General features: G+C 38.4%; 1 long non-coding RNA gene across 1 annotated transcript; it reads right to left on the reverse strand.

Moving 5' to 3' along the window:
* Positions 1-22,961: 22,961 nt before the first annotated feature.
* LOC134484434 (uncharacterized) lies at positions 22,962-36,276 on the reverse strand. Its single transcript, XR_010061894.1, has 3 exons — positions 36,105-36,276; positions 27,913-28,093; positions 22,962-23,213 (listed from the first exon to the last, which is right to left on the reverse strand). It is a non-coding gene; the product is annotated as an uncharacterized LOC134484434 (long non-coding RNA).
* Between the last annotated feature and the right edge of the window lie 35,813 nt (positions 36,277-72,089).

Genomic DNA, 72,089 nt, shown 5'->3' on the forward strand with positions numbered 1-72,089 from the left:
CTGGTAACTTCTTGAGTCCCCATGATGTTCTCCAGTTTCAAGATATGGCTAGATATCCAATAAACTGGTTCTGCGTTACCAGGAAAAATAATGATCACATCATCTAACCTCAAAAAGTTTTAAATTTTGGTCAGTTTCTCATACTGTCTCATGCATTCTCCACAATTTGTCCTATTAAACAAGTATTTACAGATCATTTTAAAGTTATTAATGAGTTGAGTATGGAATGATACAAGGGTAACTGATAATTTGCTGAGTAACAGACGTTTGCTACATAAGTGAAGCTGAGTTCAAATGAACTACAAAGAGCTGCAAAAACATCAAGGAGAATGGGAGTTTCCCACAGAAGGTAATGGATGCCCGCAGCATTTGTGATATTTCTAAAAATAGAAATATACAATAGTGCGAATGCTAGGAGGATAAAGTGATGTCATTCAAGATTGAAGACATTTTTGAAAAGGTTTAAGGTATAAAAGTGTGTTATGTTTAAAAAATTGTTGTTGGGGTTGGGGATTTAGCTCAGCGGTAGAGCACTTGACTAGGAAGTGCAAGGCCCTGGGTTCGGTCTCCAGCTCCGAAAAAAAGAAAAAAAATTGTTGTTTATATAGGGTTTATAAGACATAAGACAACACACAAGATAGTTTGTAACCACTTGAAATAACATTGGAAGAGACATAGGCTTTGATTTCTGAATGCCTTCTTGGACCTTAGGATCATTATTTTAGTCAAATAAATGCTCAGACATTTACTGACACCAGAATTGCACAGTCAGAAAGACCTGATACCTTGCAGGTCTAGAAAAACTGGATTCAGTATGTCTTATCTCATAAGATACATAACTGTTTGCTGACACAATCATTATTAAATGGTAAGGCATATAAACTTACACCTAGGTATATGTTAAAATAATAGACACTCACAATTTATCACTTCTTCCTGGTGTAAACTGTGTTGTTCTCTACCATTCCCAGGTTGCATACATTCTATCTGCATGACACTGTGTATTGCTGCTCCACTGCACATCTTCTTTCAACTCCACATGCAACAGTCAGTGGCAAAAACTGGGTCTGATGGAAAAATTTATATCAAAGAAATCAAGAAAAACTACAACCCAGTGTTCTCAATCTATACTCCCACACCAGAGCTGGTTTATTAAATAAATATACACCAGCATATCACTTACTTAGCGTTTTTTTAGACAGTTAGTAGGAGGTAAAGGCATGTGATCCTAATTGGATCTATCAAAAAAAGAAGAAAATAGAGGAAGATGAGGAAGAAGGAAAAAGGAGGGAGAGGAGGAAGAAAAGAAAGAACAGAACAGAAAGTCTCTGTTTGGATTGGAAACAATCTTCAGGTTTAAATTATAATCACTGTGGTTATTTGAATAGTTTTGGCCCAACAGACTGAAACCTGGGTCCAAAGAGAGTGGCACTATTAAGAGGTGTGTCCTTGGTGGAAGAGACAGGCTTTTAGGTCTAATATGTTCATTCCAGGCCCAGTGTAATATACAGTTTCCTTATGTTCATAGTGTATCAAGGTTTAGAACTCTCAGCTCCTTCTCAGTGTCAGTCTGACTGTACTCTGTCATGCTTCACACCATGAAAATGGATTAAACTTCTGAAACTGTAAGCCAGCCCCAATTAAATGTTTTCCTTTATGAGAATTGCTGTGATGATATTGTTTCTTCACAGAAATAAAGTCCTGAAAAGTCATAAGAATTTTCTTCAGAAGCATATTGGTCTAAATATTTATATTAGAACACTGAATTTGAATTCTATGTGTCTAACACATAATTTGTTATCTAGGTATGTTTGAATTTTTTCAGAGGTCAGCTAAGTAGTAGGTATTACCAGCTTCATGGGTCATTAAAACCCGCTCACAATTTATCTACCAAGGTTTGCAAAAATAAAGCAATTTCAGGAATGGAATGAAATCCAGTCTTCAATATTTAAAAAATAAGATGAATATAGAGATTAAAAGACAAGATATTTGATGATAAATTAGAAACCTTTAAAATGAAATGTGTATGTTAAGTCATGTAATCCACACATTTTATTTCATTTCTCATAATGGAATAATAATAATAATAATAATAATAATAATAATAAATTAACCAGCTTACTAGTAAGTGAGGACTTGCACAGAATAACAGGCATATATTCAGTAAGTCACACGCTGGTGTTAGTCTAGTGAGCATAAGTAGTATCAAGTCTTATTACTGAAAGCGGATGCTCTTTATTAGTTACTGAAGAAATAAATATAAATTGTTGTCAGAAGAAAGTAAATTAATACTGAAACAAAACACAGTATACTAATCTTCCTGTATTTCTATAATTTTGCCTTGTCTTTATAATACAATTTTTAAGATGGTGTTAGCAGCTTCCTGTTTCTAAGCCCATTTATTCTATGACACTTGTAGGAGAAACACATGTAGATGTACTGGCTTTTAAATATCTTCACAGACTATTCCAGAGTAGGTAATATTTACCTCAGATTCCAATGATGCACCCATGCTACATTTTGGTCTCATTTTTTATCTTCCCTATTTCCCTAATAAAGAATATTCCTCCTTTAAGTCCTCCTCCTTCTTTGGTATTGAGAGGATGTCCTGGAAGGATGCGACCACCACTTTAGTCAAGCAATTACACCTTATTCTTCCTTGGGTTACCCTGCTAGTCCACTTCAGTAATGGTAAGAATCACAGTAAATCAAATCATTGCTATTCTACCAGAGGAGTCTCTCTGTTACACATATGCCAAATTTGAAGCATAATATATGGAACTAATTTATAGAACTGACATCTATTGAGTTTAAAATAAATATAAATTTCATAAGAGCTGCAGAGCCATAGCCATGATAGGAATGAAAGTGAAATAAGAAGGGAGAGAAGTGAAAGGTAGGAAACCAGAGCACCAAATAGCAATCCATCTCTTTTTGAGGGGTGCTTAAAGGGTCTGCATGTGAAGGGTGTCTAGTCTCTCAAAAGTCACCCACTCTGATAATAAACACTTTTCAACCCAAATTTAGATGAAAAGTAAAATGGGGCAGACATTGTTTTCAAAGTCCAAGCTTTGGAGTAAGCTGAATTATGCATAAGGTTTTCACCTAAAAAAAAATTGGATTTTGTCCTATAGTCCCCCAGATCAAACTACTGATTTTTGAGATTACTACTGTTCTCTGAGAAATAGACAGAAAATCTGCAACATATAATAATGTAAATCTGTATGACCTCAGAGGAAATTATAGCCTGTATTCTGACTAGTTATATGCTGCTTGACATTCTCATAATGACAGGCAGCAATAGTGGGCACAGCTCCAGCGGTCATGAGTTCATGACTTCCAGCAGCTGGTTCTCCCCAGTGCAAAAGCTATGATTTGTGGTCGTCTAAGTGCATGAAATCCACTTGGACTGACCATATTCTCAATGCCCATTAGTTACAGGACACAACTTTCTCATCTGTCAGAAGTATGGGTGTTCTGTCACTGGTCATCAGTAAGTTTATGTGCACATATGATTGCACATGGTACTCCTTAGGTTATGACAATTTTCATCTTGGAGTATGAAAAGCAGCCATTCTCAGTTTCATTCACAGTTAAATATAATACAATCCTAGAGACAGGAGGTAAAAAAAATAAATGGTTTAGATTTGAGTTGGAATCCAGACTCTGTCTCTTCCCAAACTTATGTTTACAGGAGACTTGTACACTTACGTAATTGGAAATAGAATGGGGCTAACCAGTACTAAGAATAAAAGAGGAAAAGGGAAATAGCAATTCTATTTACACACTTTTGTACCTCACAGAATGCTTCCCTGATCCGCTTTGACATTTAAAGTGAAAAGGAATTCTTGGAGTATGGAGTACCATTAAAATATGTCTACGATAATTCCGGGAAATTATGTTAAACCATACATAGAGGCTAAGGGAGCAGTACTGTGGTAGAGCAATTCTCTGCCTGTGTGAGATCTGGACTTGACCTTCACATCAATAAAAACACAGCTGGTGGGGATGTGGATAATGGGAACATTCCTCCATTGCTGTTGGTAGTGCCATTTGGAGGTTTCTCAGAAAAATGGGAATAGTTCTAACTCAAGACATAGCTATACCACTCCTGAGCATATAAACAAAGATTCTCCACCATCCCACAAACACTTGCTCAATTTTATTCATGATAGTCAGAAGCTAAAAGAACCTAGATGACCCTCAGCTGAGGCATGGATACAGAAGATGTGGTACATCTACAGAATGGAATACTATTCAATTATTGAAAAAAAAAAGACATCATGAATTTTGCTGGCAAATGGGCGGAGAGTATCATCCTGATTGATGTATCCCAATCCCAAAACGACATGCCTGGTATGTATTCACTAATAAATGATATTAGCCATAAAATACAGGATACTCATGGTACATTCCACAAACCCAAAGAAGTTAAACAAGAAGGAAGGCACAATGGAGAATGCTTGGAACTCACATAGAGGGGGAATAAAAATGTCATTAGAGTCAGATGGAGGGAGGGAACTGGGTGGAAGAGGGGATAAGAAGGGAAATGTGGGGGAATTCAGGAACAGGTGTGGGGAGGAGAAGGAGGGATGGCCAAAAGGACAGGAGAATGAGTGGAAAACTGCAATTGACAGGGGTAGGCATGGGCAACTCTAAGATGAGAAAGACCTGGGATAAGGGAGGTCCCCAAGATCAATGGAAACATCCTTAGCTGTTACTCACAGCATTGGGGATATGGTACCCAAAGAGGCCACCCCCTGTAGCCAAGGCAGGAACCTCAGTGGAACAACAGAGACACCATCCCATCCAAGAAACTTGACCCAAAATCTTTCCTGTCTTCAAGAAATGCAGGGACAGGGGATGGATCAAAGACTTATAGAATGGCCAACCAATAACTGGCCCAACGAGAGATGCATCCCATGGGCAAACACTAATCCCTAACACCATTCATGATGCTCTGTTATGCTTACAGACAGGAATCTAGCATGGCTGTCGCCAGAGAGGCTCCAACGAGCAGCTGACTCAGACATATGTAGGTCCCCACAGACAAACAGCAGGCAGAACTTGAGGACTCTTATGTAAGAATTAGAAGGAAGGATTTGGTGACCAAGAGGGGACTGGCACACCATAAAAAGACCAACAGAAGCAATTAACTTGGAACTTTGAAGCTCCCACAGACTGAACCACCAATGAAAGAACATACACAGGTTAGACCTTGGCCTCCCTGCACAAATGCAGCCTGGATTTCATATCAGTCCTGAATAACTTGGGGTGGGTGTTCCCAAAAGCTGTAGCCTGCATGAGGGATATTTTCTAACAGGGCTCCCATGTCTGGTTTCAGGGGCAGTGGATATGCCTAGCCTTTTAGACACTTGACGAGTAAGGGTAGGGGGAAATCCAGGAGGAACCCTAATTGTCAGAGGAAAAGGGATGGGGGAATTCAGAGAAGGAATGTGGGAGGGGTGATGAGGAGGTGGCAGTGGGCAGGATGTAAGGTGTATTAATTTAAAAAAATAATAATAAATGGGAAAAACATATATATATATATATATATATATATAATTCTAAATATAATATAATTCTAAAACTAGGAAAAGAATGCAAAGAATTAAAAGAGGCAAAACAACCTGGAAACGAATAGTAAGGCATGGGGAATCTTCTTACCAAATTGAGATTTAATACACATTTTCCAGTATTGGCAAAAAAGAAACACAAAGGGAGAATCTGGGAATGGGCCCCACTGCCCCCAAAATGCCTAATTGATTTTTAAAGCGGACATTCAATAGAGCAGAGACAGCTCTTTGCAATAACAGTAGTGTTACTCAAAACTGACAGTCAGAGATCTAACAGAAACTTTGACTATTTCAGAACTTACATGGGAATTCAATCAAAATAGATTATGGACTTACCTGTAAAACAAGAAAATAGGACACCAATAAAAATGTTAAGACCGAGATAGAAAAAAAAAAAAGAAAAAAAAAAGAAAGAAAAGAAAAGAAAAGAAAAGAAATCTTAAGAACAAGGCCTTGGTAAAGAGTCATTCATACAAGGAAATATTGATAAATTAAACTTTGCCTGTTAAAGGCCACGTTAGGAGAAAAGCTGCAGCAGAAGCTTCTTTCTGTAGCCCTGGCAAACCTGGAATTCTCTGTAGACCAGAATGATTTGAAACTCAGGGATACACCTGCTTTTGCTTCCCTAGCACTGGGATTAAAGGCATGGGTCTCCACAGCATGTCTCGGGTAATATTTATTTATAAATACTTCCAGATTTTAAAAACTACCAGATGAATTCTACCTAATATGTAAAGAACTCAACAAATTAAAAAAACTAAGAGGAAATTCAACAAAGGGTGGATTAAAAATATACAATGATAATTCCTTAAAAAACAAGAAATTCCAAAGGAAATGACTAAATTCCAAATTTATCATCTAGCAGAGTGGCACCTGTGCTTACAAATTGCTCTGCAGAGTGACAGATGAGAACTGAAGCAACCTCTGATCTACTGAAGTTCGCCAGAAGTGTGCTAAAAACAAGACAAAGCTTCTTTCTGGGATTGGGTCAGTGTTTAGATGGCTGGTTGTTCTTCCAGAGGACCCAGGTTTAATTCCCAGCATCCATATGGTTGTTCACAGCTACCTAGAACTCTAGTTCCAGAAGGTTCCTTATCCTCTTCTGACCTCTAAGGACATCAGGCTCACACATGGTGCAGACATACATCCAAGCTCAACGTTCACATTCATAAAAATATTAAAGGAAGAGAGAGACATTCTCTGGTATTTCACTTGTGTTTTCTACATGCTTGTGTCACACCACGGAGCTCAACCAACCAAACTCAGAAACAGGAGTCTTACACAGAAGGTAAATCTTACAGGTAGCAAAAGACGGGTATTTCACATTTATAAACCTATAATATAGATGAGTGCCTCTTTCAGGGTAGCACAGTTCATAAGGGAGCAAAGTAAGCCAGGCCCACTCTGTCTATTATCCCAAGACCATGTTTCAGCTCTTGACACATGAGGACTTTTCACTCAAATGCTTCTTTAAAATTCTTTCTGGCAGAGGACTTGGTTAAATTGAAAGAGGAAGGTAATTAAACCTTACTGTAGGCAATGCAAAATTAGGTGGGAAATTAGAAAAAAAAAACAATTAGAATCTTTTGAGTTGTGTTTGTTTGAGGAGGAAGACTTGGGTCGGGAGGTGTTTGAGACAGGGTCTTGGTGTGTAGATTTGGCTGTCCTCAAACTCAAAATCCTCCTGACTCAGGCTCTCAAGTGCTGGGATTACTGAGCTATGCACCCACACCCAGCTGTGAAGTTCTTGATATAGGAAACAGAATAGTGTGTGTGTAAGTGTCAGGGACAAGAAGAACCACCCAGCAGTTTCTACACTTTGTATCACTTTACTTTGCTTTAGTCTTTCTGTAGCAGAGATTAAATATGTTGAGTAGGTGATAATATTTCACTTTATTTGGTAAGTGTTGATTCCCCTTGTGTAAACAGGTAAAAAATTTGCCTTTAAAGAATATATGCTCTAGGATATCCTTCAAAGCCATTAAAAATATGTACTAAGCACTGAGAAGCCTGCCTGACTCAAATGCAAATGCTATGTGTCAGTAAAATACTAGGTGATGATAAAATTTTTCTTTTCTTTTCCACTAAATAGAACAGAAGCACTATTTTACTGTACAAAACAAATTTTCTTTCAACGTTTCAATGAAAACCATATACTGCATACTATTCAGAGTATCACTGAAGACTCCACAGCATAGCTGAGTATAAGGATATGCTTAGCATGCTCAAGACTTTGTTGTAAATCCCCAACATGTGTATGTGAAATGTGTGGACATTTTTTGTCCACTGGATTCTAAGAGTTATATAGATGACATGTCTTATTTATTAGCACAATAGCCAACTTCCTAATTTTTTTCCAATACTACCTTTAAAATATATTTTATTGGGGCTAGACTGATGGCTCGATGTTAAGAGCAATGGCTGTTCCTCCAGAGGATACGGGTTTATTTCCTAGGACTCACATGGCAGCTTACAACTGTCTGCAAATCCAGGAATATATATATATATATATATATATATATATATATATATTCTTCTGGAACTTGAGATATATATATATATATATCTCACACAAACTCACACACACATGTATGTATGTATCTCCCTCCCCACTTAAAATGGAGGTGAACACAGACTGCACAAAGTTGTCTTCTCATATCACATGCAGATAACGGCAAGCACAGAGCCCCCATTACATATACGTTAGAAATGAAATAAAAATGTACAAAGATCATAATGCTAGGCAAATTAAACATACTAGCTAAATCATTTCCAACTTGAAATAGCATTAATGTCTCTATTTTCCTCTTATTCAGAGATAATGTATTCCCTTGCAGAGGGAGGACTTACTTTCATATTGGAGCTGACTCCACACTGCCTGAACCAATGCTGTGGCTGTTAGTGTGACTGGCAAGTTCCTGGCTTGGCACTCAGTGGATGTGGTGATTAGGACAAGGAAGCAGGAAATGGGTATATCTTCTGATAAACACACCTGCATTATTCTTGCTCACTGTACTTCTGTGCTTTCTCAAACACAGCTCTGTAACATAGAATGAAACCACAACACCCTATCTGATTGGTTCTCTATTGTTTACCTAGATTTTAACACTGTGACATTGGGTAGTACTCAGGGCATTTGGCAAGTTTACAAAGAATATTAGTACAACAGAAATGATCACAAGTCCTTGAAGTGAATTCTAGCACTGTTATCCATTTGGTAGTGTGGATTTTGAAGTTCAATCTTTTATGCATATTCATTCCCTTGGTTCCTGTACTTCCTAACTGGGGGCTTGGGCAAATATCTTAACCACTGCTTTAATTCCCTTCCCTATAAAATGAAAGTCAAGTGTTTGTCTCTCTCAAAGACTTTCTCCTTGATTTGCTTAGCTAAGTTTCTTTAACCTCTCCAGGCCACAGTCCTAGCTCTTGTAATTTGTACATGGGGTCTATGTCACCTAGTCCTAACAAGCATCTTTCTAAGTAAGTCTAGACTGTGCAAACCCAACATTCATCGGAGCACTTACACCTGTCTTCAGCAAGAATCTGCCAGGTTGGCTTAGACAGGGTCTATAATCCAATGTTTCCTTTTAGGAATTTCCTTTCCTTAACTGCTTGGCTATAAGCCCTCATTTCTTTGTTACTATTGTAAGTCGAGTTGCAAACACAGAAGAATAATAATCACTTTTCCACAATTGCAATGTTTCTCAATAAAACGCCACCTTTAGACCTGCCTAGCTCTGCTTTTCGTATCCAGGGCTGCTATTAGTACATGTAAATACTTCCAGTAATGTCTAGCCATGGGCACAGTCTGTCTTCTGTGGGCCAGAGGACAATGTTATTGGTCTTTGATCAGGGACATCCATCTTCATTTACCCCCTGAGATAGGGCCTCTCTTACCCTTAAATTTCCCAAGTAGGGCTGGTTGGCCTACTCCTCCAGGTGATGGAATTATCCTTTGTCAGGCTACCATGTGATGTTTCATGTCCTGCAGCTGCTAAATCTACTGTAAACTTGTTACATGCTTTCATTTTCTTACTGTAGAATGCCATAATCATGTCTTAGCTTTCCCCAAGTTCTCTTCCTATTCTAGTTATGGAAAGGGATTTACTAGATCGAAATATATATATTTTGGTTTTTCGAGACAGGGTTTCTCTGTGTCAAACTCGCTCTGTAGACCTTGCTGGCCTCCATCTCAGAGATGTGTCTGCCTCTGCCACTTAAGTGCTGGGACTAAAGGCATGAACTACCACACCTGCATAGAAGACATATTTTTCAAAATAATAACTGCCTGAGAATAAATAATCACCACCCTGTAACTCTACTGGCAGTGACATCATCACCCAGCAGATATTATCTTAACTTCCATTATTCTGCTACTAGTGAATGGAAACACTGCTAATGTGTTTATTCTGCAAAATTATGGTTAAGACCTTGCCAATTAAGGAGTCAATTTGGAATGTTTTCCATGTAGAGGTCTGGCTGCAGCTGAAATATCGTTCCTTTCAGCTCTCCATTCCCAAGGCAAGAGTGTTCTTTGCCTCACTGATGCTGGGTTTGGTGATTGCTTTTGCATTAGGCAGGGCAGGCTTCCTTTGGTCCTGCTGTGGGATTTCTTAGACAGCAAGAAAAGATGCTTTAAAAGTATTTGTGCCTTAGGACTTGCTTTCCTCAGTGCCACACGTGGAGATTCCCTTCCCAAGGCTTGCTTCATGGCGTGGGGCTCTAGAATTAACACCCATGAAACAACCCCACTCCCAATTGAAAGGTAAGAGCTAAGCACAAATAAAACAGGGCAGAAGCAGTTCTACTGGATGAGTTCAACCTACTCCAGTGAATTTCCAGCTGACCCAAAGTGTTTCCAGCAAGAACAATTTACAATTATTTAATTTACAAAATTTTGGGTGCATTTATATGTGGCAACAACAGCTGATGAGTATTCTTACTATGGTGAACTATAAAAGACTTTGAAGAGACTCGTATATAGTCTTGTCTGCTCCCAAAATACGATATAGTAGAAATGAGGCCTTATTGTCTATTTGTCTGCTCATTTCTTCTGCCTTTTCTTTTCCAGCTAAAATATGTCAATGTAAGAAATTCATTGGTTTTCACTGATAGCATCAATATGAAGTCATATGTACAGATTAAAATGAAAATTTAGAATTCTACCAAGTCTCAACTTTCTCTCTAATCAGACATTGTTGTATAAGTTAAACTCAAATAACAATCACTTTGCTTCCTTCAAGACTCAAAAATCTTACAACTTCTGAACAATAAAATATTATAGATACTTTACAATCTTTAAACTATTTTGTAGGAGTATTACAAAGCTATATAACTTATATTTAAATTGCTGTTTTTTTGTGGTTGTTTTGTTTAGTTTATTTTGTTTTTTGTTTTTTTTGTTTTTTTTTTGTTTTTATTTTTTGAGACAGGGTTTCTCTGTATAGCCTTGATTATCCTGACCACGCCTAGAACTCACAAAGATCAGTGTGCCTCTGCCTCCCAAGTGTGGGAATTAAAGGTATGTGCCACCACTATCCAGTTGAAATGTTGTTTTTATTATAAGAACAATTAAGAAAATCAATGTGACAAGAGAAAAGAATCAAAGCAAAATTTAGGTGTCAACACAGTTGTTACTTTTTAAAAGTCTTCAGTGAAGAAGATAAAGGTTTAAATTTTTTCAAAGCTATAGTTAATATTATATAGAGACATAATTTATGTATACATGATTTATATGTAAAAAACAACTATACTTTTTTTTAAAAATCAGCATAATAACAGCAGAAAAATGGCAATTACTAATTAGGAAAATCCGAGTATATTTATATTTTAGTTTCCTGGTATCCACAGGTATTTAGCCAATTTTTTGAGACAGATTGTAAATCAGTTCCTTCCCATGTGAGGGCATTACAAAAGAGTGTAATAACTTCCAAAAGAGATAATGTTTTGAGCTACTTTCAATAGTAAGGCAAAAATGAGAACATTTATCCAAATGAGTTTTTTTTTTTTTGCTAATACCACATATATCTTTTAACGTTAATAGAACAAAGATTTACCTAGAAAATTAAAAGCCAAAATTACCATTTTTATTATAGTATAAGCAGATTAAAATGTGGATGAGAAGTCTATTTTTCAGGGCAGCAGAAGAGGAGCAACTGGCTGAACCCCAGAGAAGCAGCACTTCAGGACTATGTGTGCTTATTCAGAATAATAAAGCAGCTACTTCTGCAGAGGTCCAGACTGGAGCCGAGAAAACCTCTCTGAGAGCATCAGCCTTCAGAGTGCACAAAGATACCCAGACAAGAACTGGGCACCAATAACATGGATATGAGTGAGCTCTACATAGGGTCTCCTTCAAAAATGTAATAGCTAATCCTACCTCAACCTAAGAAGTCTGAGGAAACATGACATGTAATTCCCCCACACTCACCTGCCAACAATCCCTATTATGTATGTGAACAGTAAGGTTCTAATTCCACTAGGATATTATGTGAATTACAAAACGTCAGAAGTTGGAGTTGGGGATTTAGCTCAGTGGTAGACTGCTTGCTTAGCAAGCACAAGACCTGGTTTCAGTCTTCAGCTCTGAAAAAAATAAGCTACAAATGCCATACAATCTAATGAAATACTCTCTCCTTAAAATTTGCTAGAATCAATAGTGTTACATCTTTCTTCTCCTATATTTCCCAAATACCTTTCTTTCCAAAGCAAAGAAATCTTAAGGAAATGAGAACCTAATTAAAATAATAACCACATTTTTCAATCCAAATTTCCAAGAAAACACTTGGAGTTGTTTCAAATGTGATCATGAATGAAATATGAATCTTTGAACAGAGATTGGCTGCTAGCAGAATTCTTTTGTCTCCAAAAATTAATGACAGCAAATAACTTATTTCAAATATGTTTCTTTTTTAATGTAACAAAAGAGGTCAAATAAATATTATCATGATTAATCTTTCTTTTTTTTTATTAACTTGAGTATTTCTTATATACATTTCGAGTGTTATTCCCTTTCCCGGTTTCAGGGCAAACATCCCCCTCTCCCCTCCCCTTCCTTATGGGTGTTCCCCTCCCAACCCTCCCCCAATTGCCTCCCTCCCCCCATAGACTAGTTCACTGGGGGTTCAGTCTTAGCAGGACCCAGGGCTTCCCCTTCCACTGGTGCTCTTACTAGGATATTCATTGCTACCTATGGGGTCAGAGTCCAGGGTCAGTCCATGTATAGTCTTTAGGTAGTGGCTTAGTCCCTGGAAGCTCTGGTTGCTTGGCATTGTTGTACTTTTGGGGTCTCGAGCCCTTTCAAGCTCTTCCAGTTCTTTCTCTGATTCCTTCAATAGGGAACCTATTCTCAGTTCAGTGGTTTGCTGCTGACATTCGCCTCTGTATTTGCTGTATTCTGGCTGTGTCTCTCAGGAGCGATCTATATCCGGCTCCTGTCGGTCTGCACTTCTTTGCTTCATCCATCTTGTCTAATAGGGTGGCTGTATATGTATGGGCCAAATGTGGGGCAGGCTCTGAATGGGTGTTTCTTCAGTCTCTGTTTTAATCTTTGCCTCTCCCTTCCCTGCCAAGAGTATTCTTTTTCCTCATTTAAAGAAGGAGTGAAGCATTCACGTTTTGATCATCCGTCTTGAGTTTCGTTTGTTCTAGGGATCTAGGGTAATTCAAGCATTTGGGCTAATAGCCACTTATCAGTGAGTGCATACCATGTATGTCTTTCTGTGATTGGGTTAGCTCACTCAGGATGATATTTTCCAGTTCCAACCATTTGCCTACGAATTTCATAAACTCCTTGTTTTTGATAGCTGAGTAATATTCCATTGTGTAGATGTACCACATTTTCTGTATCCATTCCTCTGTTGAAGGGCATCTGGGTTCTTTCCATTTTCTGGCTATTATAAATAAGACTGTGATGAACATAGTGGAGCATGTGTCTCTTTTATATGTTGAGGCATCATTTGGGTATATGCCCAAGAGAGGTATAGCTGGATCCTCAGGCAGTTCAATGTCCAATTTTCTGAGGAACCTCCAGATTGATTTCCAGAATGGTTTTACCAGTCTACAATCCCACCAACAATGGAGGAGTGTTCCTCTTTCTCCACATCCTCGCCAGCATCTGCTGTCACCTGAGTTTTTGATCTTAGCCAATCGTACTGGTGTGAGGTGAAATCTCAGGGTTGTTTTGATTTGCATTTCCCTTATGACTAAAGATGTTGAACATTTCTTTAGGTGTTTCTCAGCCATTCGGCATTCCTCAGCTGTGAATTCTTTGTTTAGCTCTGAACCCCATTTTTTAATAGGGTTATTTGTTTCCCTGCGGTCTAACTTCTTGAGTTCTTTGTATATTTTGGATATAAGGCCTCTATCTGTTGTAGGATTGGTAAAGATCTTTTCCCAATCTGTTGGTTGGCGTTTTGTCCTAACCACAGTGTCCTTTGCTTACAGATGCTTTGCAGTTTTATGAGATCCCATTTGTCGATTCTTGATCTTAGAGCATAAGACATTGGTGTTTTGTTCAGGAAATTTTTTCCAGTGCCCATGTGTTCCAGATGCTTCCCTACTTTTCCTTCTATTAGTTTGAGTGTGTCTGGTTTGATGTGGAGGTCCTGGATCCACTTGGACTTAAGCTTTGTACAGGGTGATAAGCATGGATAGATCTGCATTCTTCTACATGTTGCCCTCCAGTTGAACCATCACCATTTGCTGAAAATGCTATCTTTTTTCCATTGGATGGTTTTGGCTCCTTTTCAAAAATCAAGTGACCATAGGTGTGTGGGTTCATTTCTGGGTCTTCAATTCTATTCCATTGGTCTATCTGTCTGTCTCTGTACCAATACCATGCAGTTTTTATCACTATTGCTCTGTAATACTGCTTGAGTTCAGGGATAGTGATTCCCCCTGAAGTCCTTTTATTGTTGAGGATAGCTTTAGCTATCCTGGGTTTTTTGTTATTCCAGATGAATTTGCAAATTGTTCTGTCGAACTCTTTGAAGAATTGGATTGGTATTTTGATGGGGATTGCATTGAATCTGTAGATTGGTTTTGGTAAAATGTCCATTTTTACTATATTAATCTTGCCAATCCATGAGCATGGGAGATCTTTCCATCTTCTGAGGTCTTCTTCAATTTCTTTCCTCAGTATTTTGAAGTTCTTATAGTACAGATCTTTTACTTGCTTGTTTAAAGTCACACCGAGGTACTTTATATTATTTGGGTCTATTATGAAGGGTGTCATTTCCCTAATTTCTTTCTCGGCTTGTTTCTCTTTTGTATAGAGGAAGGCAACTGATTTATTTGAGTTAATTTTATACCCAGCCACTTTGCTGAAGTTGTTTATCAGCTTTAGTAGTTCTCTGGTGGAACTTTTGGGATCACTTAAATATACTATCATGTCATCTGCAAATAGTGATATTTTGACCTCTTCTTTTCTGATCTGTATCCCTTTGATCTCCTTTTGTTGTCTGATTGCTCTGGCTAGAACTTCAAGAACTATATAGAATAAGTAGGGAGAGAGTCGGCAGCCTTGTCTAGTCCCTGATTTTAGTGGGATTGCTTCAAGTTTCTCTTCATTTAGTTTAATGTTAGCAACTGGTTTGCTGTATATGGCTTTTACTATGTTTAGGTATGGGCCATGAATTCCTATTCTTTCCAGGACTTTTATCATGAAGGGGTGTTGAATTTTGTCAAATGCTTTCTCAGCATCTAATGAAATGATCATGTGGTTCTGTTCTTTCAGTTTGTTTATATAATGGATCACGTTGACGGTTTTCCGTATATTAAACCATCCCTGAATGCCTGGGATGAAGCCTACTTGATCATGGTGGATGATTGTTTTGATGTGCTCTTGAATTCGTTTTGCCAGGATTTTATTGAGTATTTTTGCGTCGATATTCATAAGGGAAATTGGTCTGAAGTTCTCTTTCTTTGTTGTGTCTTTGTGTGGTTTAGGTATAAGAGTAATTGTGGCTTCCAAGAAGGAATTCGGTAGGGCTCCATCTGTTTCAAGTTTGTGGAATAGTTTGGATAATATTGGTATGAGGTCTTCTATGAAGGTTTGATAGAATTCTGCACTAAACCCGTCTGGACCTGGGCTCTTTTTGGTTGGGAGACCTTTAATGACTGCTTCTAGTTCCTTAGGAGTTATGGGGTTGCTTAACTGGTTTATCTGTTCCTGATTTAACTTCGATACCTGGTATCTGTCTAGGAAATTGTCCATTTCCTGAAGATTTCCAAATTTTGTTGAATATTGGTATTTATAGTAAGATCTGATGATTTTTTGAATTTCCTCTGAATCTGTAGTTATGTCTCCCTTTTCATTTCTGATTTTGTTAATTTGGACGCACTCTCTGTGTCCTCTCGTTAGTCTGGCTAAGGGTTTATCTATCTTGTTGATTTTCTCAAAGAACCAACTTTTGGTTGTGTTGATTCTTTCTATGGTCCGTTTTTTTTCTACTTGGTTGATTTCAGCTCTGAGTTTGATTATTTCCTGACTTCTACTCCTCCTGGGTGTATTTGCTTCTTTTTTGTTCTAGAGCTTTTAGGTGTGCTGTCAAGCTGATGACATATGCTCTTTCCTGTTTCTTTCTGCAGGCACTCAGCGCTATGAGTTTTCCTTTTAGCACAGCTTTCATTGTGTCCCATAAGTTTGGGTATGTTGTATCTTCATTTTCATTAAATTCTAAAAAGTTTTTAATTTCTTTCTTTATTTCTTCCTTGACCAGGTTATCATTGAGTAGAGCATTGTTCAATTTCCACGTATATGTGGGCATTCTTCCCTTATTGTTATTGAAGACCAGTTTTAGGCCGTGGTGGTCCGATAGCTCGCATGGGATTATTTCTATCTTTCTGTACCTGTTGAGGCCCATTTTTTGACCAATTATATGGTCAATTTTGGAGAAAGTACCATGAGGAGCTGAGAAGAAGGTATATCCTTTTGCTATAGGATAGACTGTTCTATAAATATCCGTTAAGTCCATTTGGCTCATGACTTCTCTTAGTCTGTCGACATCACTGTTTAATTTCTGTTTCCATGATCTGTCCACTGATGAGAGTGGGGTGTTGAAATCTCCCACTATTATTGTGTGAGATGCAATGTGTGTTTTGAGCTTTAGTAAGGTTTCTTTTACGTATGTAGGTGCCCTTGTATTTGGGGCATAGATATTTTGGATTGAGAGTTCATCTTGGTGGATTTTTCCTTTGATGAATATGAAGGGTCCTTCCTTATCTTTTTTGATGACTTTTAGTTGGAAATTGATTTTATTTGATATTAGAATGGCTACTCCAGCTTGCTTCTTCTGACCATTTTCTTGGAAAGTTGTTTTCCAGCCTTTAACTCTGAGTTAGTGTCTGTCTTTGTCTCTGAGGTGTGTTTCCTGTAGGCAGCAGAATGCAGGGTCCTCGTTGCGTATCCAGTTTGTTAATCTATGTCTTTTTATTGGGGAGTTGAGGCCATTGATATTGAGAGATATTAAGGAATAGTGATTATTATTTCCCTTTATATTCATATTTGGATGTGAGGTTATGTTTGTGTGCTTTCATTCTCTTTGTTTTGTTGCCAAGACGATTAGTTTCTTGTTTCTTCTAGGGTATAGCTTGCCTCCTTATGTTGAGCTTTACCATTTTTTATCCTTTGTAGTGCTGGATTTGTAGAAAGATATTGTGTAAATTTGGTTTTGTCATGGAATATCTTGGTTTCTCCATCAATGTTAATTGAGAGTTTTGCTGGTTACAGTAACCTGGGCTGGCATTTGTGTTCTCTTAGGGTCTGTATGACATCAGTCCAGGATCTTCTGGCCTTCATAGTTTCTGGCGAGAAGTCTGATGTGATTCTCATAGGTCTCACTTTATATGTTACTTGACATTTTTCCCTTACTGCTTTTAATATTCTTTCTTTATTTTGTGCGTTTGGTGTTTTGACAATTATGTGACGGGAGGTGTTTCTTTTCTGGACCAATCTATTTGGAGTTCTGTAGGCTTCTTGTATGTCTATGGGTATCTCTTTTTTTAGGTTAGGGAAGTTTTCTTCTATGATTTTGTTGAAGATATTTACTGGTCCTTTGAGCTGGGAGTCTTCACTCTCTTCTATACCTATTATCCTTAGGTTTGATCTTCTCATTGAGTCCTGGATTTCCTGTATGTTTTGGACCAGTAGCTTTTTCCGCTTTACATTATCTTTGACAGTTGAGTCAATGATTTCTATGGAATCTTCTGCTCCTGAGATTCTCTCTTCCATCTCTTGTATTCTGTTGGTGAAGCTTGAATCTACAGCTCCTTGTTTCTTCTTTTGGTTTTCTATATCCAGGGTTGTTTCCATGTGTTCTTTCTTGATTGCTTCTATTTCCATTTTTAATTCCTTCAACTGTTTGATTGTGTTTTCCTGGAACTCTTTCAGGGATTTTTGTGTCTCCTCCTTATGGGCTTCTACTTGTTTATTTATGTTTTCCTAGAATTCTTTCAGGGATTTTTGAGATTCCTCTCTGTAGGCTTCTACTTGTTTATTAATGTTTTCCTGTGTTTCCCTAAGTGTGTTCATGTCTTTCTTGAAGTCCTCCACCATCATGATCAAATATGATTTTGAAACTAGATCTTGCTTTTCTGGTGTGTTTGGATATGCCATGTTTGTTTTGGTGGGAGAATTGGGCTCCGATGATGGCATGTAGTCTTGGTTTCTGTTGCTTGGGTTTCTGTGCTTGCCTCTCGCCATCAGATTATCTCTAGTGTTACTTTGTTCTGCTATTTCTGACAGTGGCTAGACTGTCCTATAAGCCTGTGTGTCAGGAGTGCTGTAGACCTGTTTTCCTTCTTTCAGTCAGTTACGGGGACAGTGTGTTCTGCTTTCGGGCGTGTAGTTTTTCCTCTCTACAGGTCTTCAGCTGTTCCTGTGGGCCTGTGTCTTGAGTTCACCAGGCAGCTTTCTTGCAGCAGTAAATTTGGTCTTACCTGTGGTCCTGAGGCTCAGGTTCGCTCGTGGGGTGCCTCCCAGGGGCTCTCTGCAGCGGCAGCAACCAGGAAGACCTGTGCCGCCCCTTCCGGGAGCTTCAGTGCACCAGGGTTCCACATGGTCTTTGGCTTTTTCCTCTGGCGTCCGAGATGTGTGTGCAGGGAGCAGTCTCTTCTGGTTTCCCAGGCTTGTCTGCCTCTCTGAAGGTTTAGCTCTCCCTCCCACGGGATTTGGGTGCAGAGAACTGTTTATCCGGTCTGTTTCTTTCAGGTTCCGGTGGTGTCTCAGGCAGGTGTCCTGCCGCTCCTGGGCCCACATGATTAATCTTTCTACATAGCTTACCTAAATCCTCACCTACAATGATTCTAGGTGCAGAGTTAATGCATAATCCTCCATCTTAACAAATCAGGCAGCAGAAAAAAAAAAACAAAAAAAAAAAATAAGCACAGTAGCAATTTTCAAAGTTCACTTAGTACAGTGCTGTTACTATGGTAACCCAGGCAGACTACTTCTTTGAAAGAATCACATCAGAGTCTAAACAAGGTCACGTCGTGGTCTTTTACTCTTTTTTCCTCACAAATGTTTCCTTTGCAACAGCCTCAATAGAACAGTATCTAGATAATTAGTAATTTTGACTAGATTCTATTGTCTCAGTAATTACTTTTAAAGACTTTGTTTTTTAGGACACTGTCCAATAAAGTAACCTAACTAGGGCTGGGGCGATGGCTCAACTGGTAGACGTCTGCCTAGCAAACTGAAGCCCTGAGTTTGATATCCATCACCATATAAAACTGGTTATGTTGTTGTTGCACATTCCTCTAATCCCAGCACTTAAGAGGGAAATAGAAGGAAGGGAGTCGGAAGTTCAAAGTCATGCTTGCTACATAATGAATTTGAAGCTAGTAAGACCTATGTGTGGCCTAGCCCTGTCTTTTTTTAATTTTTATTTGAGACTTGCACATTTTGTTTTGTTTTGTTCTGTTCTGTTCTGCTTTTTGTTTTCTCCCTCGAGACAGGGCTTTTCTGCGTAACTCTGGCTATCCCGGAATTCTCTCTATAGACAAGGGTGGACTCAAACTCAAAGATCTACCTGCCTCTGTCGGGAATAAAGGGATGCACTGTTACCACCTGACATGAGACCCAATCTTAAAGAAAGAAAAAAGGGAAGGAAGGAAGGAAGGGAGGAAGGAAGGAAGGAAGAAAAGAAGAAAAGAAGGAAGAAAATGAAACCTGAACACGATTCAAAGTCAAAATTTTGCCATGCCAAGTTCTTGACTTTTTGGTACAAAAATTATTTATGTATCCAATATGTAGCAATATTAAAATATATTTAAAACTTTAGGGATATGATAAACAAAATTAATAAATGGCCACACCATTTTTCTCTCCAGGGCATTCATGCAGCATGTACACCTATAAAGTCTATACCATGATTTCAGGACAATTCTTACAATGATTATGTGAAGTAAAAGATGTAGCAATGTGTAAGACAAACACAGCCATGACAAATGGGGTCAAGGGAAACAGGAGAAGGAAGCAGAATTACCTCTTACACCGCATGGTGGGGCAGAATGAGCCCCATGGCACAGTGACCACATGGCACATCACACTCAGACCCCTGAGAACGAGCCTGGTATCACAAAATAAAAATAAGGAGCCAGGCAGGGTTACTCACTTCTGTAATCCCAGAACTTGAGTGGTTATGCTAGGAGGATCAGACCTTCACGGTCATTCTCACCTGCATGTCCTCTGAATGTCAACTTTCATTTGTGGCCTAGCAAGCTGTGTGAGAGTTTTGTGCTAAGGGTTTTACTGATCACAGCTTACACAAAATAGTATAATTGAAGCCTTTCAAAAATATGTGGTTTTAAACCTCCATAAATTTACCACTTTAACCATTCCTTAGTATATACAGTTAAACAAACCTCTATAATTTTAAATCAGATATAAGGAAACTTCTCTTAGTACCTTGTGATGAAAGAATAATGTAATCTGATATTTTTTTGTTTTTGAGAAAAGAATATAATTATATATATATATATACATATATATATATATATATATATAACAGATAAGTCATCAATGCATCAAATATATCAATGTAAAACTGTACCAATTTAAACTATACTTGAATAGGAAATATATGTATTTACTAGTACAGGACTGCTTCATGTATAGGTAAATTATGTTGGCTCAAAGTTCTGTTCACATACCCCAGCCCCCTGTGATACTGGGGACAAAGCATCCATTTCCTCATAGTCCAACTGTTCAAACACAGAGGTCAGAAAACAACCTGATGGAGGTAGTTCTTTTTCTCTACCATCGTGCTCAGGGACTGAACTCAGGCTGTCAAGTTTTGCTTCAGGTGCCTTTACTTGTGAAGCCATTTTTACTGGCTCATCCCAACCTTCTTTGTAATTCTTCTTACATCGTGCTAAGGACAGACCACAGAGTTCTATGAATTAGAGATAAGCTATATATTACTTATTTTGGGACAGGATTTTATTATGCGGCCAGGTTGGCCTGAACTCACTCTGTAAATAAGACAGGCTTGGACTTGTAATCCTTTTGGGTTGTTAAAGGTCTTTATATAAACATAAGTTCCTCAAGGCTGAGTCTCAATAACGAGCTTCGTGATTGAAGATGGTGTGAAGAACCTAACCAGACTACCTTAGACTTTCCCTTTGAAAGTCACTCACTGTTCACTCCTTTATCTGAATGGGCCTGTGACTATCCAAATCTGTCAAATGTTTTCTCTGTGTGTGGGAAGCTTGGTATCAGTGTCTTCCCAGGCATTCTCCACCCTATTTTTTGTGACAAGGTCTCTGATTGAATCTGCAGCTCAATGATACCATAATAGGAGTGGCAAGTAAGTCACAGTGTCTATCTCCCCAGAGCTCGAGTTATAGGTGTTTGCTGCCTTTCACAGCCTTTACATGGGTGTTGGGGAACAAATTCACTACAGCCCTAAAATGTATGCTCAGCAGGGCACCATCCTTTACCAATCTGAAAGCTAAACATGTTATCAGACATCCTAGATCTATACAGAGTTCCACTTGTTTTTCTGTAGCCTGCTTATTGGCAGTGATCATCAATGTGATAAATGCACTTATTTATGTTTCTCTTTGTTTTGTATCAAATAAAATATTATGTGATCACCTCCAGTGTTTATAACCTGAGTCTGTGCTCCCAGGCTACTAGCACTTAGGTTTGCCTCAAGAATTAACTATTCCTTATTTCCAGAGGTAAGTGCTGTATTTTGTGTCAATAATACCTTCCAGCAATTTTAACTTCCTAATAAATATATTACTGGTATAATCTATCCCAGCACTCATTTATATCTAAGACAGGAGGCAGATGTTTCTGATAATTTAGTAAAAGAAGCCATATCACATCTTTTTTCCAAATCAACTGTCAAATCTATAAATCAAGGTGCATACTGGTATTGAGTACTGGCATTCCTTAGCAAGAACTAAAATTATGGAATTCCTGTGGATGTGTTTCCTTCACTGAGGTACTCAATTAAATTCTTACACTTAACAAGAATGGCTACATTTATCAATACTATTCTAGCACAGACCTTATGTCATACTGTGAAAGTTCAGGGACACCAATATCATGGTACTAACAGTGACCTCATCTGACATGGCATCAGATACATATTACAGCAACAGTAGTTTTGAACTTCTGAATATATCTCCCAATAGAGCCGCACAGAAAAGTTTACTGAGAACAATTTACGTGCGTATTTAAAAAGCTCTTTACTAAACTGCATTAGTCAAAGCTCTTTGCACTTTGTAAGGTGTGGGCTGATGCTCTCTACTCAGCAGACAAAGAAGGAATACATTTTAGTGCAAGGATGGAAAATCACTGACAGTTCATGGGAAATGGTAAAAATTCAAAATGAGTGTCTGCATTTGGTTCTAAACTTAAAAGACTTTTTTTTTCTATTCCCAACAGAAGATCAGTAGCAAGTCATAGCAGGATGCCATGGAAATGAGAAACTGAAGCGATCAGTAACTCAATTTGCAGTTAAATGGTCTGTAAACAATCCTTACATGTTCATCAAAGAAAATACTTAAATATTAAATACTTGGTTGGAAGAGGGATTCTTGTGCACCTAACCATTTCTTAACCTAACTAATAAACAAGGAAATTTCAACCTCCCAAACCCCCTCAAGGAAAAACAACAAAAAATCCTCAAAAACAAACAGAAAAAAAAAAAAAACAACACTCTAAACCACTAAATTAAAACCCAAGGCACCCATAGGTTAAAGCCACTGAGCAACAGACAGGATTGAAACAGCATCACAATTCTTACCAATTGACTGAAAATCTTAGTGATAATAACTGTTAATTGAAATGAGATTAAAACTATATTCAAGGCTAAAGTTAGATATCCGGGTTCTGAAGCCTCAGCACAACCAGCAGCAGTGATGGCAGAGTCCAGGGCAACAGAATGCAGTAGTAAGGGCTCAGATGGGAGAACTCAGCCTACCTTTGTGAGTGTTGTAAAGGGCTGGAAATGTCAGGGTGAAGAAAGTTGTAGAGTATTTGCCAGGCAGCATTTACTGGAAGAGGAAAGGCTCTTCTTGTGTCACGATACCAGCACAGGCACTGGATGAAGCGAAGCCAAGCAGGAATGCACTGAACAGTGGCTCGCACTCTGTATGTATTTCTGCTGCAAAATTCTGGTTCTGTGAAGATTTCAAAGAAGAACAAAAACAATATTGCAATTCAAATAAATTAACTGTTCATACCATTTAGTCACACAGTACAACTACCCATCAGCATATCCATAAAACCCTAACCCGTGGGTTCACAGTCACTTTCTCCTATGCAGACACTACTTGCACAACCTCTTTAGTGGCTGAGAAAATGAGAGAAGCTTAGGTGACTACTGGGCAATTCTTTTTGTGATTTCTGAATATCCTAGAACCAAAACAAACAATTTTGTACTTTTTTCAAGTGTAATAAAACTATAGGAAAAGAGTCTATGAATAAAAGGAAGAAAAACACATGCTTTGTTCTATGACTTTAAACATAGGAAAATGTAGAAATATTACGGGTACTGAGACAGCTTTGTAAGTGGCAAGTTACTATAAACATACACCCAGAGCACACGCTCTATGGCCTCCTCATAATCATAGAATGCTTATGGCTCATTATTGTTTTTTATTGCTGCTCTGCAGTAGTTTTTGTTTTGGGGACAGGATTTCATTTATGCACCCCAGGATGACTGGCCATCCTATGGGTTCAGCCTCCTCAGTGCTGGGATTGCAGGTGAGTGGTGGCCTGCCATACCCAATTTATCATTATCTTTTGTGAGTACATGCTAGGTCTCTCTACATTTAGATCTTTGTAATTAATGCAAACTTCCTAACTAAATTAACTTGGTGTCACCTAAGTATGGGTAAAGAGCCACAATAAGGTCAAGACTTCTGAACTGACCAGGATGTTCTTTCTCAGGCATTCGACCTGATTCTAAGCAATCAGTACTTGGACCACTGGCTCCTACAATGGCATCCTGAGCATTTCTATTAGGACAAGCTGCTGGCACTCTAGCAGTTGTGATACAGCTACCAACACATATGAACATTGAGATATAACTGCAGAATTCTTTAAATGTAAGATGTAAATGTTTTGGCAATAGGTTGACTAAAATCCTAACACAACTTAAATGCCGAATAAATGATTTCAGATAAGGAGATTGCTAACAGGGTGCCAAGCACATTTAATTCCGTGTGTAATGCTATTGGATGAGATTTCATCATGACATTCACTGTCGTTGTTATCATTCCCAACAGTTCTTTGTTTATGCTGGCATTCACTAGTGTGAATAAAAAATCATACTATATCTTGCGGATCATTTGGCAACAGGCCCTTACTCTCATCCCATTTAAGTTCAAATTGTAAAAGCAGATCATATATTCCAGGTCCAAGTGAATCACTGACAGGCTGTTCAGCTGATCGGCCATCCAGAAATTGGCAAAGCCTACCTTATGAAAGGCAGCAGTAAATACTCAAAAATGAGAAAAAGAAAGGAAAAAAATGAGAAAATATAGAATCAGTTCTCTACTGCAACGCTGACCATTCAGAATGACTGCTGTTACAAAGGAAACCAATAAATAACACATGTACACTAAGCCCAGACAACGAGGGTGTGTAACCCAGTAAAGTAGGAAGGAGTTGAATGCAAAATCGGAAGGTAAACAGTGGAAGAGTGTGTGGTTGTCGTTGGGGAAAGCAGAAACCAAGTGGAGGGAGAATATGCTAGCCATAGTGGTTCGTTCCTGTAGGCCTTCACTTAGAAGGCTGAGGCAGCAGTGCAACAAGTTTGAGGCTAGCCTGTGCTACGGAGTAAGAAAAATAAGTGATGTAAGCACAAGAGGCAACCCGGTGTTGGACTACAAATCATTTGTTGGACAGGGTACACTTGGCTGACTACAAAGCTCTTCTTTGCCTATAAAAGACAGGAAGGGACAGACAGTGGTGGCTCATGCCTTTAATTCCAAAAGATGGAAGAAGAGGCATGCAGATCTCTGAATTGTTATCCAGCCTGGTCTACAATGTGAGTTCTAGGACAGCTGCACAGAAAAACCCTGTCTCACAAAATCAGGGAGAGAAAAACAGGCAGGGAGTGTGATCATCTGAGGCCTGTTGCATTCTCTAACCTAAATGACACTCTTAGAGCATTGGGTTTCAAGCCCAGGATCTTATGCATATGAGGCATGCACTCTACCACTTGACTGCACCCACAGACTATATAATATTGATTTCACTAATGTAATGGTAATGACTGTGTTGGCCTTAACATTTCCACAAAAGTCACCTCTGACAACTATTCTGAAAATAATGATAAATGTGTTGTTAAGCAACTAACTCATGCAATATATTCTCTTCGAGTTTATAAATGGGTATAGCTCAATTCTTATAACAATTCTCTTAAGGGGAGTAGATTGAGACAGGCTGCACTATGTACCCCAGGCTGGCCTCTAACTTGAAATTCTCCTGCCTTTACTCAGTAAGGCCAGGATCATAGTGTGTAACGGCACGGTAAACTTTCTCTTAGTATTTCCTAAGATAGTCCTTTGTTATTCACATTAACACAAATTCAACTTTACTGGTTCTCTTTAAACCTGTTATAATTATAAAAAAAATTCCTGTCATTGCAGAGGAGAACCAGATACTGGTTGTTGTGCAGGGGACCCAGTGGTACCTGCGTGGAGGAGAATGGATAGAGATAGCTTTTGACTTTATCCTCTTAGTCTCCCTTTTCTTTACATTACAGAAGAAAATTTATAGATAATATTGCATTCCTCTGACACTATAGTAATTCTGAAAATGAGCTTAAATTCCCAGCTCTCTGGATGTATCCTTTTTTTTTATTTAGTAGACACATTCAACCAGGGAAACTATGGCAGGCTTGCCCTCAGATGTGGTTGGTTCTTTCTCTTTATTCTATAAACATTTCTCTTCAGAGGGATACATGACTATATAATATGAATCAATCTTGAATATCATCTATAACAGATAAGGTTTGAATTAGCTATGGAAACAATAATGACAAGTTTTGAGACACTGGTCTCTGGAGCCGATATATTTTGATTCTATGATCCTCAGCCTGTGCTGATAACCACTGAACACTCTCCAGGTCCCTTGAGTTCATGTCCATGCACACACAATTTTACTCAAAAAAATTAGTAAAACCTGATCTGTGCCCAGGCACTCATTGCACATGCCTTTAGAGTCAGAGGCAGCAGATCTGGGTGAGTTCAAGATTAGCCTGTTCTGTAGATCCTGATCTCAGACAAACAGGGCCACACTGAAATACGTGCCTTGAAAAATAACAACAACAGCAGCAGCAGCAACAAAAATAAACAAAACCAAACAAATTGATCGCTAATGATATAACTAAGGACTCTATTTTAAAACTTTAGTTAGCTTACTAGAAGAATGAGGTAATATTACTATTGGAAAGTCTGGGACTTTGTGCTATCTAATTGGATTCCTAGTTGGGGCAAAAAATGATAGGATAGAGGACAAAAGATTTCCTTAGTATAAATAGAATGCACTATATTTGACACAGTAACTTTGCAGAAAGATAGTACTTAAATTTCTTAATTTTTTTTGGGGGGAAAGAAGGTAGCATAAGTCAATTATAAAGATTCCGATACAACTATGAATATAAATGTTGAGCAATCTTTTTTTTAAGACCAAGTATTTTTCAGTAAAAATAATGGAGAAAAAAGGGAAATAAGATATTTATTTTAGGACAAAAGTTTACAAACATTTTCAATAAATAAAACTATGGTGAAAACATTAAGTTAATACTCTGACATACATTTTAGGGAATACTTTTATAAAGGAAGTTTGAGTAAATAGTCGAACTGATTTTAAATGACCTATACCCTATAACACTTCTGTTTTAGTAATGATATTATAAAAGCAACAAATCACTTCTTCAAAGAAGACGTTTACTAGTGTGTTAATCCTTTTTATACCTCACTCTAGCCTATTCAACCAATCAGTCTAAATTTATCATCACACAGTTCAGACCTAGATACCCATCCATTCAACAGGGATCATTCTACTCATCAGAGAAAGTAATTATGCATGAAATGATGGCTTCCTACTCAAAAAAAAAAAAAAAAGGACTCACCGAGGCACTGCTCACAAAGTACGCATCTATACCTTCCTGCTATTGCAACATCATCACAGTAAGCTTTCTGAATCTTCCAAAACCGTCATTTAGAAATAAGTTTATAGAAATGCTAGATCGGTGGCTCTATAGTTATGTACTGCTGATTTTGTGGAGAAAGGAGCTTAGTTCCCATCACCCATGCTTGGTTCACCACTGTCTACAACTCAAAATTCAGGGATCAGACACACTCATTAGGCTTTCATGAATACCAACCACATATGTGGTACCCATACATATACATATATGTAGGCACTCACATATATGTTTTAGACAAAAATAAACACTTCATAGGGATTTATAGTTAGAGGAAATCTAAGAGAATACTGAGGTAAATGCAGTATAAAGTAGCCTTGGACTTCTGATCCTTCTACCTTCAAATTCTAAGTAAGGGATTATACAATAACACTCTGCCTGACTCTCTTTTCTTTAGAAAAAAAAGTGCTATATTTTACCACACTGGTTAATTAATTATAATATATACAATCAATTCACTATCTGACTTCCATGTTATAAATGTTCAAGTATATCTGGTATCCAACAAAAGCACTTACTCCTGAATCTGGGCACTATTCCCTTGTCCCAATGTGAATCCTCCCTCTAAGGCTGTGCAATCCAACAGTCCAGTGAGGAATTTGAGGAAGTCAGTGCTAATGTACTATGCTCAAAATATTGTGCATGCCTTCTAGACTTACCAGAAGTTTAAACAACCAAAATCTGGATTTATAGTAGAAAGTTTTTTGGGGGGTTGATAAGAAAGAAGTGCATAAACCCATAAAGCGCAAGTGAATACACATATATTGGGATGATACCAATTGGAGCAAAGAAGCACGGCAGAAGACTCAGGAACCATAATATCACCAGGAATTCAGCAATCTGTAAAGCAGAGGGAAGACAAAAGAGAGAAAGTTCCTCATTATCATTACACAGAATAGCCTTTAATAAACAAATATATATAAAATGATGCACAGTTCAATAATCCTCTAGTGGGAGGTTGACTTGAGCACTGATCAGGTTATTCATGAACACCCTTGCATTCAGTCACTCAGAGTGGAGTACATCTATGGAGTACCAGTAAGTCAGATGCTCTGTGAGAGCGGAGAACACTCAGGAGACTCCTAGTGAGCTGGCCATTCTTTTAGCAAGGACATGTTCACAAGACTCTGTGCTGTACTACCTCAAAGGGATGATGATGAGACAAATTGTTTCTTGAATTAAGTTAAAAGGTGAGGAAATGATTTACTCCAGCTTGTCTCCAACCATTTGTGTTGATGCTCAGTAGAAAAAGGAATTCAATCAGAAGATAGCTACCACAGTAGATTCTTATCAAGGACCACACAGTTCTATCTATTTCAAGTTTATAAACAACTGAAAGAAATATATTGGTTAGTTATCTACCATGTTCCCTTTAAATATCTTTTCTCATAATTCTCTAAGTCACAGACCTAGGACAAAATATTTCTACAAAGACAATCTGTATATAGATAATCTTAATAGTCAATAAATATGCATCTAGGCATATTTCTTCTACCTCTTTATGCTGCAGAGTTCCATTAGATTAATTTCTATCAAACTTTTTTAATCATGTTATTCCATAGTTCTATATGATTTTTTTAATTTTCATTCTTTTTCTAAAGTATAAAACAGCAGGTTTAAATGGCATTGAACAGTAAGACCAGACTTGGTTTTTGTTTGAGACATGCAGTCATGACAATCCTGCAGCATGCTATGTAGACCAGACTGGCTTCAAACACAGGGATCATCTTTCCTCTGCCTTCTGTATCCTGGCATTAAATATGTGCCATGCCTAGTATAAGACTAGTTTAGTCAATGGGAGCTTTCTATATGATACAACCTCTTCTACTTTGCTGTCTCTGTCATTACACTAATTACACTTACTTCTACTGCACAGATTTGTTGTAAAATGAAAAGATACAAAACACAAGGCAAATGTCACATAATAATAGTTGACATCTATGGAATGTTTAAAACATTAAGAGTTTACTTTGTTCTTGGTACATTTACATGTAAAATAGTTTAAATCATTATAATAGCTTCATGAATTTAAATTATTATGCCTATGTTGATGGAGAAAACAAGAGCACAGAAAGGTTGAGGAATTTGCTCTGGATTATTGAGCTAAATGTAACATTTGGTTGGCCTGGCCTTGTACTTGAAGGTACCCATCTTCCTCTGCCTCCACACCTGGCTGCAACTTTTATAACTGTGCACGAAGCTGGTGCTCTCAAGTACTATGTTGCTTATATGCCCATTCACACCACTCGGGAACACTATTGATCTCCACTTCCTACAATTCTGATATTCAAACACTTTAGCTCTGCAAATTAAAGCTCTTAAAGACATCTACTCTCCAAATTACTTTTCCCAAACCTATGCTACACTACTCCCACTTCAGTCCTAATGCATCTTACCTTTTAAAAAGTGGGTTTTTTCCCAGCACCTACTGTGCTCTTTCATTTCATCTCAACGAAATTATATTTCCTTAATTTATATAATCATTTTTTTAAAAAAATATTTAGTAACTTAAAAATAACAGGTCAGAAAAAGTGTTGCTTTGAAATCAAATATATAAATCAAATATCAAATCCTAGTAGGTGAAATTATTTGATTTAGAATTTCTGGTTCTCAGTTTCCTCTTGGTCAATAGAAATATCATCTGTTCTCATACTGGTCTAAAAGAAAAATGCTTAAAATGATAAGTTATTAGGAAAATGCAACTTAAAAACTAAGACAATACCTCACATCCACTTGGATGGACGTAAAAGCACCCTCATACATTACTGGTAGTAATGGAAAGCGGTATAACCTCTATAGAAGAAAATAAGATGCTTTCCTATAAAGTAAAACATGCCCCAAGCCTGCACACCTACTTGGGTTCCATTTCTCGCCCCAATAGGAGGGAAACAACTCACCTACGTCACCCGTACAGTGTTTTCTGATCAATACATGTGAGCCATAGCAAGCATATGCCCATAGGTCCTAATATCATAATAGAAACAATGAAAAATTTTAAGTTTAGAAGACCCAAAGAGTCTATGAATGGACGAATGGATAAACAAAAAGTGATATGTGGAACGTAGTACGGATTGATGCCACAACGTAAATGAATATTGAGAACACACTAAGTGAAAATGCCACAAGACTTCAATCACATGGACTATCTACTGGAGGTATATCCATAAAGACAGAAAAGTTCTGTAGTTGTCGACAGCTGGAGCAATAGAAATTTGTGACTGGGCTCCCTTCTAAGACAATAAAAGGTTTAGGTAGATTGTATAACAATATTGACATCTTCTTGTAAAATAGTTAATTCTGAGGTCAAAAAACAGCTTAAGCAAGCATGACAAAGTGAGTTTGCACCATATAAAAACAGGCTTTGTCATAGATACTTATAATTTAGTGCTGTATCATGAAGCCAGTCATGCCGGGAAAGTTCACTAACCAGCAGCCTAGCAAAATAATCAGCCTCAAGTTCAGTGAGCAACCTGGCCTAAGGGAATAAAGCAGGGATAAGAAAGACATCTGTTATCCTCTTTTGGGCTTTTTCATGTACACATGCTGGGTATACCTGTATACAGGAATCTGACACACACACACACACACACACACACACACACACACACACAAAGAAGGAGTGTTCATCTTTTATACACTTCATTTCACTAAAAGAAGTAATTACAAAGTGGGAAAGTAATAAAATATTGAAGTTGACATTGAAATTCCATCTTAAGATTAACTGTTTTAACTGTTTGCCACTCACGGATTTGCTCCAACATTCCAAAATTTCTAATTCTGTCTGGTCAACTTGACATAACGTAGAGTGACCTGGGAAGAGGTACCCCTATTGAGAATGTGTTGTGACTGTGTCTCTGGTAGACGGTCTTGACTGATGGCTGATTTGAGAGGGCCGCAAAAAAACTCAAGTAATTATGGAATAAGCTGAGTTCATGGAGTTTCTATCTAAGAATAAGAATACCACCTCTGTGAATAATGGATCCATATAATAAAAGCTGCATACTGTTCTATTCTAAACTCTCACATAGTTTAAAATCTTAGTGAGAGGATACTAACATTCATTAGCATCTTTTGGGCTAAGTGATGTTTTATGTTTCTTGCTGTGTATAATTTTATTTTCACAGTAAAAACATACATGATTTTACAGGAGCTAAATGAAGAAACAGAGTTAAATCAAGTACGTCATCTAAGGACACAAATATTTAATTTCAGTAATCTGGTTCCAGAGCCTTCTGGACTTGTATGTAAAATATTTACAAATCAGAACATGTCAGTGAACTCAAAAAAAAAAAAAAAAAAAACAATGCCCCAAACAGAAGTCTATTCTATATCTTTTCATTATAATCTTTGCTGCATTGAGTCCAGTTGGTGGATATGTTTTCTTTTGTTGTTTTGGGTCCTAAATCACTGTTGAAACTCATCACAAAACAGTGCCTGCGCTTTACATCCCTTTCCAGCCATGGTAAGAACTGTCTTCTAATACGAATTGTCAATCTTTTTGTGAGCTAAATGAAATAAGTGTATTTTTGGAGTTTGGCTTCTTTTGTTTATTTTTAAATGGTTAGTTTCATGTTCTATAAACCTCAGTTATAAACTTTCATCTGTGTCCCTGTATGTGGCTTCAGTTCATTCCTCTCTCTTCTCCACACCATCACATTGGAAAAAAAACAAAACAAAACAAAACATCTATTACATTGTTGATAGAACTTTGTATTGTTCCAGTTTGGGGACATAAACATAGTACAGTTACTAATGTTCTCGAGTGCTTATACGTAGGTGTATGCACTTATCTCTATTCCTAGAGAGGTTCATAGGTTACTGCCCACAAACATAGGTTACCTCCGTTTTGGTAAATAGTGCCTAGCAACACTCTGAAGTGCTATGCCTACCTTTCACTTCCAGTATTACTGCCAAGATGTGCCACTATACAGAGCAACACAACTCCTGTACACTCCAAATATATGGCTATGTGAGAGGCTTCGAGGCTGCTACTGTTGTAGGCACATTGGCACAAAAATATTTCTTTGTATTGTAGCCTCTTAGGTTGTACATTTATAAAAAACAATATAATTAAATTTTTTTAACATTTTACATATACTACCAATTATTCTCAAAAAGGATTTCAACAATCAATAGTCCTACCATTAATTTACAAGTGCTTATTTTATACACTTAAGTCTACTGCAATTGTTAAGTCATAAGTGAAATCTGGCATAATTTGATTATTTTAAATTGAGCAAAGGTTAATAGAAGAAAAACTGAAAAACAAAAATCTGTATAGAAAAAATTATTTTTATGAAATTAAAACTCTGGGATATGAGATTTTTTATTGAAAATTATTGAACACTAGGTCATGTTCCCTTGAGAGACCATAGCAATTTTTCACATAATTTTTATGTGAATGCAAAATGAAAAGAATCTTGCTTGTACTTGCTTTACCGCTGCTGTGTTTCTCTCTGACTCTCAACAGTGCTATCTTCTCAGTACCTGAGTGGAGTTAAATAAAGACAGACAGCTGGCCTTATCTGTTTACCCTACCCCTCACCAATACTCACAAAAATCAAACAAAAAAAGGTTCTGAGGTTAGAGTGTAATGCACAATGTTAGATATATAAACTGCATGCATTAAAAATAAACTCAGAGTAATACAGTCTATGTTTACTAAAAACTTAGCTTGTCAAATAAGTTAAAAAAATAAAAAAAAACCCAAAATCTCCCTTTCCTTTAATTCACATGAAAAGAAAGAAATCTGCTTTTTTCCTGACTTATTTAACTCTTAAGGATTGACTTCTCCTAGTTTTTCAGTACTGGGGACTGAACTCAGGAGTCCATTTGAGACAGGCAATCATTTTGCTACTGAACTACATAACCCTCTCCTTCCTCTGTACGCCCAAACCCTTTTTTTTTGTCTAAAGACTCATTGCGGTCAAGGGCAGTTCCTATGTGTTCAAGTCACATAAAGGTGACTTGCGGGTTTACTGGGGAAATAGCATAGTGAGCAGAGAGCTTAAGGTGCAAGTGTGAGGATCTGAGTTTGAATGCAAGAAATCCACATAAAAAGCAAGATTTTATAACATGAATCTATAATCCCTGTGCTCCATCCACTGGATAGCAGGGTGAGATAGGAGAATATTAGACACCTATAGGCCAGCTTGAATGGCATAGCCGAGGTAAACAATAGAGAAACCCAGCCTCAAAACAAAAGGGAACAATGCCTGCCTTGTTCCTCTGATATTCTAACTGTGCAGGGGTCACATTTACATTTATGGATAATACAAAAACTTCAGGTTCTAAGTTACTTATAGATGAACAAATAAAGATAAATTTATAATAATCCTGTATATTTAAGGTACTGAGTTCATTGAATAGATGAGGAAACTGCTGTAGAAAAGAAGAATTTTCTATTGGACCAAAACAACCCATAAATGGTGGACCTGGAACTGAAAGTCAGACCGAGTTCTGCTCTTTCCATGGCAGCTTGGTAATCTGGTTGGTCGTGTGTACTGTAGACGTTTCATGTATCCTAGACACGTAAACTATAATTACCCTACATGCACAGAAACTGGTTAAAAATTATCATAACTCAGCAATATTAAATTGTATGATTTGTGTGCATAATACTTTTTAGCAACTAGTGGGAAGGAGGACCTTGAAGTTTTGGTTGTAATGGCTGACCTGTCTTTCTAGCTACAAAACTCTAAAAATACAATGAAAACATACAGTCAATTGGAAAGTTCCTGCAATGCCTTGCAAATAGGTTTATAACTTTGTGATATAAAGTAGGCAATTCTGAGGAAAAAGCATCCAAGAAATAATAAAGTTCTGTACATCACTTAATTTCAATTGGTTTTCTCTTCAATCCATTCAGACTTCTCCAAATATTGTTAAACTTCTCTTATGCTGCATGTAGTATTCTAGTGATTAGAGACAAAAGTCCAGCAATAAAGGTGTTTGAGACCAAGTACAACTATTTCTTACATATTAGTGGCAAGTAGAGACAGGAGTATGTGATGCACTGTCATGTCACAAGCATCTGAAGAAAACTAATATGGCTAAAGGGATAGAAAAATAGAGAGGAGACCATATAATGTAGTGTGCTCACTTAATGCCTCACTGAGAATACAGCATTAAACAGAGATCTAAATGAAGGGAAAGAATAAGGCAAATTGACACCCTGGGAAAGAGCTCCCTACGCAACAGATGTGTCCAAAGAGTAATGGATTCAACTGAATGAGCATGGGGAGAAAGACAAGATAGGAAGTAACCAACAATTAAGGTGCAACATCATTGAACATACTGTTTACTATGGAGGGGGAGGGTTTGAAGAAAGGGGAACAGAAGGAAACCACATTGCACAGACTTGTGGTTAGAAAAAGCTCAGGGTAGATGCACACTGTTGTACGATAAACAAGAAACAACTCTTGAGACAAAGATAGTAATAATGGATGGAGTGAATAGTGATAAAATTCAATGAATATGAAGACAGTAATAAGATTTCATGTTTGTGTAAGTGATAAAATACGAAGGATGTTGTTTGGAAACTAAGTGTTGGCCAAAGGTAAACTATCATGTGTGCTGTCCCCAGCGAGTAGTATTACTAATAGTAACGGTGAGCAACTGATTCTAACACTGTGACAAAAGTGATGTGCCTTCCTACAGACCTGAAGGGTTCAAGTTATCAAGAACTAAATTCTTTACAAACATGAGCCAAAAGGAATAAAAGCCATGAGCTCTCAGTAAAACAACTGTGCCCTTCTCAAAACCAGGCTTTTGGAAGAAAGAAAATAATGATATAAACCCTCTGACTACCAGGAACCATAACAAGCAGGGAATTACAGATGCTTCTGAGAGGTTCCTGTTCCTGATTAACATATGTGGAAGGCTCTGACGAGGCTATCTCTTCAGCGATCCCACTCAACTCCTACCCAGGAATGACTGATCTATCCCATTGTTGACATATTTCTTCCTTTTCTTATACCAAGACAGAAAGCCACTTTCCTTCTCCCCATGTCTGATATCATCATGCTCTTTGTTCTCTTTCCCAAATGGCTGTTTACTCTGAATTGGAAGCAAATTAGTAAACCTTAGAGATACTGAAAGAATATCAATGAGGCAGTTGCAGACACAACAACACTTTTGACATCACAGCCGAAGCAATGGCTCTCCAGGATACAAAACATTTTTCAGGGAAGGTGTAATGATAATGTCACTGAGAACTGCCATAGCCTACCTGGGGAACAGCTTTCCCTTATATTAACCAGATTCGAGGGTGCCCTTTACAGGAGTGTCTCCAGTGACACAGTGAAAACCTATACATACTACAACTCTCTGAAGGTAGAGACTTATTTTTGCTTCATTAGTGGTTACATGCTCTGAATGGAAAAACTTTGTCAGGGGCTTGGCATAGGTAGAAAAGTTCTGGGAACATAAGGTGGAGGAGATTCTTCTGGATATTTCTATTTCCAGGTATATTCCTGTGAGATACAATTCAATTTGTTAGGTTTCTCTGTTTCCCAAAGACCAGGATTTTCTTTGCAGACCTTTAATTGAATGAAAATTGTATTACGTTTTCCTATTGTACATTCCTTGGTATAGGACTCTATATATTTTTTCCCGTATGTGAACTTAAATATTCCTCTTTTCAATTAAATTTTTTCCAATGATTTTGGTAACAAAGGGGGTCATTTTTAGAGTGAATATAACAGTGTAAATATTGTGTACTCTTTTCAAAAGATAAACTCCCAAATCCTTATTTTTTCCTAAAATTACCAGACATCAGTAACACAAAGGACAACATAGACTATAGAATACAGTATTGTAGTTCCATTAGATATCAGTTTCTAATATCTACCTTCCTGTGTTCCCTCGGCCAGTCTTGAGGGTTTTGGATGTTTTACCATGATTCTTTCTTTAGGCCAAACATAAGATTCAGGAGGATGGGAAGGGAGAGGAATGAGTGAGGTCCAGGTATACCTCAAATTTAATAGGTTCTTAAGAACAGGAGGGAGTCTATTTGGCATTGTCATTTGTTGATTCTACATTCTTGAGCTAATTGTGCAGTATCCATGGCAATATTCCACCTAACGTCATAATTATAGAAGCCACCAAATATATATATACAGTATATATCAGTATATATATATATATATATATATATATATATATATATATAGAGAGAGAGAGAGAGAGAGAGAGAGAGAGAGTAACAAATCTAGATAAGATAGATGAACGTAATAAGTGCATTCTTCCAGGAACCAGATATAGATCCTTCCTGAGAGACTCAGCTAGAGCATGTCAAATACAAAAGTGAATGCCAGTGGCAAACCAGTGAACTGAAAACGGAACTCTTGTTGGTAGATTTTGAGTAAGGATTACAAGGGCTGAAGGGTCTTTCAACTCAATAAGAACAAAGATGCCAACAAACCTGGTACTAAACCAATGTTCAAAGACTGTACATGGACACACTTATGTCTCCATCTGCATATGTAGCAGAGCAAGGACTTGTAGGGCACCAAAGGAAGGAGAAGCCCTTGGTCATCCATAGGTTTGACTCCTAGTGAATGGGAAAGTCAAGGGGTAATAAGTGTGGTTATAGAGTCATAGGAGGGGGACTGCTTAGGGATCTTGTGGAAATGAAACTGAATATAAACATAACATTTGAAATGAAAATATATAAATATTCAATTAGGGGTTGGAGATTTGCTCAGTGGTAGAGTACTTGCCTAGCAAGTGCAAAGCCCTGGGTTTGGTCCCCATCTCTGAATAAAAGAAAAGAAAAAAAAAAGAAATATCCAACTAAAAGGGCAAAAAAAATGTTAAAAAAATTAAGAAATAATACAAAAGAGAACTGCCTGCTAATCACACCCATTGACTCAGGAATCTAATGATTCACTGTCAGGGAATGGTAGTCAGAGTAATTCTAGTGGAAAGAGTAAGATGATCAAACATCGACTAGAAGCACTTCTTTCTCCTAGATATCCGTGTCAGACACAAACTGCACTTTATGAATCCAAAGCATGGAGGAGTTTACACTGAGCTGAGGATATAAAATTTGTCTTTCTCTTCTTCCTTAGGATGTTTTACTACGGGGTAACAAAAATAAATGTGATGAGCTCTCAGAAAAACAATGGACCTCTTCCCAAAAACTGGCTTTTGGAATAAAGAAATGAACGATATAAACTCTCTGCCTTCCAGCAACCATAACAAGCAGGCAAGTCCAGATGCTTCTGAGAGGCATCTTGCTCCTGAATCCCATATGTGGAACACTCAGATCAAGTCTATCTGTTTAGTGAAACCACTCAATGGCTATTCAGGCCCCACTGAGTTTCTCATGAACCATATTTTTCTTCCTTTTTTTATACCAAGACAGAATTCAAGCTTCCTTCTCTCCATCTCTGATATTGTCATCCTCTGTGTTCTCCCTCCCAAATGGCTGTTTACTCTGAATTAGTGGCCAAATAGTAAACACTATTGGTACTGAAGGAATATCCAAGAGGCACATGCGGACACAACAACACTTTTGACATCACTGAAGAAACTAGGGCTCTCCAGGGTACAAGAGATTTTTCAGGGAGGGTCTAATGGTGATGCCACTGAGAACTGCAATGGCCTACCTTCTAAACAGCTTTATTTACATTGAAGAGATTTGAGGGTCCCCTTTACAGGATGTCTCCTGGGACACAGAGGAAACCTTTACATATTACATCTCTCTAAAGCTAGAGACTTCTATTTGCTTCATTATTGGTAACATGCTCTGAATGGAGAAAGTCAGTGGCTTGACATGGGTAGAAAATATGTGTGGAGGAGATTCTTCTGGATAATAATTTTTTTCCCAGGTTGATTCCTGTGATATACCGTTCAATTTTCTACGTTATCTCTGTTTCCAAAAGGCCAGTATTTTCCTTACAGATCTTTAATTGGGTGAATATATTACTACATTTTTTCACTGTACATTCCTTGCTATATATATATTCCTGAGTGTACTCAAAAATTCTGTTTTCTAATTCAATTTTTCAATGACGTAGGAAACGAAGAGGCCCCAGCCATAGCGTGAATATACCAGTGTATATATTGTGTACTACTTGAAAAGATAAACTCCATAATCCTATTTTATCAAAAATTTACCGGACATCAGTAAAGAAAAGGAAAACAGGAATTATAGAATGTGGATCTGTATCCATACTAGATATCAGTTCTCTAATATCTACCTCCTGTGTTCCCAAGGGCAGAATTGAGGCTTTTGGATATTTAACCATGATTCTTTCTTTAGTCCAAACATAAGATTCAGTAGGATGGGCATGCAGAGGAATCGGTGAGGTCCATTGAATCCTCAACATCATTACCTCATTGGTTTCATAATACCATGAGGGTTTATATTTGGCATTGTTCTTTGTCGATTCCAAATCTTTGATCTAGTTTCCCAGAATCCAAATTAAAATTCCACCAAAGCTCATAGTTGTAGGAGACAGCAAATATATATATATATATATTCAGCCACCAAATCTAGACAATGCAGAGAATTGTCACTGAGAGTAACAAGATATAATTCTTTCCTGAGAGACACGGCTAGAGCTTGTCAAATGAAGAAGTGAATGGTAGTGGTAGACAAGTGAACTTTAAACCCACCCCTTTTGGTAGATTTTAAGAAAGGATTACAAGAGCTGAAAGACTTTCAATACCATAAGAAAAATAATGCAAATGAAGCAGAGATTTCTGTTACTAAACCAATTGTCAAAGACTGTACATTGACATACCTATGTCTAAACTTCATATGTAGCAGAGGATTGCCTTGTTTGGCACCAATGGAAGGAGAAGCCCTTGGTCCAATCTAGCTTTGACTACTAGTTAAAGAGAATGTCAAGGGCAGTAAATGGGGTTATAGAAAATGGGAGGGTTCTGGGTAGGGAACTTATGGCAGGAAACTGGGAAAGAAAATAACATTTGAAATAAATATATAATCAATAATTTAAAAGAGCGATGAAATTGTCTAAAAAAATAAAAAAAGAAAGAAGAAAAAGAGAAGAAAACTGCAAGCTAATCACACCTATTGACTCAGAAATCTAAAGGGTCACTGTCAGGCAATGATAGAGTAATACTAGTGGAAAGACTGAGATGATGAAATATCAAGTAAAAGCACTTCTCTCTCCCAATTATCAGTGTCAGAGATAAACTGCACTATAGGAATCCAAATCAATGAGGAATTTCCTCTGAGCTGAGGACAAAATACTTTTCTTTCCTCCCTTTTTCTTCAGGACCTTTTTCTTCTGGGCAAAACAAATAAAAGCCATGAGCTCTACGGAACAACGGTGCCCATCAAATAACCTGACTTTTGGGATAAAGCTGTTAATGATATAAACTCTCTGACTTCCAGGAACCATAAAAAAAAAGGGAAGAACAGATGCTTTTGAGAGGCACCCTACTCCTGATTCCCATATGTGGAAAGCTCAGATCAAGGCTATCTCTTCAGAACACACTTAACTAATACCCTGGACTCACTGAAATTTCCCATGGACGAAGAATTTTTTTTTATACCAAGAGAGAAAGCCAACTTCCATCTCCCCATCTCTAATCTCTTCATCCTCCCTGATCTCCCTCCCAAATTGTTGTTTATTCTGAATTATTAGCCAAATAGTAAACCCTAGAGGTACTGAAGGAATATCTGTGAGTTGCTGTCGTGCCAAAGCTTGTGTCATCACCGAAGAACTTCGGACTATCCAGGATAGAAGAGATTTTTCAGGGCAGGCCTAATGATGGTGTCTCTGAGAATTCCATGGCCTAACTGCTAAACAGCTTTCCTTACATTGACCAGATTTGAGGGTGCCTTTTCCAGGAGTGTATCATGTGACACAGTGGAAACCTTTATGTACTACATCTCTCTAAAGCTAGAGACTTCTCTTTGTTCATTATTGGCTACATGCTCTGAATGGAAGAAGTTATTCAGAGGCTTGGCAGAGGTAGAAATTATCTAGGTACATAAAGTGGAGGATATTCTTAAGGATAATAATTTTATTCCCAGTTCCATTCCTGTGACATACCGTGCTATTTCCTAGGTTTTCTCTATTTCCCAAATGCCAGTATTTGCACCACACAACTTTAATTCACTGAATATTGTATTACATTTTCTTATTGTACATTCTATGATAGGGGATTTTTAAATATTCCTGTATGTGTACTAAAAATGTTATTTTCCAATTCAGTTTTATGCAATGATTTTGGCAACAAAGGGGGCCCAGCTATAATGGATACAGCAATTTAAATATTGTGTACCTACTTCAAATGATAAACTCCCAAATTCTTATATTTTCCAAAAATTCCAGATATCAGTAAAACAAAGGACAGCATGGACTATAGACTGTGGTTCTGGAGTCCCATTAGATATCAGTAATCTAATATCTAAATTCCTGAGTTCCCAGAGACACACTTGAGGGTTTTGGATATATTTCCTTGATCCTTTCTTCAGGCCAAACATAACATTCATGAGAATGGGCAGGGAGAGGAATGGCTTGAGGTCTAGATAAAACTCAACTTCAAGAAAAAAGACAGGACCCAACAACCTGGTCAGGTGGGCACTCCTGAGGCTGCAGAGCGGAAGAGACCACCAACACTGATCACCCCTGCCCACATCCCTGGCCCAAGAGGAAACAGTATAAGGCCTCTGGGCTCTCGTGGGGGAGGGCCCAGGAGCGGTAGGACCCCTGCCTGAGACACCACCAGAACCTGAAGGAAACAGATTGGATAAACAGTTCTCTGCACCCAAATCCCGTGGGAGGGAGAGCTAAACCTTCAGAGAGGCAGACAAGCCTGGGAAACCAGAAGAGACTGCTCTCTGCACACACATATCTCGGAAGTCAGAGGAAAAAGCCAAAGACCATCTGGAACCCTGGTGCACTGAAGCTCCCGGAAACGGCGGCACAAGTCTTCCTGGTTGCTGCCGCTGCAGAGAGCCCGTGAGCCGCACCCCACAAGCGAACTTGAGCCTCGGGACCACAGGTAAGACCAAGTTTTCTGCTGCAAGAAAGCTGCCTGGTGAACTCAAGACACAGGCCCACAGGAACAGCTGAAGACCTGTAGAGAGGAAAAACTACAAGCCAGGAAGCAGAACACTCTTTCCCCATAACTGACTGAAAGAGAGGAAAACAGGTCTACAGCACTCCTGACACACAGGCTTATAGGACTGTCTAGCCACTGTCAGAAATAGCAGAACAAAGTAACACTAGAGATAATCTGATGCCGAGAGGCAAGCGCAGGAACCCAAGCAACAGAAACCAAAACTACATGGCACCATCGGAGCCCAATTCTCCCATCGAAACAAACATGGAATATCCAAACACAGCTGAAAAGCAAGATCTAGTTTCAAAATCATTTTTGATCATGATGCTGGAGGACTTCAAGAAAGACGTGAAGAACTCCCTTAGAGAACAAGTAGAAGCCTACAGAGAGGAATCGCAAAAATGCCTGAAAGAATCGCAAAAATCCCTGAAAGAATTCCAGGAAAACATAAATAAACAAGTAGAAGCACATAGAGAGGAGACACAAAAATCCCTGAAAGAATTCCAGGGAAACACAATCAAACAGTTGAAGGAATTAAAAATGGAAATAGAAGCAATTAAGAAAGAACACATGGAAACAACCCTGGATATAGAAAACCAAAAGAAGAGACAAGGAGCTGTAGTTACAAGCTTCACAAACAGAATACAAGAGATGGAAGAGAGAATCTCAGGAGCAGAAGATTCCATAGAAATCATTGACTCAACTGTCAAAGATAATGTAAAGTGGAAAAAGCTACTGGTCCAAAACATACAGGAAATCCAGGACTCAATGAGAAGATCAAACCTAAGGATAATAGGTATAGAAGAGAGTGAAGACTCCCAGCTCAAAGGACCAGTAAATATCTTCAACAAAATCATAGAAGAAAACTTCCCTAACCTAAAAATAGAGATACCCATAGACATACAAGAAGCCTACAGAACTCCAAATAGATTGGACCAGAAAAGGAACACCTCCCGTCACATAATTGTCAAAACACCAAACGCACAAAATAAAGAAAGAATATTAAAAGCAGTAAGGGAAAAAGGTCAAGTAACATATAAAGGCAGACCTATCAGAATCACACCAGACTTCTCGCCAGAAACTATGAAGGCCTGAAGATCCTGGACTGATGTCATACAGACCCTAAGAGAACACAAATGCCAGCCCAGGTTACTGTATCCAGCAAAACTCTCAATTAACATTGATGGAGAAACCAAGATATTCCATGACAAAACCAAATTTACACAATATCTTTCTACAAATCCAGCACTATAAAGGATAATAAATGGTAAAGCCCAACATAAGGAGGCAAGCTATACCCTAGAAGAAGCAAGAAACTAATCGTCTTGGCAACAAAACAAAGAGAATGAAAGCACACAAACATAACCTCACATCCAAATATGAATAGAAAGGGAAACAATAATCACTATTCCTTAATATCTCTCAATATCAATGGCCTCAACTCCCCAATCAAAAGACATAGATTAACAAACTGGATACGCAACGAGGACCCTGCATTCTGCTGCCTACAGGAAACACACCTCAGAGACAAAGACAGACACTACCTCAGAGTGAAAGGCTGGAAAACAACTTTCCAAGCAAATGGTCAGAAGAAGCAAGCTGGAGTAGCCATTCTAATATCAAATAAAATCAATTTCCAACTAAAAGTCATCAAAAAAGATAAGGAAGGACACTTCATATTCATCAAAAGAAAAATCCACCAAGATGAACTCTCAATCCTAAATATCTATGCCCCAAATACAAGGGCACCTACATACGTAAAAGAAACCTTACTAAAGCTCAAAACACACATTGCACCTCACACAATAATAGTGGGAGATTTCAACACCCCACTCTCATCAATGGACAGATCATGGAAACAGAAATTAAACAGTGATGTCGACAGACTAAGAGAAGTCATGAGCCAAATGGACTTAACGGATATTTATAGAACATTCTATCCTAAAGCAAAAGGATATACCTTCTTCTCAGCTCCTCATGGTACTTTCTCCAAAATTGACCATATAATTGGTCAAAAAACGGGCCTCAACAGGTACAGAAAGATAGAAATAATCCCATGCGTGCTATCGGACCACCACGGCCTAAAACTGGTCTTCAATAACAATAAGGGAAGAATGCCCACATATACGTGGAAATTGAACAATGCTCTACTCAATGATAACCTGGTCAAGGAAGAAATGAAGAAAGAAATTAAACACTTTTTAGAATTTAATGAAAATGAAGATACAACATACCCAAACTTATGGGACACAATGAAAGCTGTGCTAAGAGGAAAACTCATAGCGCTGAGTGCCTGCAGAAAGAAACAGGAAAGAGCATATGTCAGCAGCTTGACAGCACACCTAAAAGCTCTAGAACAAAAAGAAGCAAAAACACCCAGGAGGAGTAGAAGGCAGGAAATAATCAAACTCAGAGCTAAAATCAACCAAGTAGAAACAAAAAGGACCATAGAAAGAATCAACAGAACCAAAAGTTGGTTCTTTGAGAAAATCAACAAGATAGATAAACACTTAGCCAGACTAAAAAGAGGACACAGAGAGTGCGTCCAAATTAACAACATCAGAAATGAAAAGGGAGACATAACAGAGGAAATTCAAAAAATCATCAGATCTTACTATAAAAACCTATATTCGCCAAAACTTGAAAATCTTCAGGAAATGGACAATTTCCTAGACAGATACCAGGTATCGAAGTTGAATCAGGAACAGATAAATCAGTTAAACAACCCCATAACTCCTAAGGAAATAGAAGCAGTCATTAAAGGTCTCCCAACCAAAAGGGGCCCAGGTCCAGACGGGTTTAGTGCAGAATTCTATCAAACCTTCATAGAAGACCTCATACCAATATTATCCAAACTATTCCACAAAATTGAAACAGATGGAGCCCTACCGAATTCCTTCTACGAAGCCACAATTACTCTTATACCTAAACCACACAAAGACACAACAAAGAAAGAGAACTTCAGACCAATTTCCCTTATGAATATCGACTCAAAAATACTCAATAAAATTCTGGCAAACCGAATCCAAGAGCACATCAAAACAATCATCCACCATGATCAAGTAGGCTTCATCCCAGGCATGCAGGGATGGTTTAATATAAGGAAAACCATCAACGTGATCCATTATATCAACAAACTGAAAGAACAGAACCACATGATCATTTCCTTAGATGCTGAGAAAGCATTTGACAAAATTCAACACCCTTTCACGATAAAAGTCCTGGAAAGAATAGGAATTCAAGGCCCATACCTAAACATAGTAAAAGCCTTATACAGCAAACTAGTTGCTAACATTAAACTAAATGGAGAGAAACTTGAAGCAATCCCACTAAAATCAGGGACTAGATAAGGCTGCCCACTCTCTCCCTACTTATTAAATATAGTTCTTGAAGTTCTAGCCAGAGCAATCAGACAACAAAAGGAGATCAAGGGGATACAGATCGGAAAAGAAGAGGTCAAAATATCACTATTTGCAGATGCCATGATAGTATATTTAAGTGATTCCAAAAGTTCCACAAGAGGACTACTAAAGCTGGTAAACAACTTCAGCAAAGTGGCTGGGTATAAAATTAACTCAAATAAATCAGTTGCCTTCCTCTATACAAAAGAGAAACAAGCCGAGAAAGAAATTAGAGAAACGACACCCTTCATAATAGACCCAAATAATATAAAGTACCTCGGTGTGACTTTAACCAAGCAAGTAAAAGATCTGTACAATAAGAACTTCAAAATACTGAGGAAAGAAATTGAAGAAGACCTCAGAAGATGGAAAGATCTCCCATGCTCATGGATTGGCAGGATTAATATAGTAAAAATTGCCATTTTACCAAAAGCAATATACAGATTCAATGCAATCCCCATCAAAATACCAATCCAATTCTTTAAAGAGTTTGACAGAACAATTTGCAAATTCATCTGGAATAACAAAAAACCCAGGATAGCTAAAGCTATCCTCAACAATAAAAGGACTTCAGGGGGAATCACTATCCCTGAACTCAAGCAGTACTACAGAACAATAGTGATAATAACTGCATGGTATTGGTACAGAGACAGACCGATAGACCAATGGAATAGAATTGACGACCCAGAAATGAACCCACACACCTATGGTCACTTGATTTGTGACAAAGGAGCCAAAACCATCCAATGGAATAAAGATAGCATTTTCAGCAAATAGTGCTGGTTCAACTAGAGGGCAATATGTAGAAGAATGCAGATCTATCCATGCTTATCACCCTGTACAAAGCTTAAGTCCAAGTGGATCAAGGACCTCCACATCAAACCAGACACACTCAAACTAATAGAAGAAAAACTAGGGAAGCATCTGGAACACATGGGACTGGAAAAAATTTCCTGAACAAAACACCAATGGCTTATGCTCTAAGATCAAGAATCAACAAATGGGATCTCATAAAACTGAAAAGCTTCTGTAAGGCCAAGGACACGGTGGTTAGGACAAAACGGCAACCAACAGATTGGGAAAAGATCTTTACCAATCCTACAACAGATAGAGGCCTTATATCCAAAATATACAAAGAACTCAAGAAGTTAGAAGGCAGGGAAACAAATAACCCTATTAAAAAATGGGGTTCAGGGGCTGGGTATTTAGCTCAGTGGTAGAGCGCTTACCTAGGAAGCGCAACGCCCTGGTTCGGTCCCCAGCTCCGAAAAAAAGAACCGAAAAAAAAATGGGGTTCAGAGCTAAACAAAGAATTCACAGCTGAGGAATGCTGAATGGCTGAGAAACACCTAAAGAAATGTTCAACATCTTTAGTCATAAGGGAAATGCAAATCAAAACAACCCTGAGATTTCACCTCACACCAGTGAGAATGGCTAAGATCAAAAACTCAGGTGACAGCAGACGCTGGCGAGGATGCAGAGAAAGAGGAACACTCCTCCATTGTTGGTGGGATTGCAGACTGGTACAACCATTCTGGAAATCAGTCTGGAGGTTCCTCAGAACATTGGATATTGAACTACCTGAGGATCCAGCTATACCTCTCTTGGGCATATACCCAAAAGATGCCCCAACACATAAAAAAGACACGTGCTCCACTATGTTCATCAGAGCCTTATTTATAATAGCCAGAAAATGGAAAGAACCCAGATGCCCTTCAGCAGAGGAATGGATAAAGAAAATGTGGTACATCTACACAATGGAATATTACTCAGCTATCACAAAAACGGCTTTATGAAATTCGTAGGCAAATGGTTGGAACTGGAAAATATCATCCTGAGTGAGCTAACCCAATCACAGGAAGACATACATGGTATGCACTCACTGATAAGTGGCTATTAGCCCAAATGCTTGAATTACCCTAGATGCCTAGAACAAATGAAACTCAAGACGGATGTTCAAAATGTGAATGCTTCACTCCTTCTCTAAAAGGGGAACAAGAATACCCTTGGCAGGGAAGAGAGAGGCAAAGATTAAAACAGAGACTGAAGGAACACCCATTCGGAGCCTGCCCCACATGTGGCCCATACATATACAGCCACCCAATTAGACAAGATGGATGAAGCAAAGAAGTGCAGGCCGACAGGAGCCAGATGTAGATCGCTCCTGAGAGACACAGCCAGAATACAGCAAATACAGGGGCGAATGCCAGCAGCAAACCACTGAACTGAGAATAGGACCCCCATTGCAGGAATCAGAGAAACACCTGGAAGAGCTTGAAGGGGCTTGTGACCCTATATGTACAAAAATGCAAAGCAACCAGAGCTTCCAGGGACTAAGCCACTACCCAAAGACTATACATGGACTGACCCTGGACTCTGACCCCATAGGTAGCAATGAATATCCTAGTAAGAGCACCAGTGGAAGGGGAAGCCCTGGGTCCTGCTAAGACTGAACCCCCAGTGAATTAGACTGTTGGGGGGAGGTTGGCAATGGGGGGAGGGTTGGGAGGGGAACACCCATAAGGAAGGGGAGGGGGGAGGGGGATGTTTACCCGGAAACCAAAGAATTATTATTACGTATTAAATAAATTTTAAAAAAAATTAAAAAAATGTTAAAAATAAAAAAAAAACATGAATTTGTTTTTCTGATATATACCTTCTCTTTATATACCATGTTGATGAAACCTTAGGACATAGGAATGCATAGTAACCATCTTAGTAGAATTTCGGGATTTTATTGTATCTTGTTTGACATGTGCACTTCTATTAAAATGCTATTTCTTTTCTAAGTCTCTTAATTTACCTGGAGAGGTTTCCGGGATGTTTGCCCGGAAACCAAAGAATTATTATTAAGTATTAAATAAATTAAAAAAAAAAGAAAAAAAAACTCAACTTCAGCGGCTGGGGATTTAGTTCAGTGGTAGAGCGCTTACCTAGGAAGCGCAAGGCCCGGGGTTCGGTCCCCAGCTCCAAAAAAAAACAAAAAAACAAAAACAAAAACAAAAAAAAAATAACTCAACTCAATAGATTCATAAGAACAGGAGAGAGTCTATTTGGTATTGTCATTTGTGGATTCTACAATCTTGACCTAGTTTCCCAGAATCCATGTTAAAGTTCCACCTAACATCATACCTCTTTGAGCCAACAAAAGTATGTGTGTGTGTGTGTGTGTGTGTGTGTGTGTGTGTGTGTGTGTGTATATATATATATATATATATATATATATATAAAAATCAGACACCAAAACTAGGTAAGATTAATGAAACTAGGAATCACACGCTGCCGGGAACCGGATATAGAATTTTCCAGAGAGACACTGCTAGACCATGTCAAATACAGAAGTGAATCCTAGTTGCAAACCAGTGAACTGTAAACTGACGACACATTGGTAGATTTTGTGAAAGGATAACCAAAGATGAAGGGGCTTTCAACTCAATAAGAACTGTTTCAACAAACCAGAGCTTTCTGGTACTAAACAAATATTTTAAGACTGTACATGGATAGACCAGTGACTCCAAATGCATATGTAGCAGAGGATGGCCATGTTGGGCACCAATGGAAGTAGAAGCCCTTTGTCCAAACTAGGTTTGACTCCCCTTTCAAGGGAATGTCAAGGTGCTGTAAGGGAGGTTATACAAGAAGGGTAGGGGGACAGGTAACGGGTCTTACAGGCAGGAAACTGGGAAAGAAAAAATATGAAATGTAAATATAGAAATATTCATTTAAAAAAGCAATAGAATTTAGAAAAAATAAAGAAAAATGAAAGAAATAAAAGATAGGAATACTGCAGGCTAATGTCACCAATGGTCTCAGAAATCTAAAGGGTCACCTTCAGAGAATGGGAGTCAGAGTAATACTAGTGGAAAGGCTGATATCATGAAGTGTCAACTAGAAGCACGATATCAGTGTCAGACACAAACTGCATTATAGGAATGGAAAGCATGTGGGAGATTCCTCTGAGCTGAGGACAGAATACTTGTCTTTACCTCCTTCTTTAGGACCTTTTTCTTTTGGGCAAAAAGAATAAAGGCATGAGCTCTCAGTCAAACAACTGTATGATTCCCAACACCTGGCTTTTGGAATAAATAAATGAATGTTATAAACTCTCTGACTTCCAGGTATCATAACAACAGGGAAGTCCAGATTCTTCTCAGAGGCTCCCAGCTCCTGATTCTGAAACGTGGAAGACTAAGACCAAGGCTTCTCTTCAGCGAACACACTTAGCCCCTACCCCGGACTCTCTGAACGTTCCCAGTGATGGCATATTTCTTCTTCTTTTTTTATTTTTATTTTTTAATGAAAACAGAAGGCCATCTGCCTTTTCCCCATCTCTGGTCTCTTCAGCCTTTTTGTTCTCCCTCCTAAATGACTGTTTACATTGAATGATAGTCTAATTAGTAAACCTAGATTTACAGAAGGAATAACCCTTAGGCCGTGCTGTGATGACAACACTTGTGACATCACAGAAGAAGCTAGTGCACACCAGGGTACAAGAGATTTTTCAGGGAGGGCCAAATGGTGATGTCAATGAGAACTGCCTTAGCCTGCCTGCTGAACTATAATGGCCAGATTTGAGAGTGCCCCTTCAAGGAGGGTTTCCAGCGAAACAGAGGAAACCTTTATGTATTCATCTCTCTAAAACTAGAGACTTCTCTTAGCTTCACTAGTGTTTACATGCTTTGAATGGAGAAACTTAGTCAGGGGCTTGTCATGGGTAGAACATATCTAGGATCATGGAAGGGAGGAGATTATTCTGAAAAATAATTCTAATCCAAAGTCCATTCCTGTGACCTTCAGTTCAATTTCCTAGCTTTTATTTGTTTCCCAAAGGCCAGGATTTTCCCTACAGCCCTATTATTGAGTGAACATTGTATTTCATTTTCTTACTGTACATACCTTGAAAGGGCACATTATATATAAATATATATATATATATATATATATATATATATATATATATATATATATATATATATGTCCTGAATGTGTACTCAAAAATTCTGTTTTCCAATTCAATATTTTTGTAATGATTTTGAGAACAATGGAGGCCAAGGCAAAGAGTGAATATAACAGGGTAAATACTATCGTAATTACTTCAAACGATAAACTACCAAATCCTTTTTTTTATCCAAAAATTATCAGATATCAGTAAAGCAAAGTACAACATGGACAAGAGAAAGAGATTCTGTAATACCTTTAGATGTCAGATAGCTAATATATACCTTCCTGTGTTCCCAGGGTCAGGCTTGAGGGTTTTGGATGTTTTACATGGTTTTTTTTTTTCAGATAAAACATAAGAGTCAGGAGATTGGGCAGGGAGAGCAATGGCTTGAGGTCAAGGAAAACCTCAACATTACTAGTTTCATAAGAACAGAAGGAAGTCAATTTGGTATTTTTATTTGTAAATTCTAAATAATTGAGGTAGTTCCAAAGTATCCATGTTAAAATTCCACCTAATCTCATGGCTTGTATGAGCCATATATATATATATACTGTTGAAGCTAAGAATTGCATGCCTCCGGGAGCAGGATATAGATCTTTCCTGAGAGACACAACGAAAGCTGGTCCAATAGAGAAATGAAAGCTAGTGGCAAACCAGTGAACTGAGAACGGACCTCTTGCTAGTAGATTTTGAGAAACGATTACAAGAGCTGAAGGGGCATTAAAACCATAAGAAGAACAATGCCAAGGAACCAGATATTTCAGGTACTAAACCAATATTCAAAGAATGTATATGGACAGACCTAAGGTTCAAACTGAATATGTAGCAGAGGATGGCCTTTTTGGGCACCAAAGGAAGGAGAAGCCCTTTGGTTTCATCACTAGGTTTAGCTCCCAGTTTATGGGAATGTCAAGGGGCAGTAAGGGTGGTTTTAGAGGAATTGGATGGGGACTACTTAGAGATCTTATGGACAGGAAACTGGAAAAGGTAATACAGAAGTATGGAATTAAAAGCAAAAAAAATATTCAAAATGAAAGAAATTAAAGAAAAGAAAACTGGCTGCTAATCACCCCTATTGACTCAGAAATATAAAGAGTCACTGTCAATGTATGGTAGACAGAGTAATACTTGTTGAAAGACTGAGATCATGAATTCTCAACTAGAAGCACTTTTCTCTCCCATATATGAGTGTCGGACACAAAATGCACACTGTAGGAATCCAAAGCTTGGAGGAGTTTACACTGAGCTGAGGATAGAATAATGACCTTTCCCTTCTTCCTTAGGATGCTTTTCTACTGGGAAAAAAGAATAAAATTGATGAGATCTCAGGAAAACAGCACCCTTCCCAACATTTGGATTTTGGGATAAAGAAATTAGTGATATAAACTCTCTGATTCCAGGAACCAAGCAGGGAAGTCCAGATAATTCTGAGAGAATCCCAGCTCCAGGTTTGCATATGTGGAAGGCTCAGATCCAGGCGATCTCTTCAGGTAACCCACACAGCTCCTACCCAGGACTCATGTATATTTCCCATGGACCAGGTATTGCTTCCTTTTTTATATACCAAGACAGAAGGCCAGCTTCCTTTTCCCCATCTCTGATCTCTTCATAGTCTTTGTTCCCCTTCCCAAAAACTGTTTACTCTGAATTATAGGAAAATTAGTAAACCCTAGAGGTACTGAAGGAATATCAGAGAGGGAGATACATACAGGACAACACTTGTGACATCACAGAATAAACTAGGGCTCTCCAGGATACAAGAGATTTTTTCAGGGAAGGACAAATGATAATGTCACTGAGAACTGCCATGAATTACCTGCTAAAAAGCTATCTTTATATTGACCAGATTTGGCGGTGCTCTTTCCAGGATAGTCTCCTGTGACACTGTGGAAACCTTTCCTTACTACATCTCTCTAAAATTAGAGACCTCTTTGTGCTTCATTAGTGGTTGCCTGCTCTGAATTGAGAAAGTTAGTCAGGGGATTGCAATTGGTAGAAAAGATCTACGAACATGGAGTGGAGGAGATTCATCTGGATAATAATTTTATTCCCAGGTCCATTCCTGTTACATAAAGTTCAATTTTTTAGGTTTTCTCTGTTTCCCAATGGCCAGTATTTTCCATACAGACATTTAATTGGGTGAATATTGTATTACATTTTCTTTTCTTTTTCTTTTTTGCTTTTTTTTTTTTTTTGGAGCTGGGGATTGAAACCAGGACCTTGAGCTTGCTAGGCAAGTGGTCTACCACTGACCTAATTCCCCAACACTGTATTACACTTTCTTATTGTACATTCCTTGATAGGGGACTTTATGTATATTCCTGAAAGTATACTCAAAAATTCTTTTAACGAATTCAATTTTTTGCAATCGTTTTGTAAACAAAGGGGACCAACCCATAGAGTGAATATAACAGTGTATATATTGTATACCTACTTCAAATGATAAACTCAAAACTCCTTATTTTATCCAAAAATTACCAGACATCACTATAGCAAAGGACAACATGGAGTATAGAATGCGGTTCTGAAGTCCCATTAAGTTACAGTTCTGTAATATCTAACTTCCTGTTTTCCCACTGCAAGACTTGCAGGTTTTGGATGTTTTACCATGATTCTTTCTTCAAGGAAAACAAAATTCAGGAGGATGGGCAGGGAGAGGAATGGCATGAGGTCCAGGGAAACCTCAACTTCAATAGGTTCATAAGAACAGGAGGAAGTCTATTTGGCATTTGTGACTTCTACATTTTTGACCTCCTTATGCAGAATCTATGTCTAACATCATAGCTGAAGAAGCTGTAGATAGATTAGATATAGAGATAGAGATCGAGATAGAGATAGAGATAGATAGATAGATAAAGATACAGATACTGATACAGATACAGATACAGATATAGATATAGATTGATAAACATATCTGCCACCAAAACTAGAAAAGATTGTTGAAGCTAAGAAGTGCATGCTGCCAGGAACCGGGCATATAATATATATATATATATATATATATATATATATATATATATATATATATATATATATCCTGACAAACACAGCTAGAGCATGGTATATACAGAAGTGAATGTTAGTGGTAAACCAGTGACCTGAAAACGGACCTATTGTTGGTAGATTTTGAGAAAGGATTACAAGAGCTAAAGGGTTTTTTACAACCCTTTACAACCCTTTTTACAACAACAATGGCAATAAACCTGAGCATTCCAATTATAAACCCACATTAAAAGATTGTACATTGAGAGACCTATGGTTGAAAATACACAGGTAGCAGAGGATGGCTTTTTGGGCACCAATGGATGCAGAAGCCCTTGATCCTCCCTAGGTTTGATAGCCATTTCAAGGGAATGTCAAGGGGCAGTAAGAGGAAGTATAGTATAATGGGTGGGGGACCGGTTAGGGACCTAACCTACAGGAAACTGGGATTGGAAACAATATTTGAAATGTAAATATAGAAATATCCCATTCAAAAAAGCAATAAAATTTGCTATAAAATTTAAAAAATAATAAAAACAAATTAAAAGAAAAGAGAATTGCCAGCTAATCACATCTATTCACTCAGAAATCTAAAGGGTCACTCTCAGGAGAGTAATACTAGTGGAAAGACTGAGATGGTGAAGTCTCAAATAGAAGCTCTTCTCTCTCCCAGACATCAGTGTCAGACACAAACTGCACTATAGGAATCCAAAGCATGGAGGAGTATACAGTGAGCTAAGGACACAATATTTGACTTTCCCCTCTCCATTAGGACATTTTTCTTCTGGGCAAAATGAAAAAAAATGATAAGCTCTCAGGAAAACAATTCTGCCCTTCCCAACACCTGGCTTTGGAATAAATAAAATAATGTTAAAAACTCTCTGATTTCCAGGAATCATAAAAAGTAGGGAAGACCATATGAGAAGCTCTAATCTCCTGATTCTCATATGTGGAAGGCTCAGATCAAGGATAACTCTTCAGTGAACTCATTGAACACCTACCCATGAAACACTGAGCTTTCCCATGGACGACATATTTCTAGCATTTTTTATAACAAGACAAAGCCCAGCTTCCTTCTCTCCATCTCTGATCTCTTCGTCCTTCTTGTTCTCACTCCCAAATGACTGTTTACTCTGAATTAGAGGACAAATAGTAAACACTAAAGGTACTGAAAAAATATCTAAGAGGCAGTTGCTTTCAGCACAACACTTGTGATATCATGGCAGAAGCAAGGACTTTCCAGGATACAAGAGATTTTTCAGGTGGGGCCGAATGATGATGTCATTGAGAACTGCCATGGCATACCTGCTAAACATTCCTCCCAATGACGAGATTCAAAGGTGGCCTTTCCAGGAGTTTCTCCTGTGATACAGTGGAAACCTTTATGTACTCCATCTCTCTAAAGCTAGTGACTTCTTTTTGCTTCATTAGTGGTTACATCCTATAAATGGAGAAAGTTAGTCAGGGGCTTGGCATGGGTAAAACTGATTTAGGCATATAGACAGGAGGAGTTTCTTCTAGATATTATTTTTTCCCAGATTCATTCCTGTGACATACAGTTCATTTTTCTTCTCTGTTTCCCAAAGTCCAGTTTTTTCCCTACAGACCTTAATTGAATAAATATTGTGTTTCACTTTCTCATTGTACTGTCCTTGTTAGGGGACTTTATGAATATTTTTGAATGTGTACTCAAAAATTCTGCTTTCCAATTCCATTTTCTGCCATGATTTTGGCAACAAAGGGGCCCATCTATACAGTGAGTATAACAGTGTAAATATTGTGTACCTTCTTCAAATGAAAAACTCCCAAATCCTTATTTTATTCAAAAATTTTCAGACATCAGAAAAGCAAAGGACCACATGGTGTATAGAATTCGTTTCTCTAGTCCCTTTTGATATCAACACTACAGTATCTACCTTCCAGTGTTCCAGTGCCAGATGTGAGGGTTTTGGAAGCTTTATCGTGATTCTTTCTTAAGGCCAAACATGAGATGCAGGAGGATGGGCAGGGAAAAGAATGGCTTGAGGACCAGTGAAACCTCAACTTCAATAAGTTCATGAGAACAGGAGGAAGTCTATTTGGCATTGTCCTTTGTGGATTTTATATTCTTGACCTGGTTGCACAGAATCCATGTTAAAATTCCACCTTACGTCATAACTGTAGCAGCCATCAAGCATATATATATATATATATATATATACATATATATATATATATATATATATATATATATATATATATATATGCCACCAAAACTAAATAATAATGATGAAGCTAAGAAGTGCATTCTCCCAATAAATAGATACAGATCTTTCCTTAGAGACACAGATAGATCATGTCAAATACAGAAGCGAGTGCTAATGGCAAACAAGTAAATGGACCTCTTGTTGGTAGATTTTGAGAAAGGATTACAAGAGATGAAGGGGCTTTCAAACGCATAAAAACAACAATGTCAATGAACCAGTGCTTTCTGGTAGTAAACCAATACTCAAAAATGGTTCATGGACAGAATTATGGCTCGAACAGCATATGAGACAGAGTATGTCGTTGTTGAGCATCAGTGGAAGGAGAAACCATTTGTTCTCCCTGGGTTTGACTCCCAGTTCAATGGAATGTAAAGGGGCAGTAAGGGGAGCAGTAGAACAAGGGGACAAGACAGGATAGGGATCTTATGGGCAGGAAATTGGGAAAAGAAATAACATTTGAAATAAGAATATAGAAATATCCAATTAATAATAAGGAATATAATTTGGTGAAAAATAAAAAAAGAAAGAAATTATATGAAAGAGCATGACCAGCTAATCATACCTATTGACTGAGAAATCTAAAAAGTCACTGACATGGAAGGATAGTCAGAGTAATACTAGTGAAAATACTGAGATGATGAAGACTCAACTAGAAGCACTTCTCTTTCCCAGATATCAGTGTCAAACACAAACTGCACTATAGATTTCCAAAACATGGTGAAATTTTCTGTGAGCAAAGACACAATAACTGCCCTTCCCTTCTCCCTTATGTCAGTGTCAGACACAAACTGCAATAAAGGAATTCAAATTATGGAGGAGGTTAATCTGAGCTGAGGACATAATACTTGTCTTTCCTTTCTTACTTAGGACCTTTTTCTTCTGTGAAAAACAGAATAAGAGCAATGAGCTCTCAGGTAAACAATCATTCCTTTCCTAACACTTGGCTTTACGGATAAAGAAATTAATGATATAAACTCTCTGATATCCAGGAACCATAACAAGCAGGGAAGTCCAGATGATTCTCAGAGGCTCCCTGCTCCATAGTCCCATATGTGGAAGGCTCAGGACAAGGCTATCTCTTCAGCCAACCCACTCAATCCCTACCCAGGACGCAGAGCTTTCCCATAGACTACACATTTCTTCCTTTTTTATTAGCAAGACAGAAGGCCACCTTCCTTCTCCTCATCTCTGATCAATTCATGCTCTTTGTTCTCCCCCCTCAAATATCTGTTTACTCTGAATTAGAGGCCAATTAGTTAACCCTAGAGGTACTGATGAAAAATCTGAGATTAAATTGCTGTCACAACAACACTTGTGACATCATAGAAGAAGCTAGGGCTCTGCAGAATACAGGATTTTTTTTTAAGGAGGGCCTAATGATGATATCACTGAGAATTGCCATGGACTTCCTGCTGAACTGCTTTACTAACATTGACTAGATTCAAGGGTGCACTTTACAGGAGTGTCTCCTGTGAATCAGTGGAAAACTTTACATACTATATCGCTCTAAAGTTAGGGAATTCTCTTGGCTTCATTATTGTTTACATGATCTGAATGGAGAAAGATAGTCAGGGGCTTGGCATGAGTAGATAAGATTTAGGAACCTAGAGTGGATGAGATTCTTCTGGATAATAATTTTATTCCCAGGTCGATTCCTATGGTCTTTTGTTCAATTTTCTCAGATATCTCTGTTTGCCAAACTCTAGGATTTTCCCTATAGTCCTTTAATAGAATGAATATTATATTATATTTTCTTATTGTACATTCCATGATTGGGGACTTTATAATATTCCTGAATGTGTACTCAAAAAATTTGTTTTCCAATTTCATTTTCTGCAATGATTTTGGCAACAAAGGGGGCCCAACTATAGAGTAAGTATATCAGTGTAAATACTGTGTACATGCTTCAAATGACACACTCTCATATCCTTATTTTATCCAAAAATTACCAGACTTCAATAAAGAGAAGTGCTACATGGACTATAGAATTCGGTTCTCTAGTCCCATTTGATATCACTTCTGCAATATCTACCTTCCTGTGTTTCATTGCCATACTTGAGGGTCTCGGATATTTTACCATGAGTCCTTATTAAGGCCAAACATAAGATATAGGAGGCTGGGTAGGGAGAGGAATGACTTGAGGGCCAGTGAAGCCTCAATTTCAGTAGTTTCCAAAGAACAGGATGGAATCTATTTGGAGTTCCCATTTGTGGATTCTACAGTCTTGACCTAGATGTGCAGAATCAATGATAAAATTCCAGCTAAACTCATAGCTGTACGAGCCACCAAAAGTACATATGTATACATTAGAAACTAAAACTAGACAAGATTGATGAGCTAAGAAGTGAATTCTTCCAGGAAACAGATATAGATATTTCCTGAGAAGAACAGCTATATTATGCCAAATACAGAAGTGAATGCTAGTGGCAAACTAGTGAACTGGACTTCTTGTTTGTAGATGTGCAGGAAAGATTACAAGAGCTGAAGGGACTTTAACACCGTAAGAAGAACAATGCCAATGAATCAGAGCTTATTGATACTAGACCAATATTAAAAGAATGTACATGGACACAGCTATGGCTGCAACTCCATATGTGGAAGAGGTTGGACTTGGTGAGCACCAATGGAAGGAGAAGTCCTTGGTTCATCTTGGTTTGACCTCAAGTTCAAGGTAATGTCAAGGAGTAGTAAAGACGGTTATAGAAAAAGGGAAGGGGAACCAGTTAGGGATCTTATGGGCAGGAAACTGGGAAAGGAAATAACATTTTAAATGTAAATATAAAAAATTCAGTTAAGAAAAGAAATGAAATTTGATAAAAAATGAAAGATATAAAAGAAAACTGCCAACTAATCATACCTATTGACTTGGAAATCTAAAATGATAGACAGAGTAATACTAGTGGAAAGACTGAGATGATGAAGTTTGAACCAGAGCACTTCTCTCTCCCAGATATAACTGTCAACCACTGAACTGAGAGTGGGACCACCGTTGAAGGAATCAGAGAAAGAACTCAAATAGCTTGAAGGAGCTCAAGACCCTTTTTGAACAACAATGCCAAGCAACCAGAGTTTCCAGGGACTAAGCCACTACCCCTAAGGACTATACAAAGACTGACCTCATAGGTAGCAATGAATATTCTAGTAAGATAACCAGTGGAAGGGGAAGACTTTGGTTCTGCTATGACTGAACCCACAGTGAACGTGATTGTTGGGGGAAATGCGGCAATGGGGGGAGGATGGGGAGGGGAACATGCATAAAGAAGGGGAAGGGGAGGGATTAGGGTTATGTTTGCCCAGAAACCGGGAAAGGGAATAACACTCGAAATGTAATAAGAAACACTCAATTTAATAAAAAAAAGTGTCAGACAAAAACTGCAATATAAGGTATCCAGAACATTGAAGAGGTTTCTTTGAGCTGAGAACACAATACTTATCCATGCCATCTTCATTAGCACCTATGTCTTTTTTACAAAAAGTATAAAGTCCATGACCTGTCAGGGATACAACTTTGCCCTTCACAACACCTGAGTTTTGGAATAAAGAAATGAATGATATAAACTCTCTGACTTCCAGGAAGCAAAAGAACAGGGAAGTCCAGATGCTTCTGAGAGGCTCCTGGCTCCTGGTTCCCTTATGTGGAAACCACATATCTTCAGAGATACCCCTCAACACCTAACAAGGACACACTAAGCTTTCCCAAGCACCACATATTTCTTCCTTGTTTTTTATACCAAGACAAAAGGCCAGCTTCCTTATCCCCATTTCATATCCTTCATCCTCTTTGTTCTCACTCCCAAATTGTCTCTGAATAAGTGGCCAATTAGTAAACCTTAGAGGTATTGAAGGAAAATCTGAGAGGCAGTTGCAGTCATGACAACAGAAGGAGGTAGGGCTCACCAGGTTATAAGAGAGTTTTCATGGAGGTCCTAATGATGATGTCACTGAGTACTACGGTGGTCTACATGATGAACAACTTTCCTTACATTATCCATGTTCGAGAGTGCCCTTATGAGGTATGTCTCCGGTAACACAGTGGAAACCTGTATGTACTACATCACTCTAAAGTAGAGACTTCTCTCTGTTTCACTAGTGGTTACATGCTCTGAATGGAGAAAGTTAGACAGGGGATTGGCATGGGTAGAGAAGATGTAGGAACATGGAGTGTAGGAGATTCTTCAAGACAATATTTTATTCCCAGGATCATTCCTGTGACAATGAGTTCAATTTTCTGGGTTTTCTTTATTTCCCAAAGGCCAGTATTTTCTCAACTACCTTTAATTGAATGAAAATTGTATTTCAATCTCTTACTGTAAATTCCTTGACTATATAAATGTTCCTCAATGTGTAATCAAAAATTCTGTTTTCCAATTAAAATTTCTGTAATGATTTTGGTCACAAAGGGGGCCCAGCTATTGAGTGAGTACAACAGTATAAATACCGTGTGCCTATTTCAAATGATGAATTCCCAAATCCTTATTTTATCAAAAAATTACCAGACATCAGGAAAGCAAAGGACAACATGGACTTTTGAATTTGGTTCTCTACTCCCATTTGATGCCAGTATTACCCTATCTATCTTACAGTGTTACCATGGCCAGACTTGAGTGTTTACGATGTTTTACCATGATTCTTTCTTAAGGCCTAATGTAATCTTCCAGATGATGGGCAGGGTTGAAGAATGGCTTGAGGTCCACTTAAATGTCTACTTCAATAGGTTCATAAAAACAGCAGGGGTTGGGGATTTAGCTTAGCGGTAGAGTGCTTGCCTAGCGAACGCAAGGTCCTGGGTTCTGTCCCCAGCTCTGAAAAAAAAAAAAAAAAACAGGAGGGAGTCTATTTGCATTGTCGTTTGTGAATTCTACATTCTTGACATAGTTGGGGAGAGTCCATGTTAACAGTCCACTTAACAACATAAGTGTAGAAGCCACCAAAATTATTTATATACATCAGCCACCAAAACTAGATAAGATTGATAATGCTAATAAGTGCATTCTTCCATATTTACCTAGTGACACAGATACAGCATGTCTAATATGGAAGTGAATGCTAGTAGCAAACCAGTGAACTGAAAACGGACCTCTTGTTGGTAAATTTTAAAAAAAGGATTAGAAGAGCTAAAGGTGCTTTCAACCCTATAAGAACAACAATGCCAATAAACCAGAGCCTTCTCATACCAGACCAATAAACAAAGAACGTACATGGACTGATCTATGGCTCCAAAAGGATATGTGGCAGAGGATGACCTTTTTGGGCAATAATGGTGATGATGCCCTTGGTCCTCCCTAATTTGACTCACAGTACAAGGGAATGTCAATGGACAGAAAGACTGGTTATAGAAGTAAGAAAAGGGAACAGGTATGGATCTTAAAGGAAGAAACTGGGAAAGGAAATAATATTTTAAATGTAAATAGAGAAAACATCCAGTTAAAAAAAGCAATAAAATTTTCTAAAAATATGAATGACATAAAAGAAGAGAAAGATGCCAAGTAATCACACATATTGTCTAGGAAATCTGAAGTGGTAGTCTGAGTAATGCTAGTGGAAAGACTGAGATGATCAAGTCTCAACTAGAAGCACTTCTCTCTCCCAAATATCAGTGTCAGACACAAAGTGCACAATAGATATCCAAAGCATGGAGTTTACTCAGAGATAAGCACACAGTACTTGTTTTTCCCTTCTTCCTTAGTTCCTTTTTTTTTGACAAAGTATAAAGGTCATGACTTTTCAGTAAAACAAATATGCCTTTCAAACACTTGGCTTTTTTAATAAAGAAATGAATGATATAAACCCACTGTCTTTCAGGAACCATAAGAAGAGAAAAGTCCAGTGTGTAGGAAGTTCTTCTAGACAATATTTTTATTCACAGGTCATTCCTGTACACTATATCTAGTTTCCAGTGTTTGCATGCCCAGACTTGAGGGTAGGATGATTTACCATGATTCTTTCTTAAGGCCAAACATAAGATACTGGACGAGGGGCAGGGAGAAAAATGTCTCGAGGACCAGTTAAACATCTACTTCAAAAGGTTCATAAAAACAGGAGAGAGTCTATTTGAAATTGTCATTTGTGAATTCTACATTCTTGACATAGTTGGGCAGAATCCATGTTAACTTTCCACGTAAACACTTAGGTGTAGGAGCCACCAAATGTATATATGTATACATCAGCCAACAAAGCTAGATAAAATTGATGAAGGTAAGAAGTGCATTCTTCCAGGAACTGGATATAAATATTTACTGAGAGACACAGATACAGCATGTCGAATACAGAAGTGAATGCTGGTAGCAAACCAGTGAACTGAAAACGGACCTCTTGTTGGTAAATTTTCAAAAAGGATTAGAAGTGCTGAGGGTGCTTTAAACCACATAAGAACTATGCCAGTGAACCAGAGCGTTTGGTTACTAGACCAATATACAAGGAAAGTACATGGACTGACCTATGGCTCCAAATGCATATGTTGCTGAGGATGGCCTTTTTGGGCAACAATGGAAATGAAGCCCTTGGTCCTCCCTAATTTGTCTCCCAGTTCAATGGAATGTCAACAGAAAGAAAGACTGGTTAAAGAAGTAGGAAAAGGGAACAATTAGGGATCTGAAGGGCAAGAAACTTGGAAAAAAATAATATTTTAAAGGTAAATATAGAAACATCCAGTTATTAAAAGCAATAAAATTTGCTAAAAAGAGAAACATATAAAAGAGAAGAAAGCTGCCAAGTAATCGCACATATTGATTCAGAAATCTGAAGTGGTATTCAGAGTAATATTAGTGGAGAGACTGAGATGATGAAGTCTCAACTACAAGTACTTCTCTCTCTGTGATATCAGTGTCAGGCACAAACTGTACTATTGATATCCAAAGCATGGAGTAGATTACTCGGAGCTAGGGACTCAATACTTCTTTTTCATTTCTTCCTTAGGACCTTTTCTTCTTGACAAAAAGAGTAAAGGTCATAACCTCTCAAGGAAACATATATGCCCTTCACAACACTTGGCTTTTGGAATAAAAAAATGAATGATATAATCCCACTGACTAGGGAAACCATAACATCAGGGAAGTACAGATGTTTCTGATAGGATCCCAGTTCTGATTCTCATATGTGAAAGGCTCAGATCAAGGCTATCTCTTCAGTGATCCCACTCAACACCTACCAAGGACTCACTAAGCTTTCCCAAAAACCACATGTTTCTTTCTTGTTTTTTATGCCAAGACAGAAGGACAGCCTCCTTCTCTTCATTTCCAATCTCTTCATCGTCTTTGTTATCACTCCCCAATTTGCTCTGAATTTGAGGCCAATTAGTAAACCCTACAGGTACTGAAGGATTTCTGAGAGGCAGTTTCAGTCAAAACAGCAGTTGTGACATCACAGAAGAGGGTCTAATGGTGATGTCGGTGAGAAATGCCATGGCCTACCTACTGAACAGTTTTCCTTACACTGACACGATTCCAGGGTGCCCTTTCTAGTTCTATCTCCTGTGGCACAGTGGAAACCTTTATTTACTCCATCTCTCAACAGTTAGCGACTTCATTTGCTTCATTAGTGGTTACATGGTGTGAATGGAGAAACTTTGTCAGGGGCATGGCATGGGTAGAAACATCTAGGAACATAAAATGGAGGAGATTCTTCTGGATAATAATTTTATTACCAGGTTCATCCCTGTGACATATATTTCAATTTCCTAGGTTTTCTCTGTTTCCCAAAGACCTGTATTTACCCTACAGATCTTTAATTGAGTGAATATTGTATTTCATTTTCTAATTGAACATTCCATGAGAGGGGACTTTACATATATTCCTGAATATCATATCAAAAATCTGTTTTCATTTCTATTTTTTTTCAGTGATTTTGGCAACAAAGTGGGTCCAGTAGTATAGTGAATATAACAGTGAAAATATTGTGTACCTACTTCAAATTATAAACTCCAAAATGCTTATTTTATCCAAAAATTAGCAGATATCAATAAAACAAAGGACAACATGGAGTATAGAATGTGGTTCTCTTTCCACTTAAGTATCAGTTCTCTCATATCTACCTACCTGTGTTCCCAGTGTCATTCATGGGGGTTTTGGAAGTTATAGCATGATTATTTCTTCAGGCCATACATAATACTTATGGCAGTGAGAGGAATGACTTGAGGTCCAGTTAAACCTCAACTTCAAAGGTTCCTAAGAACAGGAGTAAGATTATTTGGCATTGTCATTTGTGGATTCAACATTCTTGAGCTAGTAGCACAGAATCCATACTAAAATTCTACCTAACCTCATTGGTGTAGGAGAATATATATATCACCAAAACTAGATATGATTAATGAAGCTATGTAGTGCATGCTGCCAGGTACAGGATATATATCTTTCCTGAGAGACACACCTAGAACATATCAAATACAGAAGTAAATGCTATTGGCAAACGGGTTTACTGAAAACTGATCTGTTGTTGGTAGATTTTTGAGAAGGGATTACAAATGCTCTGTAAGTGAGTGTTCTGAGGGTACCTGGAAGAGAATGTGGGACAAAGGACGCAAAGAAGGATGCCAAGACAAGAGTCTGAACAAGGTGTCAATTTTATTTTTCTCCAAGGCTGAATTTATCCCATAACAGGGGTAACAGAGGGAGGGAGGAAACTAAGAAATATTTACGCAGGGCAAGAACACAGGATTTGTTTGATCACAGAACTGATGTTGAAAGGATGTCAGAGAGTTCACAGGTGTGTCGTATTATTAATCATCAGGACAACATTATCATATTATTATTTTTCTTGAACACCAAATTTGTATTAGTCTTCTACAGCTGCCTGGGGATTTTCCATGAACCTAGTCAACCATAACCTTACTTATACTCAAATGTAAAAGTGACCAATGGCCATGTATGTCCTGGAATGAACCCCTTGGAAACTGTGTCTGTCTTAGGTTGGGGTGTTATTTATCTCATGGCCAAGAGAATCTTGTAACCAGGGCCCATCATGGGATAAGGCAGCAGCTAATGTCGGCCCTCCTGTCTTAGGCTGCTTATTCATGAACATATCACTCTCTTATCCATCATTGACTGTTCAGCTCAGCACGCAGTGGTGACAATTTTTTGGTTTTTCAGCAAACACATCAGGACAGTAGGCAGAAAAGAATGTTGGCCCCATTTGACTGAAGGACAAAAATGTCCTTGCCTGAACTGAGATGGAGATTTGTGTTTGAGTTTGACCCTCATCAAAGCATCATCGAGAGTTAGCCTATGATGATATAAGTGAATAGGTTTTGTTGCTATATTGTCTCCCTGTTATTTAACAAGGCTGGTTAAAGGAATAAATGTCCAAGGTCCAAAATATATAAGTAAAAGACAAAGAGATAAACAGGTATCCCATGCATGGCAAATAAGAAATAAGCAAACCACACGTCATTAAAGTACAGAATCAATAACTGAGAAATAAATAATGTGTTGATACATAGAAGGAAAAATAACATTCTGATTGACATTTTTAAATATTTCAAAATAAATCATGTTTTGAATAAATCATAAATTTGTGTTCCTGCAACAATCATAATTGCATTATCCAAAAAGTCAAATCCTATGAAAGGTACTGCATTGTTGAAGAATACATATTTTAGTTGTGCTAGAGTGGGTGGTAGGTTACTGATTCTTCTTGAGCGATTGCAGTGGACTTGAATCAGTGCAGATCTTTGAGGAAGCAGGTCCTCTCAGTGGAGTGCAGGCTGAAGATGAAGTCATGTGTACCTTGCGGCATGTTCAGTGCCTCCCTGAGCTCCTTCTTTGGATCAGTGCCCAAAAGCGAAGCAATAAGAATGCACTGTCACTTTTAACAATTTTATAGTAAATATAATCCCCATATCAGCACCTGATTGAAGCATTCTAAGACCCCAACTATATCCATCTGTCCAATCCTGGTTCAGACCGTGGAGTAAAATTTAATATTTAGGGGGGATCACCATCCCCTTGTTTTAGAATTAGGACCTTCAGAATGTGAATCTGGGACATGCATATAAGCAGGATGGGATATACTTTAAGTCAAAGTACACAGTGTCTTAGGTGATAAAATTCTTAAGAAGAGCTGTAAGGGGCCTGGCAAGAATGTTATGGAGTGGCCTGATGAGAGCAGGTGTAACAACCTTATCAGGTGACAAATAGCATTCAGTCGCACAGCTAAATGAGCCAACTTTCTTGGGGCGAAAAGGCCAGCCCATAATTGAGCAGAAGCCTTGTGCCAATGAAATAAAAATGAGAGCAGAGGGTCAGCTGGTCTGTTACTGGCTGTCCTTCTGGACTCAGCTCCACTCAGCTCCTTAGAGTCAGCTCAGTGGCTCGGCCTCTCAAGAGACCCAGCCTCTGAAGGACACTAGGCTTCCAGTAAGAATTAATAACAAAAGGATGGGGAGATGGTTAGGATCTGAGTAGTAAATGCCAAGTGGCTGAAAAAATCATTTTATGGTTCATCTACTTTAGAGGGGAAGTTTCTTCCAGCATGTCAGACATGCCGGATGACCTTCCCCAAAAAGACCAGGAGAAAGTAGCACTTGAGTATTGAAGGGGGTTTGCCCAAGGTGTTGTTATCCGACTGAAGCCTCAGGTATCAGAGAGTAAGCTATAGTTAGAGGCAATTGGTTTTAAGGACACTTTCTGCTGCCATTCCTGAGGCAGGGTCACATTGAATTGGGTTTCCTGCCTCTCACAACCAATAAATATATGACTAACAGTGGAGTACTGATCTTTAATAGAAGTATAGCCCTCCCAGTACTGCAGGAGTAGCCCTTCACTAAGCCATCTCACTTAATTAGAGAGCCATGGGGGAAAAAAAAAACATTGACCATGACCTTGGCCACAGCCTCCAATTAGTGTAAGATGAAGAGCCGGTGCCAACACTTTCTCCTCATGTCATCCTAGAGTAAAGCCTGTTTTGTCTGGCAAAACAAAGTTCCGCGCAGTCTGGTGCAGAGTCTTTCTTAAACTATTTTAGGGACTACCCTGACTCCTAACCTGGGGCATTTTGACCATGGGACAAGAACTGACTGCTGCAGTGATAGGATCAGAGGCAGTGTCTTTGTTAATGATGACTAACAAGGAAGGGACTTAATGATGAAGATCAACTCCTCACTTGCAATAGGGCCAGCAGATAAGGCAGGCTCCCTGGCAGAAAGCAATTTCTCTCAAGCAAATTATTTCCAAGTTAAGCACCAAGAGGACCAAGTAAAACTTCTTGAGAAACACAGCAAACAGTTCCATGATTTCAAACACTATCATCAGCCCAAGCCCAAAAATTAAACAAAAGCCAAAAAAGGACACTCAACAATACCAAAGAAAACAAAATAGAAAAACAGGACCAAGAAAAATCATTCTATAAGTGAATTCCACAGATGCCTGTTACCTTCAGTACCTGGCCCAAAATGAAGCTTAACCTTAGCTGCTTCTGGGAAGAGGAAGACCATCTGATCCCACCTCCCAATGGGATTCTAGAGTGTCCCCTAGATTCCTTTTTCCTCCTAGAGCATCCTCTAGGCCCTATGGCTTGTGAAAACTAGCAAGTCACCCTGTCACAACCATAAGCCCCTTACAGGACCAATAGTGACAACCGAGTGGACTCTAAACCTTTTCCAGTGGGGACTCAAACCCTTCAGACAGCAGAGGCAGACAACACAAGTCAACATGAAACAAAGACGAGACATGACATGGAGATAAAACAGAAAGTAACACAGAACAGAAAAGACTGACTTGTTTGAGATTACCTGTGATCTCTTCACCAATTGTGGTTTGGAGGGAGTACAGTTCCCTGTGATGCACCAAAACCCCATAGTGAACCACTTCTGGAGTGCAACCACGGAGCATAGATTGACAAAGTGACCGGAGCAGTAGCATGAGTGTATAAGGTTTCTAATCCACATATGTGGGGTTGCTCATCCACACAAGGAGAGGCAACCTTGTACCCAAAATGCACATAAATTTTATTCCCTACAGATTGTAGACTTCAGTAAAAGTGTTAGCTCATTCATTAAACTATCACAAACTCTATACTATCTTTTGAATCAATTGCTCCTTCCTGGGGGAACTATGGACAATATTTTAACAAAATCTAAGATTTTTTTTTTAAATTTTTAATCATTTTCATTGTGTCCTGAGTGACTCCCTGAGTCATGTCACAAAAGATTACTGTAGAATGCTTGTGCCATCTCTCAGCAGAAGCTCTGGGAGGTGGTGGTGGGTGGGAGCAAAAACTCCAAGGGGGAGCAAAGGCTTTCAAAAACAAAGAAGACAGACCAGCCTATTTACAGGGAATGACTTTCTCCTCTAGGACACCTTCAAAGAGCCTCTCCTTGGGTGCCATTGATTTTTGAGAAGGGATTACAAATGCTCTGTATGTGAGTGTTCTGAGGGTACCTGGAAGAGAATGAGGGACAAAGGACGCAAAGAAGGATGCCAAGACAGGAGTATGAACAAGGTGTCAATTTTATTTTTCTCCAAGGCTGAATTTATCCCTTAACAGGGGTAACAGAGGGAGGGAGGAAACTAAGAAATATTTACGCAGGGCAAGAACACAGGATTTGTTTGATCACAGAACTGATGTTGAAAGGATGTCAGAGAGTTCACAGGTGTGTCGTATTATTAATCATCAGGACAACATTATCATATTATTATTTTTCTTGAACACCAAATTTGTATTAGTCTTCTACAGGTGCCTGGGGATTTTCCATGAACCTAGTCAACCATAACCTTACTTATACTCAAATGTAAAAGTGACCAATGGCTATGTATGTCCTGGAATGAACCCCTTGGAAACTGTGTCTGTCTTAGGTTGGGGTGTTATTTATCACATGGCCAAGAGAATCTTGTAACCAGGGCCCATCATGGGATAAGGCAGCAGCTAATGTCGGCCCTCCTGTCTTAGGCTGCTTATTCATGAACATATCACTCTCTTATCCATCATTGACTGTCCAGCTCAGCACGCAGTGGTGACAATTTTTTGGTTTTTCAGCAAACACATCAGGACAGTAGGCAGAAACGAATGTTGGCCCCATTTGACTGAAGGACAAAAATGTCCTTGCCTGAACTGAGATGGAGATTTGTGTTTGAGTTTGACCCTCATCAAAGCATCATCGAGAGTTAGCCTATGATGATATAAGTGAATAGGTTTTGTTGCTATATTGTCTCCCTGTTATTTAACAAGGCTGGTTAAAGGAATAAATGTCCAAGGTCCAAAATATATAAGTAAAAGACAAAGAGATAAACAGGTATCCCATGCATGGCAAATAAGAAATAAGCAAACCACACGTCATTAAAGTACAGCATCAATAACTGAGAAATAAATAATGTGTTGATACATAGAAGGAAAAATAACATTCTGATTGACATTTTTAAATATTTCAAAATAAATCATGTTTTGAATAAATCATAAATTTGTGTTCCTGCAACAATCATAATTGCATTATCCAAAAAGTCAAATCCTATGAAAGGTACTGCATTGTTGAAGAATACATATTTTAGTTGTGCTAGAGTGGGTGGTAGGTTACTGATTCTTCTTGAGCGATTGCAGTGGACTTGAATCAGTGCAGATCTTTGAGGAAGCAGGTCCTCTCAGTGGAGTGCAGGCTGAAGATGAAGTCATGTGTACCTTGCGGCATGTTCAGTGCCTCCCTGAGCTCCTTCTTTGGATCAGTGCCCAAAAGCGAAGCAATAAGAATGCACTGTCACTTTTAACAATTTTATAGTAAATATAATCCCCATATCAGCACCTGATTGAAGCATTCTAAGACCCCAACTATATCCATCTGTCCAATCCTGGTTCAGACCATGGAGTAAAATTTAATATTTAGGGGGGATCACCATCCCCTTGTTTTAGAATTAGGACCTTCAGAATGTGAATCTGGGACATGCATATAAGCAGGATGGGATATACTTTAAGTCAAAGTACACAGTGTCTTAGGTGATAAAATTGTTAAGAAGAGCTGTAAGGGGCCTGGCAAGAATGCTATGGAGTGGCCTGATGAGAGCAGGTGTAACAACCTTATCAGGTGACAAATAGCATTCAGTCGCACAGCTAAATGAGCCAACTTTCTTGGGGCGAAAAGGCCAGCCCATAATTGAGCAGAAGCCTTGTGCCAATGAAATAAAAATGAGAGCAGAGGGGCAGCTGGTCTGTTACTGGCTGTCCTTCTGGACTCAGCTCCACTCAGCTCCTTAGAGTCAGCTCAGTGGCTCGGCCTCTCAAGAGACCCAGCCTCTGAAGGACACTAGGCTTCCAGTAAGAATTAATAACAAAAGGATGGGGAGATGGTTAGGATCTGAGTAGTAAATGCCAAGTGGCTGAAAAAATCATTTTATGGTTCATCTACTTTAGAGGGGAAGTTTCTTCCAGCATGTCAGACATGCCGGATGACCTTCCCCAAAAAGACCAGGAGAAAGTAGCACTTGAGTATTGAAGGGGGTTTGCCCAAGGTGTTGTTATCCGACTGAAGCCTCAGGTATCAGAGAGTAAGCTATAGTTAGAGGCAATTGGTTTTAAGGACACTTTCTGCTGCCATTCCTGAGGCAGGGTCACATTGAATTGGGTTTCCTGCCTCTCACAACCAATAAATATATGACTAACAGTGGAGTACTGATCTTTAATAGAAGTATAGCCCTCCCAGTACTGCAGGAGTAGCCCTTCACTAAGCCATCTCACTTAGTTAGAGGGCCATGGGGGAGAAAAAAAAAAACATTGACCATGACCTTGGCCACAGCCTCCAATTAGTGTAAGATGAAGAGCCGGTGCCAACACTTTCTCCTCATGTCATCCTAGAGTAAAGCCTGTTTTGTCTGGCAAAACAAAGTTCCGCGCAGTCTGGTGCAGAGTCTTTCTTAAACTATTTTAGGGACTACCCTGACTCCTAACCTGGGGCATTTTGACCATGGGACAAGAACTGACTGCTGCAGTGATAGGATCAGAGGCAGTGTCTTTGTTAATGATGACTAACAAGGAAGGGACTTAATGATGAAGATCAACTCCTCACTTGCAATAGGGCCAGCAGATAAGGCAGGCTCCCTGGCAGAAAGCAATTTCTCTCAAGCAAATTATTTCCAAGTTAAGCACCAAGAGGACCAAGTAAAACTTCTTGAGAAACACAGCAAACAGTTCCATGATTTCAAACACTATCATCAGCCCAAGCCCAAAAATTAAACAAAAGCCAAAAAAGGACACTCAACAATACCAAAGAAAACAAAATAGAAAAACAGGACCAAGAAAAATCATTCTATAAGTGAATTCCACAGATGCCTGTTACCTTCAGTACCTGGCCCAAAATGAAGCTTAACCTTAGCTGCTTCTGGGAAGAGGAAGACCATCTGATCCCACCTCCCAATGGGATTCTAGAGTGTCCCCTAGATTCCCTTTTCCTCCTAGAGCATCCTCTAGGCCCTATGGCTTGTGAAAACTAGCAAGTCACCCTGTCACAACCATAAGCCCCTTACAGGACCAATAGTGACAACCGAGTGGACTCTAAACCTTTTCTAGTGGGGACTCAAACCCTTCAGACAGCAGAGGCAGACAACACAAGTCAACATGAAACAAAGACGAGACATGACATGGAGATAAAACAGAAAGTAACACAGAACAGAAAAGACTGACTTGTTTGAGATTACCTGTGATCTCTTCACCAATTGTGGTTTGGAGGGAGTACAGTTCCCTGTGATGCACCAAAACCCCATAGTGAACCACTTCTGGAGTGCAACCACGGAGCATAGATTGACAAAGTGACCGGAGCAGTAGCATGAGTGTATAAGGTTTCTAATCCACATATGTGGGGTTGCTCATCCACACAAGGAGAGGCAACCTTGTACCCAAAATGCACATAAATTTTATTCCCTACAGATTGTAGACTTCAGTAAAAGTGTTAGCTCATTCATTAAACTATCACAAACTCTATACTATCTTTTGAATCAATTGCTCCTTCCTGGGGGAACTATGGACAATATTTTAACAAAATCTAAGATTTTTTTTTTAAATTTTTAACCATATTCATTGTGTCCTGAGTGACTCCCTGAGTCATGTCACAAAAGATTACTGTAGAATGCTTGTGCCATCTCTCAGCAGAAGCTCTGGGAGGTGGTGGTGGATGGGAGCAAAAACTCCAAGGGGGAGCAAAGGCTTTCAAAAACAAAGAAGACAGACCAGCCTATTTACAGGGAATGACTTTCTCCTCTAGGACACCTTCAAAGAGCCTCTCCTTGGGTGCCATTGATTTTTGAGAAGGGATTACAAATGCTCTGTGAGTGAGTGTTCTGAGGGTACCTGGAAGAGAATGTGGGACAAAGGACGCAAAGAAGGATGCCAAGACAAGAGTCTGAACAAGGTGTCAATTTTATTTTTCTCCAAGGCTGAATTTATCCCTTAACAGGGGTAACAGAGGGAGGGAGGAAACTAAGAAATATTTACGCAGGGCAAGAACACAGGATTTGTTTGATCACAGAACTGATGTTGAAAGGATGTCAGAGAGTTCACAGGTGTGTCGTATTATTAATCATCAGGACAACATTATCATATTATTATTTTTCTTGAACACCAAATTTGTATTAGTCTTCTACAGCTGCCTGGGGATTTTCCATGAACCTAGTCAACCATAACCTTACTTATACTCAAATGTAAAAGTGACCAATGGCTATGTATGTCCTGGAATGAACCCCTTGGAAACTGTGTCTGTCTTAGGTTGGGGTGTTATTTATCACATGGCCAAGAGAATCTTGTAACCAGGGCCCATCATGGGATAAGGCAGCAGCTAATGTCGGCCCTCCTGTCTTAGGCTGCTTATTCATGAACATATCACTCTCTTATCCATCATTGACTGTCCAGCTCAGCACGCAGTGGTGACAATTTTTTGGTTTTTCAGCAAACACATCAGGACAGTAGGCAGAAACGAATGTTGGCCCCATTTGACTGAAGGACAAAAATGTCCTTGCCTGAACTGAGATGGAGATTTGTGTTTGAGTTTGACCCTCATCAAAGCATCATCGAGAGTTAGCCTATGATGATATAAGTGAATAGGTTTTGTTGCTATATTGTCTCCCTGTTATTTAACAAGGCTGGTTAAAGGAATAAATGTCCAAGGTCCAAAATATATAAGTAAAAGACAAAGAGATAAACAGGTATCCCATGCATGGCAAATAAGAAATAAGCAAACCACACGTCATTAAAGTACAGCATCAATAACTGAGAAATAAATAATGTGTTGATACATAGAAGGAAAAATAACA

This window comes from Rattus norvegicus, chromosome Y, assembly GCF_036323735.1.
Source record: "Rattus norvegicus strain BN/NHsdMcwi chromosome Y, GRCr8, whole genome shotgun sequence".
NCBI lineage: Eukaryota > Metazoa > Chordata > Mammalia > Rodentia > Muridae > Rattus > Rattus norvegicus.